General features: G+C 45.2%; 2 protein-coding genes and 3 pseudogenes across 2 annotated transcripts; 3 read left to right on the plus strand and 2 right to left on the minus strand.

The window, feature by feature from the left end:
• Positions 1-21,982: 21,982 nt before the first annotated feature.
• Positions 21,983-24,136, minus strand: LOC136542998 (uncharacterized; annotated as a pseudogene).
• Positions 24,137-24,789: 653 nt separating this feature from the next.
• LOC136542999 (glutathione S-transferase T3-like) lies at positions 24,790-26,230 on the minus strand (annotated as a pseudogene).
• An 8,153-nt stretch (positions 26,231-34,383) lies between these two features.
• On the plus strand, positions 34,384-36,320 carry LOC136544811 (uncharacterized). Its single transcript, XM_066536878.1, has 2 exons — positions 34,384-34,403; positions 34,514-36,320. Exon 2 carries the CDS (start codon positions 34,571-34,573, stop codon positions 35,705-35,707), a length of 1,137 nt encoding a protein of 378 aa, XP_066392975.1. The 5' UTR covers positions 34,384-34,403; positions 34,514-34,570; the 3' UTR covers positions 35,708-36,320.
• A 521-nt stretch (positions 36,321-36,841) lies between these two features.
• On the plus strand, positions 36,842-39,954 carry LOC136544812 (uncharacterized; annotated as a pseudogene).
• A 708-nt stretch (positions 39,955-40,662) lies between these two features.
• Positions 40,663-45,813, plus strand: LOC136541275 (heterogeneous nuclear ribonucleoprotein 1-like). Its single transcript, XM_066533089.1, has 3 exons — positions 40,663-41,012; positions 41,464-42,334; positions 45,553-45,813. Exons 1-2 carry the CDS (start codon positions 40,734-40,736, stop codon positions 42,325-42,327), a joined length of 1,143 nt encoding a protein of 380 aa, XP_066389186.1. The 5' UTR covers positions 40,663-40,733; the 3' UTR covers positions 42,328-42,334; positions 45,553-45,813.
• Positions 45,814-60,008: the final 14,195 nt, after the last annotated feature.

The raw sequence follows: 60,008 nt of genomic DNA on the forward strand, positions 1-60,008 counted from the left end.
TTTTGCAGAGGCAATTAAGTTAGATTATAGTAATGGAGATCGATTGGGCTATCATGGTGGTCATGCCCCTACGATGGAAATCGTTTCGGTTTTCAAAGGATGGACGACAAGGTTAAGGATGAACTGGTTCTAAGTGTCGATTGGAGTTGAAGAGACACTTAGAGTAGTTTAGGACTTTGTTTTTTCCTTTGACCATACTATTAAGGGGGGTATGGAGGGGTAGCTTGACCTAGGTGAGTCTAGTGAGTTAGGTGTGGTGCACACTTGCTAAATCTAGCACTAGGTAGCTCCTAAAAAGCCCTTAGATCCATTGGAGCAAACTTCATTCACATATGATCGAGAGTTGGAAGTGAATGGAGGGTCAAATACTGACTGGACGCTAGCTTCGGTGTGACCGAACGCTGGTGCAGAGTCCGATCAGTTCATTTGATCAAGGTGAAATCGTCTGGTGCGACCGGACGCTGAGAGGTGAAGTGATCGGACGCAAAGTCTCAGCGTTCGGTCGACTCCAGTAAGGTTCCAGAGAGGGAAAATCATGACCGGATGCATCCGGTCAGTGCTGACCAGACGCTGTCCAGTGTCTGGTCACCACTTAAACACTGGAGTTTGGGGAGAACTGATCGGATTGTCCAGTCAACATGACCAGAGCATCCGGTCACCCCACAGAGGCACATAACGGTTCGTTTTTTTAGCCATGGTTATAAATACTTCCTCCATTCGTGTGTGGGGGCACTTTTGCTCATTCCAATAGCTGATAAACACCTTTGAAAGTGCCAAGTAGAGCAAGGTCCTAGTGAGGTGATTGAGATCTGAGAATCCCAAAGAGAGCCCTCATTAGTGAGATCAAGAGTATCAAAGTGTACATCCACCCTTCTCATTAGGCTTGTCGTGGTCAAGTGGGAGTTCGTGCTTATTACTCTTGGTGATCGCCATCACCTAGACGGCTTGGTGGTGATTGAGAGTTTGGTAATCATCTGGCAGAGCTTGTGGATGACCCAACTCAAGTTGTGAGCGGTTGTGGGTGATTCACCACGACGGAGTATTAAAGAATCAACCCGTAGAGAGCACTTGATCCTTGCGCGGATCAAGGGAGAGCTACACCCTTACGTGGGTGCTCCAACGAGGACTAGTGGGGGTGGTGACTCTCCGATACCTCGGCAAAATATCGCCGTGTTCCTTCTTCTCTATTTACTTTGAGCATTTACTTTGAGCAATTCAATTCTTGTCATTTACATTCATAGAATTGTCATGCTAGAGTAGGATTGGAACATAAGTTGCTAAACTTTTATGCGGTAGATCAATAGAAACACTTTCAAGGCACAAAGGGTTAATTGGGCTAACCATATGACTTAATTATTGCAAAGAAATTTAGAATTAGCCCAATTCACCCCCCCTCCTCTTGGGCATCTTGATCCTTTCAATTGGTATCAGAGCTAGGTTCTCACGTATTTAGGCTTAACCGCCTAGAGAAAGATGTCTCACGGGAATAGACCTCCTCCTATCTTTGAGAGGGATGATTTTCCATATTGTAAAATCTGCATGGAGGCGTACTTAGAAGCTCTAGATTTTAGAATACTTAGAGCCGCCTCACAAGGCTTTCCAAAACCTTGGGATGCTACACACCTATAAGGCGATGAGGTGAATTACAAAAAATGGAATGCAAATGCTCGAAACACCATCTTTAGAGGCCTTTGCAAAGATGTGTTCAATTGGGTGAGGAACCATAAAGATGCCCATGCACTATGGTCGGACGTTTGTGCGCTCCATGAGGGAACAAAGAGTGAGCGTGAGGAATGCTATCATCTTATCATAAAAAGCTTAACTCTTTTGAGACGTTTCCCAAAGAATGTGCTAATGAAATGTATTCACGCTTGAATGTTCTTGTAGAGGAAGTCAATGGGCTTGGACTCACTCAAATGCAACCATCCGATGTTGTAAGAAAGATCTTGAGTATCCTCCCCATTGACAAATATGGGCATATTGTGACCGTGCTTCATCAAGGTGATCTTTCCACTGCTACACCAACATAAATCTTGGGAAAGATCAATGCTCATGAGATGTACATGCACATCACACCACAAGATGGCTCATCCTCTACTAAGAAGAAAGAAAAAGACTTAGCATTCAAAGCTAGCCAAAAGAAGGGCAAAGCAAGGCTTGAGTATGAGAGCTCAAGTGATGATGAAGTTGATGTTGCAAGCCTTGCTCTCATGGTGAAAAGAAGCTCAACAAGAGTGGCATCAAGTTCGATGGCAAGAAGAAGAAGTTCTTCACAAGCTCTAGAAGGAAGCCAATCTCCAAGATGGATTGCTACAATTGTGGAGAACTTGGTCATCTAGCACATCAATGCATAAAGTCCAAGAAAGACAAGTACAAGGGCAAGAAAGATGACTCAAGCAATGAAGAAGAAGATGAGAAGAAGAAAAACAAGCCATACAAGAAGAGAGATGGCAAGAAGAAAGACTTCCACAAGAAGAAGAAAAGTGGAAAGGCATACATCATCGGTGATTGGCTCACGGACATTGATTCAACTAGTGGCTCATCCGATGATGATAGTGACAACAAGAAGGTGGCCGCCATTGTTATTGACTCTTCATCATTTTCACCGCCACCACCGCCATCATCCCCTACACACCTATGCCTTATGGCCAACGGTGATCGCAAGGTATCAAATGATGATAGTAGTGGTGATGAACATGCTAGCAATGATGATAGTGATAGTGATGATGATGAATATGAATCACCTTCTTATGATGATCTTGTTAAATTGCTAAATCGATACACTAAGATCATTAGAAAGAGTAGAGCTAAGAATGAAAAACTAGAGGCTAAGAATGATTCACTTTTAGCAAAATGTGATATAGCCGAAAAGTCTAGTGTTGAGCTTAGAGAAGCAAATGATGCTATATCATCCAAACTCAAAGAGCTTAAATCTTCTAAGAAAGAGCTTAAAGATAAACATGATAAACTTAAGGGGATGCACAAAGAGCTCATCACTAGCCACAACAAGCTAAAAGAAGAATATACTACTCTTAAGATTAATCATGATAATCTTGTCATTGCTCAAGAATTTCTATCTAATGAGCCACATGATGCTACTAACAATGTTGTTAAGATTGATATAGCTACATCATGTGATGATTTGATCATTGAGAGCATTGAGCAAAGTTCTAGTAGCAAGGGCAAGCAAGTGGTTGAGGCCAATGATTATGATGAATTTGTCAAGCTCAAGAATGACAATGAAAAGCTCAAGAAAGATCTTGAAGAGCTCAAGACCACCAACACCATAGTGCTTGAAACTAGTGATCATGATGGTGACTTGATTCTTGAGAATGAGAAGCTCAAAGAAGAGAACAAGAAACTCAAGCAAGAGAAAAATAATGATGCTCTCAAGGAAGAGAACAAGAAGCTCAAGTTGGAGAAAGAGCATCTCAAGATTGGATTGGGCAAGTTCACAAGAGGCAAGCATCTTCAAAGTGAGCTACTAATGAACACTGTCATGAAGATGGATACAAGTGGCATTAGGTACATGGCAAACAAAGAGAAGAAGGATCAAGCTCAACAACAACAAAAGCCAAAGCCAAAGAAGTGTTTTGAGTGAGGACAAGAAGGCCACTTTGCCCATGAGTGCCAAACTCCACCACCACAACCCTTGCCCAAGCATGCTAGACCTTTTGCCTTCAATGCTCATTACATGCTTAGAAAGGATTCTAGTGGAAAGATGAAAGTCATGTTCTTAGGACCTCCAAACAAGAATAGGCCTAAGAAAATTTGAGTTGCAAAGTCAATTGTTGAGAAGGTTAAGGACCCTCAACAAGTTTGGATTCCTAAAGCTTGATCTCTTGTGTGTAGGTGAACTACAAGACCGGTGAAAGTCATTGGGTTATTGATAGTGGTTGCACACAACATATGACCGGTGATCCTCGTATGTTCACCTCATGAGATGAAGAAGTAGATGGACAAGAAAGAATCACATTTGGAGATAATTCTAAGGGCAAGGTTAAAGGATTGGGCAAAGTGGTAATATCAAATGATCATTCTATCTCAAATGTGCTCTATGTTGCTTCATTATGCTTCAACTTGCTATCCGTTGGACAATTGTGTGATCTTGGCTTCCAATGCTTGTTTACCGAGAAGGAAGTTGTTGTATCTAAGAAGGATGATGATCAAGTGATATTCAAAGAATTTAGATACAACAACCTATACTTAGTGGATTTCACCTCCGAAGATGCTAACTTGAAAACATGCCTATTCACCAAAACAACACTTGGGTGGCTATGGCATAGAAGACTTGCTCATGTTGGGATGAGCTCACTCAAGAAGCTAAAGAAGAATGATTTGGTGAGAGGGTTGAAGGATATGAAGTTTGAGGAGGACAAGCTTTGTAGTGCATGTCAAGCCGGCAAGCAAGTTGCAAATACTCATCCAACAAAAGCTTTCATGTCAACCATAAGAGTTCTAGAACTCCTTCACATGGACTTATTTGGACCAACAACATACAAGAGTTTGGAAGGAAATCTTTATTGTCTTGTGATTGTTAATGACTATTCAAGATACACATGGGTATTCTTCCTTCATGACAAATCCGAAGTTGCGTCTTGCTTCAAAAAGTTTGCCAAGAGAGCACAAAATGAATTTGAAGTGAAGCTCAAGAAGATTAGAAGTGACAAAGGGAAGGACTTTGACAACACAAACATTGAAGCCTATTGTGATGAAGTTGGGATCAAGCATGATGTCTCCGCAACATATACTCATCAACAAAATGGTATAGTTGAGAGAAAGAACCGGATATTGATCACTCTTGCAAGAACAATGTTAGATGAGTACAACACCCCGAAGCTCTATGGGCGGAAGCTATCAACACTACATGCTATGCATCCAACCACCTATTTCTTCAAAAGTTCCTTGGCAAGACTCCTTATGAATTGCTCAATGGGAAGAAGCCGGGCGTCTCCTTCTTTAGGTTGTTTGGTTGCAAATGGTACATCTACAAGAAGTGGCAACACCTAGGGAAGTTTCAAAGACGTGATATTGGTTTTCTTGTTGGTTACTCATCAAAGTCCAAAGCATATAGAGTATTTAATCATGCCACCAGCTTGGTTGAAGAAACATGTGATGTGGAATTTGATGAATCTAACGGCTCCCAAGGAGCACATGAGAATCTTGATGATGTAGGTGATGAACCATTGAGGGAGGCTATGAAGAACATTTTGGTTAGAGACATCAAGCCTAAAGATGATGAAGATGATGTACAAGTAAGTGATCCACCTTCTTCATTAAATGTGCCACAAGATGGTGATAAAAATGGGAGAGTAGAAAATGAAGACACTCATATCTCCCATGATCAAATGGTGGTACAAGCACAAGATGTTGATGCTCCACAACCTCCTCCTCAAGTGGTCAATAGAAGAAACACACCTCTACTACAAGATCATCCACAAGATCTCATCATAGGGAGTTCATCAAAGGGTGTAATGACTCGCTCACAAAAACTTGATTCATTTATTGCACATCACTCTTTTGACTCTTGTTTTGAGCCTACTAAGGTAGAAGAAGCCCTTCAAGATCTGGATTGGATAAATGTCATGCATGAAGAGTTGAACAACTTCACCCGCAATGAAGTTTGGACTCTTGAATAGCGGCCAAAAGGTGCAAGAGTCATTGGAACAAAGTGGGTGTTCCACAACAAGCAAGATGATCAAGGTGTAGTTGTGAGGAACAAGGCAAGACTAGTTGCAAAGGGGTTCTCTCAAGTTAAAGGTTTGGATTTTGGAGAGACCTTTGCACCTGTTGCAAGACTAGAAGTCATTCGTATCCTCCTTGCATATGCATTACATCATGACATGAAACTATATCAAATGGATGTGAAAAGTGTATTTTTAAATGGCTTTATTAATGCACTAGTCTATGTTGATCAACCTCCCAGGTTTGAAGACCCTAGATATCCTAATCATGTTTATAGGTTGTCCAAGGCGTTATATGGGCTTAAGCAAGCCCCAAGAGCTTGGTATGAACGCCTTCGGGACTTCCTTATTGAGAAGGGCTTCACCATTGGGAAGGTCGACACCACACTATTCACCAAGAAGCTTGATGGGCATATCTTCATTTGTCAAGTGTATGTTGATGATATCATCTTTGGATCATCAAATGATGATTCTTGTAAAGAGTTTGGTGAATTGATGTCAAAGGAGTTCGAGATGTCAATGATTAGAGAGCTTACATTCTTTGTTGGTTTTCAAGTCAAGCAAATGAGAGAAGGGATTTTCATCTCTCAAGAGAAATATACAAATGATCTTCTCAAGAGATTCAAGATGGATGAATGTAAGTCAATCAAGACACCAATGCCAACTGATGGACATCTCGACCTAGATGAGGGAGGTAACACGGTTGATCAAACTCTCTACCGCTCTATGATTGGTAGCTTGTTATATTTAACCATATCTAGGTCTGACATCATGTTTAGTGTGTGTATGTGTGCTAGATTTCAAGCTAATCCTAAGGAAACTCATTTGATTGCCATTAAAAGAATCCTTAGGTATCTTAAGCACACACTAAGCATTGGCCTTTTGTATCCCAAAGAAGCTATATTTGAATTAGTTGGCTATTCCGATTCGGATTATGCCGGTTGCAAAGTGGATAGAAAAAGCATATCTGGAGGATGCGATTTGCTTGGTAGATCACTTGTGTCTTGGTCCTCCAAGAAACAAAATAGTGTGGCTTTGTCCACCGCCGAAGCGGAATACATTGCTACGGGTGCTTGTTGTGCATAAATTCTTTACATGAAACAAACTTTGCTAGACTATGGTGTAGTTCTAGAAAAAATACCTCTTTTGTGCGACAATGAAAGTGTGGTAAAACTTGCAAATAATCCGGTTCAAAACTCTCGCACCAAGCACATAGATATCCACCATCACTTTCTTAGAGATCATGTTGCAAAGAATGATATTTCATTAGAAGGTGTAAGGACCGAGGATCAATTAGTGGATATCTTCACTAAACCGCTAGATGAGGTGACTTTTTGTCGATTACGGAATGAGCTCAATGTTCTTGATTTTAGTAACTTCACTAAAAAATAAGCTTGTGTTGTCCCTTGCATTGCATTGTAATATACAACATGTTTAATTTTTATGGTAATGCATATATATAGGGCTTGTCTAACATGGTTAAGATAACCACCAAAAAGTGTGTGAAGAAGCTTAACCTTGGATCAAACTTGACAAGCAACTAGATTTACTTTCAAGTATTGCATTGCATATGCATGAATGTTGCTTTATTGTTTATCATCAATTGCCCTATTATTGCCTATTTTCTTAAAAAGAATTATAGCCTAAGGCAAAATATTTTGAAAATTTTGAGGGTTTGAGAGAGGTCACTAACATCAGTCCCAATTGGTGTTTATTTGGACCTTATTGAAGTTGGGACTTGATTGGGAACAGGCAGCATGAAGGACTTTGAAGATTTGCTGAAAAAAGAGTGACCAGACGCTGCACCGGACTCTGATGTCTAGCGTCCGGTCAGTTCACAGGAGGTGAACTATTGCTGGGAAGGAGTGACTGGACGTTGAAACAGTGTTTTCCTAGCATCCAGTCATATGGTGATCCAGCATTTGATCGAGCGAAGAAGACGAAGTCAAGATCGACCAGACTCTGGCTGCGTCCGGTCAGTGGTGATCAGACACGTTCGGTCGTGATTCTAGGGGTTTTGGACCTCTCTAGAATCGAATGGACGCTGGGTGGCAGCGTCCGATCACTGCCACCAGAGCGTCTGGTCAGTAGAAAACATACGGTTTTAGGACTTCTTCTTGTTTCTTTTTCTGTCTCTTCAGGGGCCACCCATATAATACAACCGCCATGACCTAAGGCCACATCTGTGCCGTCTTCGTCGTCCCGAGCCGCCGTGCCGTGCCCTAGCCACCGCACAGCCGCTCCTGCCTATAGCTGCGTCGTCGCTGCCTGCACCGCTGCCCACACCTTTACTCCACGCTGCCTACCCATAGCCGTGCCGCCGCCACCCACATAGCTCTAGCATCGCCTCCGCACCCGTGCCCTAGCACCGCCTCCATGCTCGCCCACGCCATTGCTCCCAGCGCCGCCTCTAGTCCATGCTGCCGCCACCCATGTAGCTCCAGCGCCGCTGCCGTGCCCGTGCCCTAGCACCGCCTCCGCACTCGCCCGCGCCACTGCTCCCAGCGCCGCCTCCTATCCGTGCCGTCGTGCACGTGCTCTGACCTAGCGTCGTCGAGCCACAATTCCAGCACCATCGTGCTATTGCCCTAGCCCATGCCCGTGCCTCTACTTCAAGTGCCTGAGCCACATTATAGTGCCCTGCATCCTCTGTCGCCGATCCTCACTGCATTGCAACCCTAGCCAACCCGATGGTTCCCCGATCTGTTCCTATTCTCGTCGTTTCGCAAGTTCGTCAGGTAGCAAACTCTCATTTCCAATTTCGTTCCTAATTGCTTGCTTTCTAGGATTTGGTATCTCTAGATATATTGTATTTATTTGTATATCATATCTATTCTATCGTGCAGCAAGTCGGTGCCGTTGTGGTCCCATTAGTAGTTGTCAGTTAACTCAGGGCCAAGCTCGTGAGTACGGATCGAGGCCAAGCCTTGTAAGTGACAGTTGGTTGTTGATCTTCATCAGCGACAGTTATTCTTTTTAGATCCATCAGAAGGCTCATGTCAAGAATGTCAGAGGTGGTCCCGGTGATGAGGATCCAAGGCCCCCGCCTCGTTAGCCTACAGATGCAAAAGGTAAGGCAACAAAGAAGCTAGCAATGAGGAAGCGCAAGTACCCTGATGCAGATATAGCAAGAGTAGCCATAGTTGTTGAGGCCGCAGAGTGCGTAGAAAGAGGAGGTGCTCGGAGTGGTGTTGTCATTGCAGATTAGCTCTCTCCATCTACGAGGGCTACACTTGAGCAGGTTGAGCGCCGTCATGGTGGTCCAGCTGGGACTCTCATGGTTGGAGGATGGCGTGTGACTATTGATGAGAGTCAGCCTCAAGGGGAGTCACAGCAGCAGCCACAGCCAGCAGAGTAGACTCAGGAGAGAGAGCAGGCCGAGGAGATAGAGCAGGCACCTCAGCCACAGCTTCGCCGCTCTAGACATACCTGTGCTCTAGTCACACCGAGGTCAGAGACACAGCGGAGGGGTTCTCGCCCACCACCTAGACCACAGGGTCCGCCTCCAGTGACTCACTTGGATTTGAGGGCCGTCACAGCCAAACAGGTTTAGCAGCTTAGATTTGTGGACTTTGAGCAGTGGTTCCCGCTGAGACAGGATGAGCGTGCTTCAGAGGGTTTCTACACACCTCTATAGGAAGATTTTTATAATGCATATCTTAATAGTGGGGCAGTATTCAGATCTCAGAGGATGTGCAACATTGAGACCATTGTAGCAGCAGCTGGAGAGCATATTCGCCCTTACCTTTCTTACCTACCAGGGCTGATAGATTTAATTGGATGGATAGGCTTATATGTTCCATCTTGGGTCCGTCAGTTCTATGCGTCACTCTAGATTGACCCGCAGCATAGATTCATACACTTTGCATTCAGAGGCAAAGATTACAAGCTGACGAGCACTAGGGTCAGAGAGATACTCAGACTTCAGGAGCAGCCCGTTTGGCTACATGAGGTTTGCTATGGACAGATAGCGCCTCCTAGACGCCCTCACGGTGGTCTTGTGCCCCCTACAGATCTAGTCTGCCATTGCTTTATAGAGCCATTCAACGAGGGGTCAAGCAGGACACCTAGTGATCTCACTCCTACAGCTAGAGTGCTTGATGTCATTATGAGGAGGACACTTCTTCCAAGGATGGGGTATTGCAAGGGCTTGACTCGCATACAGTTATGGTTATTGAACTCTATGCAGCAGACAGTGTTTAACATTTGGGATCTCCTTCTATCAGAGATGGAGGATACTATTGTAGAGGGGTTTAGGGGTCATGGGCAGCTGTCATATGCTCACTGGATTACATTCCTGATCCATAGGGTAGTTACTATGAGGCCACCAGAGATGCTAGCAGAGTATAGTGGTGCTACTATAGAGTTCCCTGCATACAACATGACTTAGATGATCCGTCATAGTGCAGTGAGGACACCCAGCCAGCCGAGCCAACGTCCAGAGGTGCTAGAGACTATAGCTTAGTAGGATGAGACCATTAGGGGCATAGCAGCTATAGAGGAGGAGCAGCTTGATACTTAGTAGGAGGGGATTGTCATGAGCGACCCTAGTGATAGTTCAGATGATGACTACTAGCCTATTCCTCATATGCCTCCACGACGACATGACTATAAGGCCGGTAGCTCAAGTTCAGCTCCACCTGCACCGTAAATAGACCTCACTCTATTTGCCATCCTTGAGCGGATGAGGCAGGATCAGGCTCGCCAGGCATAGGAGACCACCGCTACTTTCACACAGTTCCAAACTCGGCAAGATGAGTTCCAGCGACAGCAGCAGGTGATCCAGCAGCAGCAGCAGCAGCTTCTCATGCAGCAGTAGCTACTTGGGTTTATGTAGCATGTAGTGATAGCTATTGGGGCTCCATCGCCACAGTCTTCGCCCTAGCTAGGTCAGCCTACCACCACTTCTATGACTCCAGCATTACCACCTAGTGGGCTTTAGAGTTAGGGACAGCCACCAGCATAGTTTGCTTCACCTACAGAGCAGGTGTCCCAGTGGTTTGCCTCGCCAGTGCTAGCCCCGTAGTTCACACCTCTTCAGACGGGCTTCACACCGGCACAGACTTCCTCACTGCTAGTGCTAGATACCTTAATCTCTAGGAGCCTTGGAGCGACTTTTAGTGAGTTGATAGGGCAGCCTACTCTGCCATATTTACATGTCCCAGGTCCTTCTATAGTTGCACCTATTACCGGGACTACAGAGACGCTCCCTTCTTCTGTTGCATCATCAGAGCCACCTTCTTCAGTGATACCTACATAGTCTACGGCCGTTCTAGTCCTTGATCCGATCCAGACTGCTTCAGCATCGCTTCCAGCTATAGAGGGTCAGACAGCTCAGAGCTTAGGGTCAGATGATGATGGCATATAGTTCTAGCTCGCTCCTCGTACCTCAGCACCCGACTCGTCCGCTGCAGTCCTACCGACCGACCCTTAGGTTTTGGTGTTTGATGCCAAAGGGGGAGAGGGATCGAGTATGTTAGACTTAGGGGGAGTGACTACTTATCTAGGGGGAGCTTAGTATTCTATTATATTTAGTTTTTATGTGTGATACACTATTATGCATTCGTGTGTGTTTACTTTTATGCATCAAACTATAGTTATGTTATAGTGATATCTACGTGATCGTGATATGTGACATGTGTGCTCTCTACTTTGAATCTTTTATATGTCAGATCACTAGTGTTATGCTCATTTGCTTTGCTTCCGCGTTTTACTCTGATGCAAATGAGCTTTATTACTTGTACTCATGCTTATCTCATATCTTTTGAGTACAATTGTTGGCTTGGGTCATATAAGCTTGCCTAACTCCTTTGTTCTTATTGTCAAAAGCTTATATGAACCAAGCATGTTAAAAACCTCAACTCTTTCACATACTCGAGGTGGTATTGTCATCAATCACCAAAAGGGGGAGATTGAAAGCATCTAGGCCCCTAGATGGGTTTCGGTGATTAATGACAATATGTGATTACTATGACTAACGTGTGTTTTGTAGAGGCAATTAAGTTAGGTCATGGTAATGGAGATCGATTGGGCTATCATGGTGGTCATGCCCATACGATGGAAATCGTTTCGGTTTTCAAAGGATGAATGACAAGGTTAAGGATGAACTGGTTCTAAGTGTCGATTGGAGTTGAAGAGACACTTAGAGTAGTTTTTAGGACTTTGTTTTTTCCTTTGGCCATACTATTAAGGGGGGTATGGATGGGTAGCTTGACCTATATAAGTCTAGTGAGTTAGGTATGGTGCACACTTGCTAAATCTAGCACTAGGTAGCTCCTAAAAAGCCCTTAGATCCATTGCAGCAAACTTCATTCACATATGATCGAGAGTTGGAAGTGAATGGAGGGTCAAATACTAATCGGACGCTAGCTTCGGTGTGACCGAACGCTAGCTTCGGTGTGACCAAACGCTGGTGTAGAGTCCAATTAGTTCATTTGATCAAGGTGAAATCGTCTGGTGCGATCGGACACTGAGAGGTGAAGTGACCGGACGCTGAGTCCCATCGTTCGGTCAACTCCACTAAGGTTCCAGAGAGGGAAAATCACGATCGGACGCGTCCAGTCACCACTTAAACATTGGAGTTTAGGGAGAACTGACCGGAGCATCCGGTCAACATGACTGGAGCATCCGGTCACCCCATAGAGGCACATAACGGTTCATTTTCAGCCATGGTTATAAATACTTCCTCCATTCGTGTGTGGAGGCACTTTTGCTCATTCGAACAGCTGAGAAACACCTTTGAGAGTGCCAAGAAGAGCAAAGTCCTAGCGAGGTGATTGAGATTTGAGAATCCCAAAGAGCGCCCTCATTAGTGAGATCAAGAGTAGCAAAGTGTGCATCCACCCTTCTCATTAGGCTTGTCGTGGTCAAGTGAGAGTTTGTGCTTGTTACTCTTGGTGATCGCCATCATCTAGATGGCTTGGTGGTGATTGGGAGTTTTGTGATCATCTGGCGGAGCTCGTGGATGACCCAACTCAAGTTGTGAGCGGTTGTGGGTGATTCACCGCAACGGAGTGTCAAAGAATCAACCCATAGAGAGCACTTGATCCTTGCGCGGATCAAGGGGGGGCTACACCCTTGTGCAGGTGCTCCAACGAGGACTAGTGGGGAGTGGCGACTCTCTGATACCTCAATAAAACATCGCCTCGTTCCTCCTTCTCTATTTACTTCAAGCATTTACTTTGAGCAATTCAATTCTTGTCATTTACATTCATAGAATTGCCATGCTAGAGTAGGATTTTAAACAAAGGTTGCTAAACTTTTGTGCAGTAGATCAATAGAAACACTTACTAGGCACAAGGGGTTAATTGGGCTAACCATAGGACTTAATTATTTTAAAGAAATTTGAAATTATCCCAATTCACCCCCCCTCTTGGGCATCTTAATCCTTTTAAGGGCGAGCACTACAGGCGAAGCCACACCGAGATCCTACAGCACTGTATCCCCATCAAACAAGGGAAGCAGTTGCTGGGTGATATCCACGGTGGGGTCTATGGGCACCATGCCATAGCTAGGACCCTGGTCGGAAACACATTCCGACAAGGCTTCTACTGGCCGACCGCAGTAGCTGACACTAAACAGATTGTGCACACATGTGAAGGGTGCCAATACTATGCTCGGTAGACTCACCTGTCGGCCCAAGCACTCCAAACAATCCCCATCACATGGTCATTCATGGTCTGGGGGCTCAATCTGGTCAGACCTCTCAAGAGGGCGCCCGGGGGCTATACGCACTTGCTTGTCGCTGTAGACAAGTTTATAAAGTGGATAGAGGCTCGACCGATCTCTGCTATCAAGTCCGAGCAAGCCATACTATTCTTCCTTGACATCATCCATTGCTTTGGAGTCTCGAACTCCATTATCATGAACAACGGCATACAGTTCACTAGGAAGAAGTACCTCTGATTCTATGATGAATACCACATCCGCATCGATTGGGCCGTTGTGGCGCACCCCGCACGAACGGGCAGGTCGAGCACGCGAACGGCATGGTCCTACAAGGACTCAACCTAGGATCTTCAACTGGTTGAACAAGTTTGGTAGACGATGGGTCGTGGAGCTTCCCACGGTGCTCTAGAGCCTAAGGATGACCCCCAGCTGGGCCATCGGCTTCCTGCCATTCTTCATGGTCTATGGTTTTGAGGCTATCCTCCCAACTGACCTCGATTATGGAGTGCCGAGGGTCAGGGCGTACGATGAATAGGGAGTCGAGGCATCCCTCGAGGATGCCATGGACTAGCTAGAAGAAGTGCACGACGTTGCCCTCCTCCTCTCGGCCAAGTACCAGCAAGGGTTACGCCACTACCACAGCCATCAAGTGCAGGGTTGGGCCTTGAACATTGCGGACCTAGTACTCCGCCTCATCCAGAGCAACAAGAACCGCCACAAGCTCTCTCTGCTATGGGAGGGACTATACATCATCGTGGAGGTGCTCTAACCCGGCACCTATAATCTCAAGAGCATCGATGGCGAAGTCTTCGTCAATGCCTGGAACATCGAACAGCTGTGTCGCTTTTACCCTTAAATCTACGCATGCTTTCTCTTATCGGTTTCGCTATCGTCTCCTCAATCTTTAGTGAAACCTGACCCCAACAATGGCAAAGGGTCGGGCCTCACTCGAGGGCTAATAAGGGTATATTTATATCCTCTCTAAAACAGTCGCTATGCCTGACCCTTTCTCATGTTAAAAATGTAAAGGCAAGGTTTGCAGAAACAAACACTGAGTAAAACTGGCCAGACCACAAGAAACCTATGCCCCAGTGGCTACGGCATTTTTGCTCACTAGCGTGATCAGTGTTTTTTTTCACGTACCTCGAGCTTTAGCCTCTGCATATGCAATTATTGCGTCACAATGCTTCGCGTCACGTCACAAAGCGGTAGTCGTCTCATTCAACATGAGCGGTGATCGACCGGGGTTCGAAGGCCGACCGACAAAGGGCTCGAGGCCGCCTCATGTTGAACAGAGCTAGGGGAGAAACCCTAGATGAGCCCCAGCGGCCTTTGCCTGACCTGCTCAAAAGCGGACATGGTCATCTTGACCTTCTCATTCAATCCTAATCTCGAGCCATGCCCACATAATCTCTATCGAGGGGAGGCCAGTGGGCCACCTGAGTCGCTCTCTGGAATGACTCAGGCATCTACCAGGAGACAGGTTAAGGAGCAGTGGAATGACACATGAGGGCTATGTTGACCCCATTAGGAACAACGGACCCAGATTCCACTCAAACATGCCCATTAGAGAGCTCACCGAGCGCGATACTCGAGCCATCAAGGCAAGTGACATTAGCTCAACTCCTCTAGTTGCGGAAACCGTAGATGGGGTGACGATCACAAAGACGAGTTGATCCCTCGATCGGACCCCTACAATGTGTGGGGGCTTGAGGGAAGTTGGACTCATAAGGAGACTGAATGCATGGTTGCAGAATGATGGCTCGAACCCTAGGGAGGGCGTACGTACGAAAACTAAGAACAACATCTCTAAAACAAAAAAGGCTTTCTCCTACCAGTTTCACTATCGTCTCATCGATCTTTAGTGAAACCCGACCCCGGCAATGGCAAGGGGTCAGGTCTCACTTAGGGGCTGATAAGAGTATATGTATACCCTTTCTAAAACAGTCACCATGCCTGACCCTTTCTCACATTAAAAACCTAGAGGCAAGGTTTGCGAAAACAAACATCGAGTAAAACTAGTCGGACTGCAAGAAACCTACACCCCAACGACTATGACACCTTGCTTACCAGCATGACTAGAGTTTCCCGCCCACACCTCAAGCTCTGTCATCTTAACAACAGGAAGGGTCGGAATGCTTTAAACCCTTTTTACACATAAAAAGGGAGAAAGAACAAATTTGTTCAAACAAAACAAAAGAACAAGCTTGTTTAGACGAAACAGAAGGGTTGGAACTTGTCCGCTTATTACAAGTGCACTGCCTGACCTATCTGACTAAACTAACCCCTTGGGGGATGATTTCATCTTCTATCTTGGCAGAAAGGTCATGCACCAGGGGGGCCACCTCCTTCTTGATACCGTCCAGCTCGGCGTCAGTATAGACGGGCGCGAAGCCTTGGCTCATCATCGCTAGATCGATGTTCTCGTAATGAGAATGGGTGATCATGAATGATCAGTGAATGCCAAAGTGAAGTGCACTCCTTGCCATATCACGTGCCTGGTTCATGATCCTGGTGGCATGTACCACGAGCAAGCTTGTCTCCTACTCCAGGGCTAGCTCGAGCTCATCGTAGACCAGCTGGACGGCAACACGTAGGTTGCCATGTTCGTTGCTCTCCTTCTGGAGGGTGTCCTTCACCTCACTGAGCTCCTTCTCTAGGCCATGGCTCTTCACCACCTCCGCCCCAAGCTTGTCATCGAGACCTGCCCAAGTCATGTACCGATCGTGTCAAAAGGCTTACCACGGATTCCAGGGAGAATGACAACAAGAGAAACGGGAGACTCACCATCCACGTCTGCCCAAAGCCTGCATACCTCAATGCGCTGCTGGGTCACCTTGGCCTCTAGGCGCTGAACCTCTTCTTGGCTCTGACCGACCTCCATGGCGAGCCCGGTGGACACGCCCTCGACTACAACCTTTAGGTCCCTCTCCCTCTGAAGCTCACCCTCAAGGTGGTCGATCTGCTGCTGAGCATCAGCATGCTCCTGGCGAGCTAGCTTAGTCCCCCTACAGAGGTCCTCTATAGCCCAGAGCAAATTGTCCTGCTCCTTCCATAGCCGTTCGACCTCCACGATGTCCATGCACACCCTCTTGACCAAGGCTGCAAGCTTCTCCTTGGCCTCACGGGCATTATTGCAAGCGTCCTTCTCCCTGACTCAGAGGTTGGCCACCTCCCAGGTGGCAGGGGCAAGCTCAGCCACCTCGTGACAAGTGGCAGCAAGCTGTGCGACCAGCCCCTCACTCCGCCGCATCTCTTCAGCAAGGAACTGGGACTTCTCCTAGTTGTGGGCCATAAGGATCTACGAAGAAGACAAGACTTAGAGGCGCGGGAAGAGAACATGAGGGTCAGAAGCACGGTCATATCATACCTGGCCAACTAGGGCGACAATGTTGCGCATCGAGCTCAGCATGGTGGTTAGGGCGCAAACCGCGTCCCCAACCTCCATGTGGACACTCCCCCATTCCCTCTCCTCTGTCGCTTCATCAAGGGCAGCCACCTAGACCAGAGATCGGGACGTCCCTGCGCCGACCTCAAGCGGTGTTGACCTCTCTAGCGGCGGTAGCTCCTTTAGAGCAGCTCCTCTAGCGATAGAGGGGGTGGGTGACTTAGACACGAAGGCCTACCCTATCGCCTAATCTACGAAGGATGCCTCGGGTGCGCCCCCTTCCATCCTCCCCACCACAGACATGGCCACCTGCATGGACGGCAGCTTTGGCCGTGCCTCCTTAGCCTACGACGTTGAAGACACGACTGGCCACGCCACGCCCACCACGGGCACCCCAGATGCACCCTCCTTCGCCTGCTCTCCCATTGACACAGCCATCGGCTGCGCCTCCTCGGTCGATGTTGTGGCCGCCCCGATGCCACTCACGCCCTCCACTGGCACGGTGCCAGTTGGCTCCTGGTGTGTTTGCCTAAGGAGGACCTTTTTTGGAGCGAGCCGTAGGAGAGTCCTAGGTCCTCTAACACTGCAAGGGACATGGTGGTCAGTTTGTGGCAAAAATTCGTTAAGACAAAAGGACGAAAAAACTTTTGACTCACCCTAAAGCCATCATGTGAGGACATTTTGGGGCCAGCTTGCCCAACCTCGGCTGCTCCTCATCGGCACATTGCCGCTTTGAGCCCTTTCTTGGCTCAAAGGGCTCGGACAAGTCAGAATGTCCACCTCCCGCTGACTCCGGAGCCACCGTCGAGGGCTCGGATGGAGCGGAGCGACCCATTTTTGGTGGCTCCAGAGCCGCTGTCGAGGGCCCAGACAAGGCAAGGCGGCATGATTCTGCCAGCTCTGAGGTCGCCGTCGAAGGTCCAGACGGGATGAGGTGTTTTGATTCTGCTGGCTCTAGGAGCGTGTCATCCCCCTCCTACCCCATGGCATGCCGCAGGAAGGGCCCCGCCTATGGTGAATGCGGGTCCTCATCCTCGGTGGCTAGATCATCCCACAGGACGGGCAACATGGAGCCGTCATCCTCCTCCTCTTCTTCTTCCTCCTCTTCTTTTGATGAACTGTGACACTGCTTCCCTCATTGCAGCTTCGCTCGCTACTTCAACCGTCGTTTCTTCTCCTCGTCGTCCTTCTTCTTCTTCCTTCATTCATTCATGGCATGGTTTGCCACCCTCATGACCACATGCTCTAGCAGTGACGTAATGGAGTCCTAGAAGACTAACCCCACCGGCAGCTCAATGAAGCCCACATCCGACTACATCACAGGGTGCCCTAGGATCAGGAACACGGCATCGGCCTCCCTCGTGGCCTCCTTGATGTGTTGTGCATGGGTGAGCGTCGCCCTAACAAGCTGTGCACTGGGCATCATCCTGTACAGCAGGAGGACATGTGCCATCAGCGATGCCACCCTCCTCGCATGATACCCCCCGACGACGTTGTCCCCACGGAGGCCACGGGTCTTTAGGAATGCGATGGCCTCAAGGAGGTCGTGCATTCTCTTCTTTTCCTTGATGGGTGGCCCCCACGGCCATAATGGCGATACCACTTCGATCAAACGTCCGGAGAAGACTGGCAAGGGAGTGGCAGGGTCATTCTTTAGGTAGAACCAATACGAGAGACACCCCTTGTTGGATCTAGAGAGCTAGAAGGGCATGTACTCAGCCGCCCGCTTCCCCAGAGGTGGATGCCCATGCATCCCATCGGCACCGGGGTCTCCCGCCCTCTCTCCTTCTTGATCAAGGAGATAGAGAAGAAATATCTCCACAGCTCAAAGTGGGGCTCGATCCCTAGGTACCCCTCACACATCACGATGAAGGCCGTGATGTGCTGGATCCCATTGGGGTTCAAGTGTTGCAGCTCGATCTGATAGTGGTGCAGCAGACCCCAAAAATGGGTGGGGAGGAACCGTGAGTCTGCGTTCGTGGAAGGGCACGAAGGAGACGACGTAGCCATCAGGCGGCGCCAGTGCATCCTCGTGGCCGGGCACAAGCCACTCTGCCACATCGATCCTCCCATGGAGAAGACCACGCTTGATGAGGCCCTCCATGTGCGCATGGGTAACATTAGAGCGATACCACGAATCCATGAAGGATGAAGGCGCCTATGGAGAAACAAAGGTGGCGGTGGAGAAGCAGAAGCTATAGATTTAGGGCTCAGGTGGCAAATTAGTAAGCATGATAGATCTGAACGGCAGTGGCAGAGAAATAGAGAAGATAAAGCTATGGTTTTGGTGTGTAGAAACATGAAAGGGGAGGATGCTACTTATAGGACAGAGCGGGGCGAGAAGGCGAACCATCCGCCTAGATTCACGCGCCCGCTATGCCGCATCACATCACCTCCCTCCGAAGATCGCGCGCACGCTCTCTGGCCATACCCCGAAGGATACGCTGGATGACGGTTCACCCATTCAATGGGCCAAGAACTGTCGTAGGTAAGGAGGGATATGGAGCTAAAACACTCCTATGACCCATTTAAGACTAGGAGTTCGAAGGTTGGCCCACCGATGGGTGCACAACCGCTCCGGGGCACCCTTAGAGCGAGGGATGGTAAGGGATGGGCCCACTAGCGGCTAGTACCCGGGCGCACAAGTGCCGTAGGCATTCCGGTCATGTTCGAGTCTTGGTCGGTTCCCAGTCCATGGTTTTTCCTCGAAGAAAGGCAGCGAGCCCTTAGGACTGGCCGAATGACCCAAGAACTATATGGACTGGCCGCCAAGAGTCTGGAGTCAGTCACTAGCTAACCCATGCCAGACCCCCCACAAATGGGAAGCTGGGGCCCCACTCGGACTAGCCCGTTAATAGCTCACCGAGCACCATGTTTTTGTCCATCGAGGAAAAATATGGCACGGCTCAACCCCTCTATTTTATCGAAGAAAACGCTTGAGGGATGACGATCATAAAGACGAGTCGACCCTCGACCGGACCCTTGCTATGCACGGGGGCTCGAGGGAACTTGGACTCGCAAGGAGACCAAACGCGCGGTCGTGATACGATGGCAGACCGATCGGATCCTAGAGCACCAAAATTAAGAAAAATCTTTCCGACCTCCCGAATCCTACAGTTGCATGCCCCCAAGAAGACCGATCTCAACAAAAGGGAACCGCCATCCAGGACATGCCATAGGCTACAAAAAGAAGGCCAAGGCCCTCAGAGTCCTCTCATCTGGAAAAGCCTCCAAAGGAGTATTCTACTCCTCCGCAGGCCTAGGGGCTACTGTCAAGTATCAATATTAGGGATACCTAAAGCAAGGAGGTTAGCGCCCACGCTGATTTCCCCGGATGGAGCAAGACGTATTAAAAAGTCTTGCTCGACCCCAAGGCCGCGGGCTCCGTCTCAGCCGACCTCAAGTCCATGGGCTCTGTCTCGCCTGACCTTGAGGCCGCGGGGTCTCGTCCAAGGCCGTGGGCTCCATCTCGCCTGACCCCAAGGCCGCGGGCTCTGTCTCGCCCAACCCTAAGGTTGTGGGCTCTGTCTCGCCCGACCCCAAGGCTGTGGGCTCTGTCTCACCCGACCTCAAGGCTGTGGTTTCTGTCTCATCTAACGGGGACCCATACCGCCACCAATCACTCTAGGTCCAGGCATATGGGCCTGGGTTAAAACTCTGACACCAGGCAAGAGACTGGCATGCCTCGATGTAACCCATGGCCATGATAGACCATACCTGAGGATTCACATAAAGAACAGTGTCGGGTGTGCCAGTGTTGTTCTGCCTAACCCTCGTATGAACGCTGACAGGCGCGTCAGTTCACCACGACGTCCGCCGGGATGGAATGGAACGCCATGACCGGCAGATGATGCTACGCATGGCGCTAGTGACGAACAGGGCCACGACATAGAGCCGTCCTTGTTGAAATCTACAGGATCGACAGGACCCACATGAAGGAGAAGAAGGACCCGACGATCGTGGAAGCCTCCTTCTCTCTCGTTCTTCTCCTTTTCCTCCTCTGTAACCCGTGCTTTTCCTTCGCCTATAAAAGGAAAGCAGGGCGCCCCTACTAGGTGGGGAACGACGAACGGATCGGAACACAAGAGCACGAAATGAGCACACAACTGAGCGGCAATCGAGCTCTCAGCACCCGTTCACTCCTTCCACCAGAGACCTGGGATCCTTTCCCTCTCTCGCCTGTTTGTAACCCCTACTAGAAACCAAGTGCTGGTAACACGAGCAGCAGCGAACTGGACGTAGGGACGTTCCGCCAGAACCAGTATAAACCCTTGTGTCCTTCGAGCACATCATCCGAGCCAGACACGCAAATACAAATTTACTCGTCGGTGGTCCGAAAACACCGACACTCAGCGTGACATGAGCTGCATCACGTCGCTGTCTTATAAAGCACTTGTTTCTTATGTAGTTATTCAACTTTTTTTCTTTTTCTTTTTGATAACTGGCTTCATTAAATTTCAAGAGCATGTTACACTTAGGAGGCTAAAAGGCTTCTTGTTACAGAAAAGCATGCATCCCGAGGAGGGCATGGATCTGAAGTGCTGTGTAGAGCAGAAGTGGAACTGAAACTTATAGCAGCAGCAGTGGACCTGTAAACCTGATGTGCTAAGGAGTGTGCTGTGGTATTTAGGCTTCTTTGAATTTTGTGAACTCTGAACTGAATTCCCTCCAAGGTTTTCAGGAAGCCTGCTGTGAGGCTTTTTATCTTCCAGTGTGGAGGGTTGGAGAAGCTTGAGGAGTTGTAGAAGTTCGCCTTTGATTGGTTGTCCGTGAGAAGCTGCTGCACTACTACTTTGCAGCCTCAATAGTTCAGCAACTTGGTTGTCCGTGAAGAATGTTGCATTGGTGAATCCAAGTTGCTAAACTATTGAGGCTGCAAAGTAGTAGTGCAGCAGCTTCTGCCATGAGGACTGAGTCCACTGTAATGTGTGCCGTAGTTATTCAACATAGCGCTCACTCAGGGCATGTACAACCCACAGACAGGTGTTCGTCTCTAAGCGTCTCGAATCTATCATACAGACAGGTGTAAAGATAGGCCATACAACCCACAGACAGGGGGTCCGTCTCTAAACTGTTTAATGCTTTGCATGTAGTTAGGCTCAACTATAAATAAATTTTTGTATACCATTATGTGGCTATTTGATAGAAAATGTATCAAGGATAAATAAGAGCAACATGATTACAATATTTTAAAAACCATCAATATAATAATTATATTTCATATAGATGCAATGTCTTTTATCTAATTTCCTTTGTTTCCATAGCGTTGCCATATGTGCTCGATTAGATCCTTCTTGAGTTTCCTATGTGTTGGCCGAGCTTTGATAGTGGAATTTCTACGAAGCACCTCTGCGAAGGTAGGATTAGGGTTGTCACTTGTACGCACTTCAGGTGGGAGCACTATCGTCACACTTGGATTCTCATTCAAATCCAAGACTTCTCTAATTGAATCCTTCTCATCTTCCACTATCATATTGTAAAGGATAACACAAGTTTGCATTATGTTGATAACGTCCCCCTGCTTCCATAACCTTGCCGGTCGATGAACAATATCAAAGCGTGATTGCAGCACACCAAATGCGCACTCGACATCTTTCCTCGCCCCTTCTTGCATCAATGCAAATAATTTGTCTTCCGCCGACTGAGGGGCCGTCACTATCTTCACAAATACTGCCCATTCTGGATATATTTTATCGGCAAGATAATAACCCATGTCATATTGTGTTCCATTTACATTATAGTGTACCGCAGGAGCTTCCCCTTTTATTGCTTGAATGAACAGTGGTGACTTGTTTAGAACGTTTATGTCGTTCTGAGACCCGGCGGTACCAAAGAAAGCATGCCATATACGAAGATCCCGAGTTGCCACTGCTTCAAGGATCATAGTAGGAACGCCTTTATCACCACGTGTGAACATGCCTGCCCAACCTTTCGGACAATTCTTTCATGCCCAATGCATACAATCGATGCTTCCCAACATTCCTGTAAAACCACGAGCCTCATTTTCTCGTAATATTTTTTCCAGTTCATCGCTTCTTGGAGGGCGTAGATATTCTTCACCGAAATTTTCAATCACCCCTTCAGCAAATTTTCCCAAAATCTCCAAACAAGTGCTTGCAGCTATCTTTAACACCTCATCAAGTTGATCAGCCGAGGTTCCATAAGCTAGCATCCTGATAGCCGCGGTACACTTTTGAATCGGTGAAAGTCCATTCCTACCAGTAGCATCGGGTCTTTGGGTGAAATAAGGAGACCAATCACTGAGTGCATGCACGATACGTAAGAACAGCAGCTTATTCATCCTAAATCTCCTACGGAACATCTCATCGGTGTAGATAGGATTTGCAGAAAAGTAATTAGCGACAAGATCATCATGAGCTGCTTCTCGATTCCTTGGTATGTACCTGCGCGGTCCAGTTTGTCGGCGACGGTGAGATATTGTTTATGCTTCTCCATCGATGTAGGCCTTCAATTCCTCTTGTATCATATCTTCTAAGATTCCATCCTCTGCTAGCATATCTTCTATGGTGAACACCTCTGCAGGATCAAAGTCCTCGGCATCTTGCACCTCATCTTGCTCCATAGGAACTAACTAGAGCAGGGCGGTGGAAAATGAACTAACTAGTGCCAATTTATAGTATGATAGCTTCTGCCTCACATTCACATAGATAGCACATTCACATTCAGATGACATGCCTCACATTCACATTTAGATAGCACATTCACATTCAGATAGATAGCATATTCACATTGAAATGGCATGTTCACATTCAGATAGATAGCACATTCACAGCCACTTTCAGGATGACATGTTCACATTCAGATAGCACATTCAAATGACATGTTCACATTCACATTCACATTCACAGAAAACTGTGCAATATAAAGCTTGTTTTTTTTATTTTACACCATTCCAGTATCACGGTGAACCATTTAGAACAGCTGAAGGCAAAACACTCACAGGAACTCCTTAATGTTCAGCAAGGCCACGCCCAGACTTGCCAAGCACTCCAAAAGAATGGCTCTCCTCCAGAATAACACGGAACCGATATTTCTCCTTCAACCTGACAATCTCATCCAAGGGGGCAATTTGGCCAGAATTCTGTGTTCACAAACCATGACGACTGTAAGAGAGGTTTCACGAATTGCCTAGGTTGTACAGGTTGAATTGACATCTTATGTTCCAAACTTTCATAAGGACATATGAAAAAAGCCAGCACAAATCGACACAAAACAATCAAAAAAGGCACTGCACCTGGTAAATGGATTCTACAGCAATGTAGCGTCTAATCTTTTCAGCACGTTTATTTCCACGAGTAAGTTTTTCCAAAGTTCACAACTTCTTTACCAGGTGCACTGTATAAAAAGCAGAATAGAAGGGTTCACTCTGATCCATGTATAGGAGTGTCTTCAGATAGAGCACTGCTATCACAAGGGATGTTCAATAGCTATCCCTATAACAGAGAGATAAAATGCCATCATAGTATGCACACTGGTAGGAACTACTGACTAGGAAAGCATATCATTGATGAAATTCCTGTTTTATTAGCGCAATGCATCCTAAGAAACAACATTACATTGGCAACTACATGAAGGTACAAGCTTATATTGTGATGTCATGAAACCCTCCTAAGAAATAAGATTAGCAATATACATCTGGCAGCATACATTAGATGCTTTGATGATCCTACTGATATCAGAGGAGAGAATACAATCCAAGAAGCAAGGGAAAATGATACTCTATGTGATTCAAGTATAAGAACTGCACTAACAGTCCCACAATTTCAAGAGTGAGACCACCCAGTTAATCCATAGATATGAAATGATATGTAGGATTGCTCATGCAACAGCAACCACAATGTACCCTATTTATTTGTGAATTTACTTTAAGCACAAAATACTTTAGACTGATATAAGTTTCCAACACCAATGGGTCAACAACTGACATATTCAGATAGATAGCACATTCACAGCCACTTTCAGGATGACATGTAAATCAAAGAATAGAAGTTGAGGTGTAGAGGTGTACAGGTTGCTCAAGTTACCTGTTCAGTCACTTTCAGGAAAAAGGGCCTTCCTAAGACACTTCATGACAGCAACTCGCTCCGCCTTTTCCACATTGGACATTGAACTTGTATCTTGTAAGATGAGGCTGTTATAAGCCTCCATCATCTTTGATTCTTTCTCAAGCATCTTTCCCTTTTTGGTCTCTTGTGCAGTAAGGTGGGCAAGTTTTGCGGTCTCAAGCTTCTCAGATGATAGCTTCTGCTGCAGTTCCAATATCTTCATACGGTTTGCATTTGTTTCCTCCTGAAATTTGCCTAATTTATCTAGATCAATAGCAGATTCCTTTGAGTTACCATTATCTTCACTGCTGGAGCCTTTTGACTTGCCTTTTGCAGCTAGAGCTGCCTTTTTAGCTGCATTCTGACCCATTGGTCGATTAGGCATCTCTTCCAAACTTTCATCATTTTCCTGATCCCTTTCTTCTTCAAGGTGAAATGATTTCCTTTTACGTGCATTCCTCAACTCTTCATTGTATGTTTTCCACTTTGACACTTTTCGACAAATTTTCCAAACCTCAATCCCAACAAAGGGTCCTAGTTTTGCATCTTTGTTGTCCTCCACATAGAACTTGTGGGCTGCATCAATCCACATTTGATCAGAATATCCACTTGTAAATAATCTACGAGCCTTTACATAAGCACATTCAAAGAGGTCCGTCCACCTATTAATCTTGTGCCATCTATCCTTGCATTGCTTCAGATTTCTCTTTCGAAGTGGTGGGGTATTCTTGTTGTAGGATTCAACAACCTCACCCCAATACTGGTTACCACCCTTATCGGCTCCACAGGTAGAGTCTGTTGAATGTTCTATCCAAGCGCTCATCAATCTAAGATCCTCTTCCTCTATCCATAGGATCCTCTTCTCAGTCCTAACATTGTCATTGTCAAGTAATATTTCTACTTCGGGCTGTGAACTTGCATCATTGTTGGTGGACAGTGGTCTATTCAAAGGGCTGTTGTGAATAGGTGCACTACCAAATGAAAGTTGTGTGGCTGATTTCTGAAGTAGCTCATGAAACCACCAGATGGACGTGGATCTTTGTCCCTACAGGAAACAAACAATTACCAGGAGAAGAGGCTTTGAGTTGCAGAATATAGCAGAATCATCTACTGGATCTTAAACAATGATTGTAAATTGAAAAAATCACAAACCAGGAGAAGAGGGATTACCATGATACAGGAGAAGAGGGATCACTGCCGGCCGCATCAAACTAGGCTTGAGACGGTGAATGAGGGAACGGAAATCCATCTATGCTGGGGAAGCCACCAACGCTGGATCCATCAATGGAGGATGGCGCCGTCGCCGCGCCCTTGCCGACACCACCGGTGGTTGGGCGGGTCCCTGCTGCTGTTGAGCTGCCGCCACGTCCGAGAGAGCGGGCCGTCAGCGCCAAGCCACCACCACGACCGAGAGAGAGAGCCATCGGCGCCGAGAAGCCGTCTGCACAAAGAAGCTCTTTCAGTCTAACACATTCAGTTGGGTATAATGCAGAATTCAGAAAATCATGCAACAATCATGTAAGAGCTGATTCATTAGATGGACTCTAGAATCTGAACTGTAAAATTTTTCATGTGAACTCTGAAATCTCAACTATGAGCTGACACTAAAATTATTTGTGGAACTCTAAAATCTGAACTCTAAAATTATTTATGTGAACTCTGAACTATGAGCTGACACTAAATTTTTTTGTGAAACTCTGAAATCTGAACTGCCCAACACCACCAGGCATGCTAGAGTTGAAGGCCAAGCTCAATTTTTTTGCTTGGACGACTCAATGGCACCACATGTTTTGTTGATGCTGGTATCAGTCCAAATGACGAATTGAACTTATCAAGAACAGTAGGAATCAAAGTTTACTTCTACCACCCAGAGCAAAATTTCAAGAACAGTAGGAAACAGAAGGAGGGAATGGGAATCCATTGGTGAACGCCGAAGAGTTGGGGAAGCCACCTCTGTTGGATCCGTCGTCAATGGAGACTGGCGTCGTCGTCGTGCCTTTGTCGACGCCAATGGAGGTTGGGCGGGTCGTTGCTGCTACGGAGCCGCCACCACGTCCACCACGACCGAGAGAGCGGGCCACCAGCACCGCGCCACCACCACGCCCAAGGGAGAGAGCCCCCAGCGCCGAGCCACCACCATGACCTAGGGTTTGGGATGGGACCGCCGTTGCCGCATCCAACGCCGAAGCTATGGATCCCTTCTTCTTCCTAGCTCCGACCGGTGTAGACATCTCTGCAGCACCCAAATCGAACGTGAGGAGGGCGAGGTGGAGATGGATGAGAGGGACTGGGAAAGTGACGAACTGGAGCACCTGTGAGGGAGATATGGCGGGCGGAGATGATTTGGCGCGGAAACTTCCCACGCGCCCAAATCATCGCTGCTCCCGCGCGCGCCGAAGGCTGTTGCCCACATGAGATCCGGGCGCGCCGTCGCCTCTAGACGACGAGGCCGTACAACGGAGCCTCGGGCGTCTCTTCCGTCTGGGAGCACGGGACAAGCCCATCGCCTCGCGAGGCGACGGGGCGCTCGTCTCTCCGTTACATTGGGGGGATTTCTGCAAAATCGTCATCAAAGAGACGGGAAAAAAATGTCCGTTGTACGTGCCCTCATGTCTGGTTTTCCTTCTGCCTGAAACCCATATTGGTCCTGCTATCTGTAATGCCCCTTTTGGCAACAGCCTTCCATCAACCGAATGCACTAGTTGACGCAGCATGGAGGTTCCAACTTCCAAGCTAAAAGGGGTTTGAAACGAGAGTAGTTGGCGTGGAAATTTTTTTCTTATTTTTTTCATCCTGGTAGTGCTAGCGTCCGGACGCCCATGCCAGCACGCCATTTCGTGCGCCCCACGCGGGGCTCACATCGTCCGAACTTCACCAACATTGAGAAAAGGGGGAGGGGCAGTGCCCGCCTGCGCCTTTGGTTCGGAAGGACCGGCGATGTTCCTTGACCGTGGCGTCGTACCGGATGCCACAGCCGGCGCTGGGAGAAGGAGGAGACACCGAGGCAAGGTAAGAGAAGACGAGGAGGAAGATGCAACACCTGATCTACTTTTGAAACATCTGGATGAAACACTTGTAACGAATGTCTGAAGACAAATAAAACACTTGAAATATACGTCCGAAACACTTACAAAAACACTTAAAACTAATGTAAACATACGTAACATTTAGATAAAACACTTGCAACATACACCCTCCATTCTGTATACCAAGCGTGCTCGTGTCTTTTTTATTACACCGTTTTAGCAGACGTGCTCAGTGCTTTAATATGTGATTAATGTAGCAAGTTAATGCATGTATGCATACAAAATGGGCGGTGGCCAATAAAATAGGAAGCATGCATGGAGAGAGCCAATGAAAGAACGAGGCATCAGCGGACGTCTTGGTATCTGCATTTAGACTCATTGCACCCGGTAAAAGTGGAACGTGTGAGTATGTGTGCGAAACATTTAGATAAATACACTTGTAATCTACATCTGAAAAAATAGATAAAATATTAGAAACAGAAGCTCGACATACTCCCTCCGTTCTTAAAAGAATGCAATTCTGGAACATTATCATATTTTAGTATATCACATTTGACCAATTACAGATAAAAAAGTATTAATATTTATAATATAAAATAAATATCATTAAATTAATTACGAAATGTATTTTCATAATAAATTAATTTGGAGCCATAAATGTGAATATTATTTACTAGAAACTTGATCAAACGTGAAGCACTCAAAGTGGCACACAACCCATAGTTACGTTCTTTTAAGGACAGAGGTAGTACGTGTGCAATCATTACAACATATACAACATCTTGATCTACTTTTGCAATATCCATATAAAAAACTAACAACATAGCTATGAAACATCTAAAATACTTGAAACATAGTTTTGCACATGGTGTCGATTCTAGCCATTGGAGTTGGAGCCGACGATGAGTGGCAGCTCGCGAGCACCACCAACACCAACACGATGGTGCGCAAGCGAGCACCACCAGCCAGCCACCAGCACGGGCCTTGGCTCGGGCGGGCGGGCGGCGTGGGATGGGGCACGCGACAGCAGAGAGACGGAGTGGGCGCACGGTGTTCGGATCGGATGGACGCATATGTCCTATCATTATCGTTTCCATCCGAGTAAAATTTTGGTGAGCAAGTGGCAGCTTACATGACATTGTGTAAAACTTGCTTTTGTTGAGGGAAAAAGGAAACCTTATGAGCTTTGGTAACAGTGGAAGCTGGTTAATGCTCAACTTAATTTCATGTTGAACTAAAGCTGAATACTTTAGTTTGCCACATGCAGCGCCACCAACTCCAACATTATAGGTTTGGAGTTTGGACGAGCTTTGAAAGTTGTTCACTTTGGATTCATGTCTTTTTTGTTTGGTTCAATCCTGCATACGTTTTGTGCCGAAGTCTCTTCGGGAGATGGAATTATGGCCTTGCATCGTCTGTGTGGGCCGTTTGCTTTCTTTTTTGAGGAAAATGGGCTGATTGCTAGATGCCGGTCATCAGAGGCCTTCAATCGTTGCTCAAAAAAAAATCAGGCCTTCAATCAGGTCCGGACTCCGGACTCCGGACGAACGAACTAACCAACTCGGCCTCTTTTTCCAATGGGCGAATCCCCGTCCTTCCAAAAAGAAGCTTTTACATGTATGCCATTAAGAAAATTTATAATTACACAAAACTCATTAAAAAAGATGACCGCACACAGGTGTCACTGCTCTAAACTTCTTTGCCTTACATGCCATTCCGTCCTTGTTCCGTTTGATTTTCGCCGTTTGGTAGCCCTTACAGGTGGGACCGGCCAGTAAAATTGTCCATGTTGCCCTTGGACGGTGGAGACCGTGTTGAATATGATTGACCACCACCAGTCCCTCACTCTCCCCATCTCACTCGAGTCCTCTTCCCCCAAACCCTAGCGGCGACTGTACCGGCGGCGGCGGCGGCGGGAGGGAAGAAGCCAATACCCCGTCTTTGCGGCGTCGGCGGGGAGAGAAGAAGACAATTCGGCCCTGCTTGCGGCTACAGCGCGGAGAGAAGAACCCCAATCCCCCATGCTTGCGACGTGGAATGGGGTAGTGGAGCAAGGAAGAGGAGGCTTGAAGGAAGAGACCGTGAATCCTCCGGATTGGCGGCGCATGGCCGCGAACAAGGGGACAGGCGCGGGCAACCGACCTCCCTGGCTTCCTGACGGGTGAGTACCAAATTTAGGGTTTTTTCCGCTTCGATTGCTTGGTCCTTGTGATTGTGGTCAGTTAGGTGTTTGATATAGTGTGATTTTAGATAGATAGATAGATGTATGTGAACTCACTGTTGTTCATCTGTAGGATGAACCCTGCTAGTAGCTACAACCTAGAAATCCAGATAATTGCTCGCCATACTCGTGCTCAGTGGTTTAGCTTGAACAAAGTCGTCGATGTTGATCTTACCAACTTTGTAGATCTACTTGCTGAAGTTGAGAATAACTATCCTTCTGATTATGGGGATGTTGTGAGATTATTTTACTTCTGCATTGAGAGACAGATGAACATCCAAGTTTGCACCGACCAAGATTTGCTTGACATGTTTGCAAAACATAGTGCTTCCAAGTGCTACTTCCTGACTTTTGATTACCACAGCCCCAGTACTGAGCCTCCTAAAATTCCTCCTTGAGATTTTAACAATTCTTGGCAGTCTATTGAGAACCCATTCACCCCTTCATTGTCTTGTCCTAGCATTGCACAACCAAGCCATACCTAGAGTGAAACTGCAGATGATGAATATCTGGTTAACCCAAACCATCCAATGAGCATAGGGGTGTTGATGAGGAAGGGTTGTATATAGACCTTGGTCCTCAACATCCACCACCTCAAAAACCTCAGAGTCAAGGTTGCAGCAAACAAAGCGATGGTGAAGGATCTAATGTAGATACATACTGTGAAACAGACAGTGATGATGATGATTATAAAATGGAGGATGTAGATGACATTGTTAAAGATAATGAGCCTGGTCATATGCCTGATGCTCAGTATGACAACAAGGATCCTCCTATGACAGTAGGCAGTGTGTATAGAGACATGTATGCATTTAAGCTGGCTTTAGCTTCACATGCTATCAAACATGAGTTTCATTATGACATTGAAAAGAGTGACATAGAAAGGTACAGAGTTTACTGCTGTGGGAGTACTGAGGGCTGCAGGTGGAGAATTCATGCCTCAACCATGAAGGATGATGAATCAATTAAGGTAATCTGTTAGTGTCAAATTTGTATGCTTTTTTTATCTGTCAGTTGTTTTCAGATATAAGCATTTTATTTTTATGTCATTTATAGGTGAAGAGGAACCCATATCCCCATACCTGTCAAAGCAAAAGGAGGTCTGGCTATGTAAAGGGGTTACATAGTTTTTGGTCTGTGAACAAGTGATTGACTGGTTGAAAGAAGATGCAACTGTTGGTGCTACTGAACTCCAAAGGAGGCTGAAAGATGAGTACAAAATCTTGAAACCGTACAAGAGGGTGTACCATGGTAAGAATCTTGCATTGGATAAACTATATGGGCCCTGGAATAAAAGTTTTGATAACCTGTATAGATTCAAGGCCTAGCTAGATGAAACATGTCCTGGTTCATTTGTTGTGATTGATCACCACACCATCAACAAGAATATTAGGTTTAATAGGTTTTTTAGCCCTGAAACCATGTGTTGATGGCTTCCTTAGAGGTTGTAGGTCATATTTGGCAGTAGATAGCACTTTCTTGTGTGGAAAGTTCAGGGGCCAGTTGTGCATTGCTTGTGAAGTTGATGCGCACAACTAGATATACCCAGTAGCAATAGGTGTCATTAATTCTAAAACAAATGAAAACTGGGTTTGGTTTATGGAGAGGCTGAAGGAAGCAATAGGCACCCCACCTGGTTTGACATTCTGCACAGACTGTGGGTAGGCAATAATGCATGGTGTTAGTGAGGTCTTTCCACATGCTGAACATAGAGAGTGCATGTGGCATTTAGTTCAAAATTTTAAGAAAAGGTTTAGTGGTAAAAAAATTTATGATCACCTGTGGGCATCTGCCTACTCTTAGAGCAAGTACATGTTTGAGAAACACTACCAGGCCATGGCTGCAGCCAAACCTGAGGCAATGAAGTACCTGCAACAGACTCACAAGAAGCTATGGACCAGAAGTCAGTTTGGCATAGATTCCAAGGTGGATTATGTAACTAATAATTTGGCCGAGTCCTTCAATAACTGGATAAATGAAGAGAAGGCCAAGCACATTGATGATTTGATGGATACCATAAGGCAGAAGCTGTTGATTAAATAGAATACTAAAAAAAGGTGGACAAGAAGTTTGTAGGAAAGATTCTACCTCATGTTATGCAGCAGCTGAGGGAAGACAACTTCAACCTAGACATTGAGGTCATCACAGAACATGATGGAGTTGCTAAAGTTTGTGCTAAGGGGGGGACTGGATTTAGATTTGTTGTGGACTTAAAAAATAGGACATGTTCATGCAGGGCTTGGCAAGTGTTAGGAATACCATGCAAGCATGCAATTGCCTACATAACATCTATACTAGGTGAAAAGTTAGAAGACCATGTGGATGAATGCTATTCTGTGGCCAAATTCAAAGCTGCATATGAAGGTGCCATCCCATCCATTTCTGACAAGTCTATGTGACCTGATGCCACACATGGATTCTTCATGCATCCTCTCTTGCTTAAGTCCACAGCTGGTAGAAGAAAGAACATGTACAAAGGGGCAATTGAAGGAGGTAGCAAAAGGAAATCAAAGAGGCATGAGTGTTCAATATGCCATGAGTTAGGGCACCACTGGTACACCTGTAAGACTGGGAGTCCAGTAGACATTGCTGCAATGGAGGCTGATAAGTGAACTTCTCATAACTAAAATTTATTCATATATGATATGAACTGTATTAAATAATCTAACATAACTAAAATTTCACCTGCAGGGGTCTGCCAAAGAAGAGGTAGAAAAAAAACAGCTAAAGCTAATACAGAGACAAGCATTGTTGTGGCCATAGGGATGGTGTTCCCTCCCAATGAGGCAGTGGAGAATGTTGTACACAAGAAAAGAAAGAGAAACTCCTCTTCTTCATCATCTATCTCCAAATCTAAGGGAGCAGCAACAAGTACTTCAGTCTCTACTACTACTCCTTTCTCTAGCAGGTATGCCACTTCTCTATTTCTTTCTAATTTTTTTTTGCAATGCCAACAGCCCAAACTAAACTTCATGTTTCATGTACCACAAGATCTAGAACTAGATCCAATGAACTAATTCCTATTCAAATTGTGCACCTTGCCCCTTATAATGAAGATGTTGCAGTTTAGCATGAGCCATGGGAAGCTTCAACGCTACATTTCATACACCAATGAGGAAGATTGGATTGAAGAAGAAGCTTACACCAAGGAAAGATGTGTATGCCACTCCAGCTAGGGGAACAAGCACCAAGGCTCCAGGTGACCCTTCCAGCCTAGCTGCAAATACCAGAAGCAAGAAGCAACTGCTGCTGGAATGAACAAATGTGACTCCCCCATGCTGTACTCCTAGAGAATACCTTGGCTTTTGTGCTATGAAATGCTAATGTAATGGAGCTGTAATATTTTGCATGATCAGGACATGTAGTTTATGGTACTTGCTCTGGACAAACTACTAGTGTTAGATGAAATTGTGGTTTATAGTTTGCATGTTAGTGAACAATCTGAACCATGAGCACTACTTATGTTTGTAATGTATTAAGGTTTGCATGTTGGTGAATGAACAATCTGAGAATTTTATATTTCTAGACTGCAATCATCCATCCATCATTAACTCATTCATTCATTGATTAAAGCATACAAACACAGTGACACACACACATACATAGGATCCTACTTCTTCATAATTGCATACAAGGCAAAGAATATGGCAACAAAGACCAGCTTCTCAATCCATCTGAGTTGCTGCATAACCCTATCTTGCACTACTACTCCACCATCCTGACCACCTTCCTGGATGAGAGCCATTGGAGTGGGAGTAGGGATAGCAACTGCTGCTGGCACTGCCTAAAGAGGAACAGGAGACAAAGTTGTTGTAGGAGCCACTTTTTGTATACTAGTCTCTCCCATTTCATCCTCCCACTGATAGTACTGACAACCTCCAGCCTGAAAACCAAAGCAACACTAGATTATGAACCAAACAGCGAAAACCAACATTCTAGAGCCAAATAAATAACAAGTTAGCAACACAAACTGAAAAGTAGGGACACTTGTGGAAGACACGGCGCATGTTGCTGGTGGTCATCGATGTGAACCGATTGGCAAGCACACCGTAGTTGGGGCAAAGGATCCGCCTTACCCCCCTCTACTCACAAAGGCGCTTGAAGCTTCAGACATGACAGCATAGAGCATGAAGAAGAGAGAGAACGATAGAGAGGGAACTGATTGAAGAGAGAACTGAGTCGGGGAGGGACCTCATTTATAGGAGCCACCCAAGAGACTTTTTTGCGTCAACGGCCCAACAGATTGGCGCCAAAAGCACCATCACATTGTATCTTTCTTCCTTAGGGCATGTTTGTCTTTTTTTTCCCTCTGTTACCCACAGTTAGCGTAGAACAAGGACGGAATGACATGTAAGATAAAGAAGTTTAGAGCAGTGACACTTGTATGCGATCATCTTTTTTAATGACTTCTGTGTAATTATAAACTTTCTTAATGACATTAATGTAAAAGCCTCTTCCAGGAATCCCCAATCTTCTGCCCCGAGTTGGTTTGCTCCGCCGACCACTGACTCCACGCCATGGCGGCGCCGCCACGGGAGCTGGTCGACGACGTCATCCCCGAGATCCTCCTCCGCCTCCCGCTGGACGAGCCCAAGTGGCTCTTCCGCGCGGCCCTCGCCTGCAAGCCATGGCTCCGCACCATCTCCGACCCCGCCTTCCTCCACCGGTACCGCGCCTTCCACGGAGCCCCTCCCCTCCTCTGGCTCATCGACGTGGACCCACTAACCGGTCGGGATCCCCGCTTCATCGCCACCACAGCAATGCCCGCCTTCTCCTTCCCCATTCCGGTGTTCGACACCATCTCTGCGTGGCGCAACGTCTCTGCGTACCCCCTCGACTGCCGCCACGGCCGCGCCCTGATCCGGAAGTTTGAGAATGGTTGTGAGCATTACCTTGTCTGTGACGCCGTTACGGGCGACCGCCATCGCGTGCCCCACCCGGATGTCAGTATCGAGTGGAGGATGTACGCCGCCGCCGCGGTGTTCTGCGCTGTCACCGGCTGCCAACACCTTGACTGCCACGGCGGTCGCTTCTATGTGGTCTTCATGTTCCGCAACTGGTTATTAGATTCTATCATGTCAGCGACCATTTACTCATCGGAGATGGGCGCGTGGAGCGTGCCAGCCGCAATGGAAGGCATTCTGGCACTGGAAGACATTGATGATACTAATGCCTACGGGCGTGGTGCACTTATCGGAGATGAAATCTACTTCATGCTTTCAGGGTATGCTGGGGGTGCTGGAATTACCAAGTATGACTGGGGGAAGAATTGCTTGTCTCTGGTTAAGTCTCCACAATTGGCTGTGTACAACGATGGGGTTACCCTCATGGTGATGGAGGACTATTTTCTTGGGTTCGCTGGCATTGAGCATACCAGTCTTTATCTGTGGTGCAGAATGGTGAGTTCAGAGAAGAATGCAGAATGGGTACAGTTCAGAGTCATTGTTCTGGAGAAAATGGTGCCTATGGCCAATCCCCGAAACAGAGCACATGTGGTTGGCTTCGCAGAGGGTGTGGGTGTCATCTTCATCACCACTGGTGTTGGATTATTCATGATGGGGCTCAAATCAGGGAGAGTGAAAAAGTTTGACAAGCCTAGGCGTAACTTAAGCATTCTACAGATTGGCATGCCTAGGCGTAACTACCCTACATGAGTTTCTACACTCCCGGTTTTGTATTAGCCCTTGTTTATATTTTGGCCTCCTTTATCTTTATTTGCATCTTCCATATGTTTGCTTAGATAGCTGGTTCTGGCTTGTGAATGAACTACTAGTTGCAATGAAAACACACTTTGGTAATTTGTATGTATTAGACCAAACGGAATATATGGCGCTGAAAAGGCAAACGTAATCTTGGTTCTTCAGTCTGGCTTATTAAAGACCAAGCCATTGTATTGGTGTATGCTTACAAATCTGTTGATCTAGCATTGTCATGCTACCTTGATTCATTTTTTTTTAAAACGAAAATATACTGTTAATTTCTTGCATATAGAAGCTTTTGCAATTACAAGTGTTGTGCATTTTAGTTTTTCAGATCGTTGTAGATTGTGATTGCGAGGAGGACCCGCTGATCTCTGATAGTGCCACATGGAAGTAAGACCTTTCAGTAGTACAGGAGTGGGGGATGACAAATGTGAAGATTAAAGTTTTAGTTTTGTTTCAGCACAAGACCGTCCTCGTGAATATATGAAGGACAACTTCTAACAGGTATGGTCATGTACGGAACTCATGTTTTACTACAAACTTAGAAAATGGATGGCTCAGTGAGTCCGTGTACATGAAGGAGCTCTTTTTTTTTTAAGGTCACCGGGGGGGGGGGGGGGGGGGGGGGGGGGGGAGGGAGGCTCCCCACCTGAATTTTATTGATTCAGACTGCACAAAGGCAGACTGTGAAAGTTTTGTTAGAAAATTATACATCTTTTGATCTTTGTAATCAGAAAGCACCTATTGTGCTGAACATGTAAGAACACCATGCCAAACATTGAAGCAGCTCTTGTGTTCAGCTGTTGCTATTGAATTGAGTACTCAGATTTTGTTATTTTCCCCTCCTGCCTGAAAACATGGAAGATGTGCTAAAGTTAGAGTGGGGGTGAAAAAAAAGTTACATGAAAATGATGCCTTTATTTTTCTTTAACATTTTCCAATTTCCACCCGTGTAAATATTTGGTGACGAAGTATCAGGATGGCTACTTGAGCACATTCCAATCTGGGGATTCAATCTGCACACGTTGTGTCCAAGCCTTTATGGATTGTTGTCATGCATCAGTTTGTGGACCAGAGCCCGGAGAATAGAAATAGAAATGGGCCGATCTCCCATTCTCCGTCACACTTCGCCTTCTCCTTCAGTCTTCTCCAATCGGCCAATTCCCCATTCCAACCCCTCTCCGTCCACCAACCAACCACGAGTGCGCCATGGCGCCGCCGCCGCGGGAGCTGGTCAGCGACGTCATCTCTGAGATCCTCCTCCGTCTCCCGCCGGACGAGCCCGAGTGCCTCTTCCGCGTGGCCCTCGTCTGCAAGCCATGGCTCCGCACCATCTCTGACCCTGCCTTCGTCCGCCGCTACCGCACCTTCCACGGAACCCCTCCTCTCCTCGGCCTCGTCGACACGGACCCGAAAATCAACAGGGGCTGGTCTTTCCGCCTCGTCCCCACCAGAGCAGTGCCCGCCTTCCCTTTTCCGGCGCCCGACGCCCGTTGTGGGCTGCTCCTCGACTGCCGCCACGGCCGCGTCCTCGTCGGCATGGTTGAAGACGGGGCGTGTGAATTACCTTATCTGTGACCCTGTTACGGGCGTCCGCTATCGCCTGCCCCAGCTGGAAGTAAGGTACATCTGCAACGCTTCTGCGGTGTTCTGCGCTGCCGCTGGCTGCAAACACCTCGACTGCCACGACGGTCCCTTCTGTGTGGTCTTAATGATCGGAGACTGCTCAACTAATTCAATGTTAGCAACATTTTATTCGTCGGAGATAGGCGCATGGAGCGAGGAAGCCACATGGCAAGGCATTGGTGCCCGTCAACTCTACGGGCGTGGTGCCCTTATTGGAGATGAAATCTACTTCATGCTATCAGGGAATACTGGAATTATCAAGTATGACTGGGGGAAGAATTGCTTGTCTCTGGTTAATCCCCCGCCATCAGCAGTGTACAACAATCGGGTTACCCTCATGATGATGGAGGAGTGTTCTCTTGGGCTCGCTGGCATTGAGCATTCCAGTCTTTATCTGTGGTCCAGAAGGGTGAGTTCAGAGGAAACTGCAGAATGGGTACAGTTCAGGGTCATTGATCTGGACACAATGATGCCTATGGCAAATCCGAGTGATGGAGCATCTGTGTTTGGCTTCGCAGAGGGTGTGGATGTCATCTTCGTCAGAACACTTGTTGGATTATTCATGATGGAGCTCAAGTCAGGGCGAGTGAGGAAAGTTCACAAGATTGACCCTGGTTTAAGCGTCCTACCCTACATGGGCTTCTACACTCCTGGTATTATGCTAGCGCCTGCTTATATTTTGGACTTCTTTGTCAGCTTCCATATGTTTGTTTCGTTATTAGTTGGTTCTGGCTTGTGAATGACTACTTGATGCAGTGTAAGCATTATAGCAAACAGAATATATGGCACTCAAAAGCCAAACCTAATCTTGGTTCTTCGGTTCGACTTGTTAAAGATCATGTCGTTGTATTAGTGGCAGTGTTAAATACGCATATGAATCTGTTGATCTAGCATTACCATGCTATTAAGTTACTTTTAATTTCTCTCAAATCTGAAGCTTCTACCTAGATTTTACTGTGGTTAAATCTTTGAAATTATTACTAGCACATAGCTCATTAAAGTGTAAATCCTGATTCAGAATTTGCTTATGATTGTTGTTCATGTTATTTTTCAGATCGTTCTAGATTGTCTTACCTAGGAGGACCTACTGTTCTCTGATGTGCCACTTTGAAGTAAGATCCTGCAGAATAGACGACCCATCATCTTGACTCTTGAGTATGCTGCTGGTTGTCTGTCAAAGCTGGTACTGTTAAGTTGTATATTTTCTGCTCAGTTTAAGTGCAAATGGTGCGCAAGTCAATATGGTCATGATCAGTTGTGGTGGTGGTTGAATTTGTCCTGCCATGTAGACAACAAATAGTATCTTAGTGTAATATGTCAGCCATATTTCATTTACTGTTTGCTTAATGCATGGTTCAGCTACCTGGATAAAACTCTGTACTCTATGCCATTATCCTTTAATTCCCTGAAAATCAATATGAGATTTAGAGTTACTTTCATATCAAGCAGCACTGGCAGACTTTTTAGAACATACTACTGGAAATACAAAAGTATTCTAGTCATAATGTAGTTTCAGCAGGAAGTGGTTGTTGTTTGTGATTAGATGCAAGAACATCTTTAACAGGTATGGACTTCAAATGTTTTACTAGTATAAAAAAATGGTGGAAAAAATTGATGTCTGAAAAAGACATGAGCTGCATCATTATGTAGGCTGCATTCCGGACTTTATTTGTGGTAGAGGATTGTTAATACAGAGGGAGGTGCAGAATGGATGCAGGTCAGGGTCATCTATCTGGAGACAGTGATGCCCATGGCCAAACCTGTTAACAAACCATGTGTGAGTGGTTCTGAGATTGTGGGTGTCACATCTGTGGGCACAGATGTTGGCATATTGACTTTCAAGCGTCTATGCCCCTAGTACTGAACTACTCCTTGTCTCCTTGCATATCTGTTAACCTACTTCTTTATAGCACCTATTCGTTTACTCAGTTAACCATTTCTGGTTTGTGAAGCATTTGGCATGCTGTAATTATTTAATCTTTGTCTTCACCTATAGAAATTGCCAGAGACCATTTTTTATGCGATAGAGCAAATTGTATACTTGGCCTTGAAAAACCATCGTTCATTTATGCTTTGAGATTTGAGTTGTTACAGACCACACACTGATGGAATTGCTAAATATGCATACAAGCTTGATGATCTAGTGTTACTATGTTACTTTGTTTCAGACTTTCTTTTTGAAAGATGATTGTTCTGTTGAGTTGTGGTATAGCTGAAACTCACATCTGGTGCTCTTTGTAAGCCTTTGGAATCAGTTGGTCATGAATTTTGTGCATATTCTCTCTTTTCAGAACGCTATAGGTTGTCATATCTAGCAATTGTTCACCGATGCATGAGGTGCCTCTGAATAGCAAGACCTTGTAAATTGTAAGAATCCATCATCTTGAGTCTGCTACTGTTGGTTTATATCGGAGCTGGTACTATAAAAAAGTTCTTAGTGCAGTTTAGCAGAAATGTTTGAAAGTTCCAGTTCATTACGATCAATTGATGCTGTCTTTCTTGAATTAACCTGACCGTATCATGCATTGGAAAATTGTCTCTGAGATACTTTCTGTTATGGTGGGCATGTTTCAGTTACGTTTGACGCAGTTACACTGAATCAAAACTCATGTGACATTCAGTTTTGTTTTCATGTCTTGAAAGAGGGTTGCCGAGCAGCAATTTGAGATTTCTTGGGCATACAGTTGGAAACATGAAGATTCTTTTTTTTTTTTTAAGTTTATTAGTCCAATAGTATCCGACGCTGATACAACGCAAACTGCGAGATCTCAATTCCAATCTGTTTATCTGCATGCGGTTCGTTTTCGTGTCGAACTCTGAAGTCTGAATCCGGGGGTCAAGCATCAGCTGTGGGCCGTGCTGTAGTAGTCTGGCCGACGATGGGCTGGGCCTGCAACTAAGCCTGGCTGGAATCCAGCCCAACGAGAGCCTCCAGGTCCAGGCTGGCTGTTCCGTTACGCGTCCACCACCAGTCCACCACTGACCCAGTCAAAACGGAGGAACAACCACGTCACCGGTCCACCGTATCCGAGGCGAGGAGCGGAGCCGGAGCGTGCCGTCTGCCGTGAAGACCCAGGCGGGCCAGCGGTCAACACGGATCCCGTCTCGAGTCCAAGTCCACTTCCACCTCCACCCGAACGGCCTAATAATAATCCCCAGATCCGACGGCCCGTGCCCCCGCCCCCGCCCGATCCGGACCGTCCGTCCCGTGCTAAACCCCCGTCGCGAACGAACAAATCAAATTGAACTCGGCACGCGCACACGTCCGAGGCCGCCCGCACACCGCCAGCCAGCCGCCCCTCCCTCCCTCCCTCTCGCTCCTACCCTAGCGCGCTCTCTCTCTTCGTCGGCGATGGCTGCTGCTGCTGGTCCGGCGGTGGCGGCGGCGGGCGAGGAGGAGGCCGGCGAGAGCCGCAAGCTCTTCGTCGGCGGGATCCCGGCCGGGGCGCAGGAGCCCGAGCTGCGGGCGCACTTCGCGCGCTTCGGCGAGGTGCGCTCCGTCATCGTCATGCGGGACAGGGAGACGGGCCACGGCCGCGGGTTCGGCTTCGTCGAGTTCGAGGACGAGGCCGCCGCCGCCGCCGCGCTCGGCGACGGGGACAGGCCCAGGCACTTCCTCTGCGGACGCATGGTGAGTCTCCGCTCGCTCCGATCTGAACTTGTTAAGGCTAGCTGGTGCGTACAGGGTTTGGGTTCGCGTGGCTCTGAGCTTGGTCGGTGTTGTTCCGCATGGATTTACTACTATTTGCTTACGACGTTGGTAGATATGAGGTTGTCACATGAGCTCCCACACGAATGAATCTGAGACTCAGTTTTCAAATCCTATATAGCTTAGGGTCATGCTTCGGGAAATTGCAGGTATTGCTGTCCGCTTGATATGTAATCGCGTCTTGCGGGCTCACCATTGCATCTAAATTGCTTTATTTTTGCTGCCCTCTGACTCGGTCTGTGATGGAGCTTTTGCTTAGATGCCATGTGATGTGATGTCGTTATTAATTTCTGATAGTTGGCCTTTCTTTCGTGTATATAGGTGGACGCCGTTATTAATTTATGATAAGATTGCCTTTCTTTTGTGTACATAGGTGGACGTTAAGAGGGCCAGGACAAGAGCTTCGCGAAACCAGGGCGAGCAGCACTCTCAGCCTCAGCAGGCTGAACAAGGCCCGGGCCAGGGGAACCAGGACAATCAGACCCCCGCTGGGAACGGTGCCGCGGACAGCGGCAACAACGTGAGCTATGATTCAAAAAAGGTCTTCATTGGCGGTTTGCGGGATAACATCACTGAGGAGGAGTTCCGGGCTTACTTTGAGACATTTGGCACTGTAACGGATGTCGTGGTGATTTACGACAGCGCGACGAGCCGGTCGAGGGGGTTCGGTTTCGTCACGTTCGATTCGGAGGAAGCAGTGGGAAAGGTGATGCGGCAGAGCTTTCACAACTTGAATGGGACCAAGGTAGAGGCCAAGATTGCTATCCCCAAGGATGAGGCGTATTACCGTAACAGAGGCCGTGGCACACGTCCCTTTGGTGGGAGGGGCCCTGCTGGCTATGAAGGCTCCATGTACCAACCATACAATGCTAGATATGGCCCGTACAATGGCTACATGCCACAACCTGTTGCTGCACAGCCCTACTTTCATGCCCCCTATTTTGCTGTGGGGGCCTATCCCTATGGGAGTGGATACCCAAGCCAAGGCGTCATGACAAACGTTCCTGGCATGATGCCAAGGCGGGTTCCTCCGGCCTATGGAACATATCCTCAAATGTATCCAGGGTTTAACCTTCTATACAGAGCTGGTTATGGTGGTGCAGCCACTTCTTTTCAGCATGGAATTAATGGTGGAAGTGATAACAAAAAGGATCAAACAAATGTAGATATGCAGCAAGTTGACAACACTGCTAGCGTTGCAACAATGTTGGAACATATGAAGCTAGGTTCACAATGACTTTCAGGTGCGTGTATTCTGATACCCTACTGGTTAAAATTTATCACTCTTTACTTGTAGGAATTACTGCAATGCCCCTATTTTTTAACTATGGTTGTTATATGTTCCTTGAAATTGATAGAATATGTAAGTCTTTCCATGAAACTAACGCATAGTCTGCCAAATTTTTCGGTAGCATTTTCGTCATTTGGGTTTACATGTTTGCATTACTTAATTGTAACTGGAGTGGTCATCCTGATTCTGCTATCTTCAGCTACGATTTTAAGAATCCAAGTTCTACAAATATAGTGTTGCCATGGTGAATTCTAGCAATGTATCTTAGCACCCTAAATGGTTACTAAATACTGCATTTCATGCTATTTATTCAATTGGCTATAACGAAACAAACGTTGACATCCACAGTTCAGTGTTTGCTTTCAATATTTGAGATATTGGTTGGCAGTTCATACAGCAGTGAATTTAGTTTATCAATTGGCAAAATGATAATTCCTTCACTGTCTGGACATGTGTTAGAGATGGAAAGATGGATGTGGGAGGGTGGATTGTAGCTGTCCTGAAACAGACACAATTGTCCAGTTTATGCATCATACCTTTTTTGTTATATCTGAGTCCTGTACATCCTTCTTTACTGCATGAAAATAAAATGGAATAGTTTGTTTCCCCATTTGTGACATTCAGTGAGATATTCATGCATCCTACTTCTGGTTATCTACAAATTTGATTAGATTAAAGTAGTGATGCTTTATTCTTAGTACAGAGGGAACTGTAGTTCAACATGAAAGTCGGTTCTTACTATCTATGTTCAAAAAGGCGCTACTAGGCGCTCGCCTAGGTGCGCTTACGCGCTAGGCGGAGGGGTGCCGCCTCGCCTAAGGGGGTAGGCGGAAGAAAGGTGGCCTGACCGCAGATCCAGAGCGGCAGAGGTGGCGAGCGCAGCTTGGAGGAGGCTAGCTTCGGGTACGGCCGGGAGGCAGGGCCTTTAGTCCGTGGCAGAGGAGTTGGGGACGTTGTGCGGCGGTGGCAGCCGTGGCAGAGGAGGCGGAGAAGTAGGGACGAGGGCGGCGGCGGGTGCGAGCGGCGCGGAGGAGGCGGGGACGGGGGCGGCGACCAGCGCGGAGGAGACAGGGACGGGGGCAGCAAGCAGCACGGAGGACGGGAGAGGCAGGGATGGAGGACGGCGGGCACCGCGGCCAGTCGTGCGGTGGATGATACGAAGGGGTACGAAGGGATAGGGTGGGGGATGAGGTTAGAGATAAGGCTTGCTGCTCAGATATGGGCTTAGGCTGCTTTATGGGCCTTTCTATACAACTCTTGGCCCACAAGTGTCCTGTTTTTTTTTCTTTTCTTATAGACTTTTACAGGTAAAATATGAATGGATATAGAACACCTAGAAAAACGCCTTGAAACGCCTAGGCTAACCTAGGCTCGACTAGGCTCTAGGCTATGGGTCAGCGCCTAGAAACCGCCTAGCGCCTTCTTGAACTTTGCTTACTATAACAGTATAACTGAACCAAAATAGCTGATTTTGAATATGTTGGATGGATGCACCGAACATGTGACTTATATGGAGTAAAGTTATTAATTAATAGGTGATTCTGTGGTAATTTGTTTTGCAAAATTGTATCCTGTCGTGTGGTGACTGAACTGACTATGGGAAAAGCTGAAGCTTGAGTTAGGACTCTGTTTCTGTTTGGAATCCGAGTTTTGCTGGTGCATAGTTAAGCTTGAGGTGGCTCCAGATAAGGCAAAATTGCTGGTGCATTGTACTCCATCTGTGAATGTAAAGCATGTTTTGTTTTGTTAGAACAGCCTTTGACCAACTGTATTCTTTTAATTTGCCCTTTTATAAAACAAAATTTCAATCAAATAAGTACATTTGAATACAAATCTATTGGCACCAATTTTGTATCCCTAAAGTTAGTTATATAGCTGGTAGAGTAATTGTTGGTCAAAGGCTTCTAACACAGACAGAGGGAGTACATAATTATGTAATGTTAGAAGAGCACGGACACGCCACACTGGTTCCATTGTTGTGGATAGTGACATATGAACAAGATAGTTCTGCGCAATTCATCTGGTTAGATTTCCATGTCTTACCTTCTTTAACTGGAATACTGGATCAATCATTGTTGAGAGAACCTTAGAATAACAGTTTTTAAGAGCTTGGTACTGAACCTGGATGCTTGTAGATGCAAAAGTTTGCTAGGAAGCCAATTTATGTTTATATTGTGATTGAATGAATTTTAGTTCACCAACTGCTTGCATCATGTATTTGGAATTTTGGATTGTTATAAAGGTTTAGATGTCATGCTATCTATTTGTTTAGATGTCGTTACATAGCATTTTGCATGATATGGGATAGGTAGCTCTCTGAACTGCAGGTATGACTATAAGACAGATGTTTGCTCATTTGCCCTATAAGTCTAGAACTCCTAAAGCCAGCTCTCTCTAAACCTATCATCTGCTAGATTGACCTTGCCAACTAAAAGAGGGATTCTCGGAAGCCTTCCACTGAAGAAGAAGAAGAAGAATACTTTAGACTCTCATCCCAACCAGAGATAGACTACCTCTCACCCATTCCCACCTTGGAATGTAAACAAAGAGTCCTCCTGTGTCATGGAGAATCCTTCCTAATTGCCCTTGGGAAATAAAAGAGCTTCAAAACTGGATTGATCCTTGTTGCTCATTGACGCAACACTGATTTGATTAAGGGACCAACCAATGAGTTTATGACATGTGGCCTCACGGCGCACATGCTAGATTCACACCCGTTCGGCTTACCCCATATCCGGCTTGTTCGGCTTATTTTTTCAGCCGGAACAGTGTTTTTCTCTCACAACAATTCAGCCAGAACAGTGTTTTTTCAGCCAGTTTCAGCCAAAATTCTGCCAGCCGAACGGAGCTCGTTGGTTCTTATAACCGTTTAATACATTGTTCATGCCTGAGGTTGTCTTGTCATAGTTGATGTTGTCTGTAATCCACTCTACTAAAACTATGATGAATCTTATCCCAGATGTAACACATTAGTCTGGACAGTTTATCTGATCTTGTCCATGCACCCAGTATGCTAAATGCCATCCTTGTTAATCAGTAGTTCAACACAATTCACTGCATCCTTCTCTAGATATTGCTTTGATGCATTCAGGGTAGATTTTGAAGTTTTTCATACCGTTGATGCTCCTATATAAAGTATAAACCACTAACTGATCATCTTTTGTGTGCCAGGACTATTACTTCTACAATGATGACAGTGGAGTACAACAATTGTTTGGCAACCCGCAACTGTGAAGACTTGAGCTGAGATTCTTTGGTTGACAAGTATATCATTAGAATTCTTCAACTTACCTACCATTCCTCTTCCTCCTGCCTGTAAACTAAAGCATGCAAGTTGCTGCCTGTTGACCTCGCCCCTCTCCTCTTGTACCAATGTTTAAATTCTTGCGTCGTTTAATGTATCTGAATCAGACTATTCAAATTCGACCCCAATCGTCTTCCTGCGCAACCCTGTTTGTTTCTGTTTCAGCAATGTCGAATCTTTGGTTACTGGCTGTCTTGACAGATTGTTACCAAAGCCAGAATCATCTGTCACGAATCTGGTGAGTTGAGCTTGTGCATAGTATATCATGTTGGTTGATGGTGAGCATACTGGGCCCGATCGATCTATATGTGCACGGATTAAGATGGATGCGCATGCACTGAAGTTCCAGATGTGTAAAAGAGTCTCTCACTGGTCTGTTTGATGTGCAAAAAGGCCAGAGGCCGAGAGGGATTGAATGAAGGCTGGGACTGGGAGGGGACAAAAGGAAAGGGTACTTGCCGCTACAGGTAGTTGTTGCAGCAGCAGCAGCAGCTGCAGCTCTAGGCCTCTAGCGGTAGTAGAGTAGGGGTGCTGTTGGCATGTGAAGGCCCACAGAAGAATGCCACAAACAAAAGATGTACACCCACAAGGCAACCAGGGGAGTGAGGAATGACCCCTTGTCATTCTTGTCGCCTCAGGTCTCGTCCTCATGCGTGCACTACTGCATCTGCATGCCATGCCATGCAATGCATGGAGCTGAGGAAGCCCAAGGCCTGGCCAGGTCCTCTCCTCTCCCCTCCCATGGTAGGAGTTGATAGATAGGATAGTGTAGGGTAGGGTAGGGTAGGGTAGTGTAGGATTAGATGGATGATGGATGGATACTTTAAGATTGATAGGATGCTGTGAGAGATGCTTGATAGATGTTTGACACTATAATGTCTTGCTTGGGTGTTGCCTTGTTGAGGTGACACCATGATATTTAGTGTGCCACACAACTTGATTCTGATTGATTGCAACTTTGGAGACTCCCTTTTGGTCACTAGCCAGTAGCCGGCCCAAGCCAAGCACATTGTTTTTTTTTCTTTTGGAGCATGCCTAGTGTTTTCTTGCATGCAGAGGTGAAGCTTCTTTGGAGGGGGCAGGCAGGGCAGCTTGGACACAAGCTGCAAACAGGGGATGATGGCCACAAGCACCCCCATCCTCCTTACTCACACACACCTCTGGAGTATCTATCATCACTCCAAAGGTTAATATTCCCTCTTCTTTTGATGTCCAGTTTGGTAGGGTAAGTTTTGTGGAAAAAGATGCAGGGGCAATGTTTTGTTTTGCATGCTAGCTCCCCATGCAGGGCAGGGCAGGGCAGGGCAACCCGGCCCATCTGGTGGTCTTTTTGCAGCAGGTGTGTGGTTTTGGTGGAGCAATAGCAAATCTGCAAATGTGCTTGCCTTTGCTTTTCTGGAGTGCAAATAAAGTGCAGCGGTTAGCTTAGGCAATGAGTGTTACTATGTACTAACAGTAAAGCCTTTTGTGCATTTTGAGAATGCAAGAAAGTTGTGCTGACTGTGTTTTAGTAGCATCATATCTCAAGTCTAACAGAGATCAGTGTGTAGTAACCGAAATAAGCATGCAGAGTACTATGTATGAAATATACCTCTAGCACAAACTAGAGATTATCCATCAGCTTTATTATATATTGGACTTCAATTTAAATCCCATGGTCAAATTAAAGAACCTTGTGTATAAATCCCCTAGGAGATAGATGGTCCTAAAAGATTTCAACAGGAATCTGCACTTGTCAGACACATAAATTGAAGTCTACTCTCACCGGGGCAACTTTAGCTAGCAATTTTCATCACAAATTTTGCTTTTTTTTCTGAAAAGCTCTTATATTACAGATTAAAGATACCGGCAATACGGTCAGTCCCCTCTGGAGCATGGTATTGATGGAAATCATGATATATATAGGGCCACTCCATTCTCTTTAGTAGCAAACTTTACCTTTTGCAGATTGTTGTGTTATTATTTAAAAAACTTTATCAAGTAGGAATAGCATCATACAAAAATATAATCAGTCAAATATTCTAATATAAACATGATATGTTTTACACTGCTTCAGATAAGGACTCATCATAGTAGAGGGTTCATGTTGGTGGAGACCAGGCCTGTTCTGGTTTCAGACTATGTAACAATAAACTAGGAGCAGCAGCTATAGGATGGTCATAGATAGAATGAGGTAGGCATGTTACATTTTTTCCAGTGAAGTATCATGTGTGTGTGTCCATGGATAGATGCATAACAGTGGTGGCCTGCCACTCTTATCACCATCAGCATGCCACCACCACCAGCAGCAGCAGCATCTTTTGAGCAGTATATATACACAGGTTTTGTCCTCAGCTAGAAACTCTGGTGCACAGTCTGCTAGCAATTAATTGACAAATGTACAAGGCAACCTACTGTTCCTCCTTGGCTGCTTCAGGCACTGTTTTTTCTCCCCTGCCTTTCTCTTTTCTTTTGCAGTGTATGCTCAGTACAAATATATTTGAATAGCAACTCGTAGCTCCTGTTCCTTTGACATTTGAATTCCTTTTTGAGCATGAGTACTACATACTAGCACTTCTGTAATCTCCTCTTCCTAAATTAATGTTAATTTGGTATGGTATGGCCATTGATTGGATAGAAGCGAGTGCTGTAGTTCTGTAACTCTGTTTTTTTTTTTTTTTTTGCAAAATTAAATGGCTGCTGCTTCACTCATGTACTGTACTATGGTGCCAAGACTAATCTAGCTTTATAGGCAGCAAATGGCCATGCACAAAATGATAGGCAGAATGCATGGAACTGCCATCAAATCGATCCACACCAGCAGCTTTATTTGGATGGAAAGGAATATTTGACGCAAGAATGTTTTTGCGGGGGTGGTTGGTTGTTACTACTCACACATATATCCCCGCGGTTTCAGAGTGCTTTGCGGGGTGCAGAGAATGAACAAGGTCTAGTGGCATGGGAACTAGCTGCTAGTCATCACTCATCAGCTGTATGTATCCTGCTGCTATGTAAAAATACAACTATGGGTTAGTAATTCACGTTCGACCAAGTTTCTAGTGAATAATATTCATATTTGAGGCTTCAAATCAATTTATTATGAAAATACATTTCGTAATTAATCCAATGGTACTTATTTGATGTTCATAAATATTGATATTTTTTATCTATAATTGGCCAAACTTAAGATACTAAGACGTGACAAAATTGCATTACGGAGGGAGTAGGCCATTGCTTGCACGCCCACTTCCTTGCTTTTACCTCTCAAATCCTCAGCTCCTGGTGTATGTGTGTTTGTGTCAACTCAAATGTGGAGAGATCATGCATGTTTGCAAGAGGAGAGAGAAAGCAGCAAATTAGAGAGAGAGAGAGAGAGATGAAGTTAATAAGGAAATAAACAAAGTGAGTTCTTATTTTCTCTTCGATCAGCGTTGCCCGTTGCCCCATTGCAGGGTGCAGCAGCCATGGGTGGGGGCCCTAAAGCAGTCCTCTCTCTCTCTCTCTCTACCACTTTAGCATATCCCTGCATTATTCATCTCTCTCTGCAGTGCCTGGGCTAGCCGGCCGCTGCCATCTTTTATCAGAGTGGGGAGAGTGGAGAATGTGGAGGCATGCATGGCACAGGACCGCCCTGCTGCAGCTGGTTAGTAGTAGTATGTTTGTGTGTGTCGATGATCCCCGGCCGGGCACGGCCAGCTTTGCAAGAATAGCACAGCGGCAGCGGGCAGTGACAGTGAACCCCACGCACCACATGCCGTTTTGCTCTCCTCTCGATCTCCTCTCCTGCCGACGATGCAGCTGGCTGGTGATCTTAGCTATCAGAGCGAGTACGTATATAGCAGAGTGTCAGCTTAATTAGCTATACAGTGGGCTGATAGGTAGGCAACGTACAGCCGGCGGAAGGCTGTATTATAATTAGCCTTGCTCTCAAATTTGTGTTCCCCGTCCCAAGATAATACGTGTACATCTCGCATTTTGAGAAGTCAACTAATTTCAATTTAGACTTGATTTATAGAAAATAATATCAATATTTGTATATTCAAACAAGTTTACTATAAAAATACGTGACGTGATAATCTAATTATGCTTATTTTGTATCATAAATATTAGTATTTTTAATAAATATTTAGTTAAATTTAAAATTAGTTGACTCTTGGAAATGTGAGACGCCCACCTATTTTGTGACTGAGGGAGCTTATATAGACTCAGGTAATAAGATGGATCCATGCATGCATGTGTCTTTTTCTTTTCTTCTTTTGTGAATTTGGTGTGACCATTTATGCTTTAGGGCCCGTTGGGATCTCTAAAATAAGCGAGAATGAGGTAGAAAAAATGAGAATGAGATCTGAACACTTGGATTTTAGAATCTAACTATGTACCCTAAACCCAATGTTTCAAGACTATGCAAAGATAAGATAATAATCACTATGATAATAAGATCCAAATATTTTTTTTAATTCATAATTCACATTCTATATTTATTGTCTAGTAGAATCTAAAATCTCACTATTAGAATGAGATCCAAACACGGCCTTAGTCGCCCTACTAGCTAAACCTAAGCCCCTTGCCTAGTTGCATTGCATTTATTTGCACGTTGAGTACGGAGTACCCAGTACCACTACCAGACACAGGATGCTGCCACCTGGACGTATGCTACTCTACGTGCGTGCTCCATCAATCTCTAGCTTGTCATGCTTTGCCTCCTCGTCCCCCCGCATGGGCCGTGGTGACACTCTCTGCATGCATGTACTGTCCATCTAACAAGCTTTGTTTAATCGTCGATCATGCATCGTGGGATATTTATTTTGTTAGCTTAATGACTGGGTCCAAGGTATTACATAATCCTATTCCACGTCTGAGTCCCTCAGGACGGAAGTCTATGTTTTTTATAAAGGAATTTTATTCCGGCTTATGCAAGAGTTTTACACTCAACCATTCATTATTACATAGTTTCAGCCACTAGCTGAGATGAAGAAATAAATCCCTCAAAAAGTGTGGGAGACTGTATAAGCAAATTAAGCTCTAAGCCTATAAGAAAGCAACCATCCATTCCTGGAGAAAATCTCCATTGCTACAATCTTCATCACTTGGCGTGCTTGAATGGCCTCCTTTGAAGTATGGACCAAAACCATGTCTAGTGGGCCATCCTCTGTAAATAAGAGTAAAAGTTTTTTTTGTCAAATATTACATCATTTCTTTGTCAAATATTACATCATTTCTGTAGACCAAAATATTGTGCTTGCTCCTACTCGAATTTGAGGTTGCAACTTTGAGCCTAGGTGTTGTAACCATGTTTGGAAAAAAACTAGTCATATCTCTTGGTGATTGTAAACGAAAAGCTATGTGAGCAATCCTTCAAATACAACGTATATATTACATGGCACTCAAAAAACAAATGTTGGATGGTTTCTTTGTTGTTACAAAAACAACACTTTTTATCATCCTTCCAATTTCGATTTATAATAAGATTGTCTTTTGTTAAAATTACCCCTTTTATAATTTTAAAGTATAAGCCGACCAGTCTGATTTTGTTGGTTGAATTGGTCCGTGTGTGCTCCTAGCTAATTCATCAATAAAACTACTGATGAGTGTTAAGGAAAGAGCAAGATGAGTATGCGTTTCCATTGGTTGGTGATGATGCATTAGTCCTGTCTGTAGTATGCCTATCATATTGAATTAGGTTTTGAGCATCAAAGAAAGCTGCTGCTGCTGCTGCAGCGCAACACACACATCTATATGCATCTGTGGTCCTCAAAGGGTGCATGTTGCATTGTTATTAGGTTGTTAATGACTGGCGCCAGAGATATAAGCTGGCACAAATTGAATGGAGTCTTATTCCTTATATATATGCCTCTTCTGTCTCACTGCCTACTGTCTGGATGCATAAATATGGACCACATGCATACTAATGTATATGCAAAATAATGCACCACTGATCCATCTGTGGCAAGCAGCATGCGCCTGCATGAGAGTACTACACTACACCAGGCTACACACACCAGCTCGGCAGCTCCTCCTCTGAATCTCTGGTGAGCTCTCAGGCAGCAACAAGGCCCCAATTCAGTTCAAACATGCATATGCATCCGATCATGCATAAATAATTCACAAATGAATGCATGCATGCATGCATCTCTGATGAGCATGCATATGGAGCTGAGCTCTATATAGCCCTGAGTTGCAGATATATCTCAGCAGCAGCTGGCCGCCGTGCACCGGCCGGCACAAGTTGCAGATGCACGCAGTGGTAGCCCCGAGAGCCTAGTTAACATATGGTACAGGAAGGCAGACTCTGGAGAAGCGTGTACCCATGCATACAAAGGACACCGTTGGACACCAGAGCAAGCGAGACACCTCGCTCCTCCTCGCTGGCCGGAGATGGCGACCACTCATCAGCTTGTTGCCTGCCTCCTTGCGATCGATCTGATACGAACCAAGACGGACGCGGCAGGATGATGCAGCGAGCTGGACGATGATGGATCAGCTCATTTAGTTTTCTGTTACCGTCCAGTCTGTTCTGGTGATTCTCTGGTGATCCCATCAGACATTCAGATCGACAGCCGGGCACACAGTGGCTGTACATGCATGGATTGAAGTACATGCATTGATCCATGTGTTTTGCTGGATAACTTGTACTAATAATCAGCCAACAAGTACGTACTGTGCATGGGTTTCATAACTACATATACTATATACACGCATAGAGATAAATGCACTGCACCATAGGTCTATTAACTTTTTAGGCTGTGTCATTAAGGCCCATGAACTCTAAAACTTGCATATTTAGCTCCATAAACTTTTTAAATCATTCACTATAGATCAATACCCCTTCGTTTGGTTGATGTAGAAAAAATCATCTTTTTCACCTAGGGTTTCATGTATCGGGTATTTTGATGTAGGATTAGGGATTTTCTTGAATTGAGCAATAGATGTACACAATTTTGGCAATGTAGGGACTGATGATGAAGAATTCACATTTGAAGTGCATCAGGCGAGGGTCAAATAGAGCCTATGTGTATGATAAAGTCAGTTGGTTTGATCACATAGATATTGATACATGGTCTCCTCTGTGGATAGATGACTTTGCTTATCAGTTAAACAACCTAAAGAATCAAAACATGAAGGTTTACTGGCTGCAACCTGGGAAGGATCTCTGAGATGGGTTGAGATTAGTTTTTTCTTTGCGAGTTGGTTGAGATTAGTCTGCTCTGGTGAACCCAATTTAAACTGGCTCTAGCTGCCACGTCAGATCTATTCCGTAAGCGAAGAGATATGGGCTTAGTTGACACAACTAAAAAGTTGATTGACCTATGATGCATTTACCTCATATACGTACATGTATGGCAGGAATTGAATCGTGTGTATGGCAGGAATGAATTGAATCGTGTTCAGTTCTCTCTGTTGGATCTTAGGGGCAAGTTTTCAATGTGTGTGGTCGCCTGACATGAGACATAAAGAGATCACGATCCAAGAGAGAGAGAGAGAGAGAGAGAGAGAGAGAGACTGAGAGAGGAGCAACATTTTCCAACAGCTGGTTTGCAGGTCACGTATAGTAGCTATCGGAGCCCTCCTTTGAGTACACTTCTCTTTGGGCAGCATGTACGGAAAGACCCACACCACACTGCGTGCTTGGTTACCGCCCCTGTGCCCTACGTACGTACGTACAACAACCCTAGCTTTGCATGCCGTCCCTACATACACACAGTGCTGAATGAGAGAGAGAACTGAGAGAGAGAGAGATGAATCTAGCTTAGATTTTGTTTGGATCTTGTGCATCCATCCATCCACTCGTGAAGGGACAATGAAAAGCACAGGGTTTCTGCAGGCTCGGTGCCACCCATCTTTAAATGCGAGCACAGCATGCACTGGTACTGCGATTACAGAACCATGCAGCTGTTTGTAGCCTATTGCTAGAGCTCATCACAAAAGCCGACCGCCCAATACATACCCTCCTCTCCTTTAAAGTACATACATGAAATCTAGGCTATATACCTTCTATTGTTGTTTATGTGTATATTCATCTAAAAAAATGTGTTCTACTTGTTGTACTTACTACTGTGGCCATGTTCGCTTATCTTATAATCCGTACTTTTCAGCTTGTTTTTTCAGTTAGAACAGTGCTTTTCTCTCACAACAAATCAGCCGAAATAGCGAAGCGAACGGGGCCTGTATAGCTAGCATCACTGTTTCTCCAGTAACGACGTTGATATGATCAATCTTTGATAGTGGTCACCCAAGACCAAGACTCACTTTGGTCAGACCTCTTCTAGGTTATTAGCTTATTATCTACATTGTTCATTTACATTTGTTTTTATAGCCAAACTCATCCCTGAGTTGGGTTAGTCCTCACTCTAGATATTTAGTTGCATGAACAAAATCTTACTGTTACTAATTCGAGGCTACTTTATCTACAAAATGGAGGCTACTTTTGGACCCTCTCAGTTAATCCTCATAGGATGCACCAGGAAAAGACATAAATCCTAAAATATTTCATACAAAGACAAACACCAACCATCAATTTACTAAACTCTAATCATCATTAACAATAGCCATGAGATTAGTTTTGTTTCTAAACTATCCACATTGTCCATTAGACTTATAAACTAAGAACACCGACCTCCCTAATAAATTTGTCCCAATTATCCACCTCTACCCATTATGAAAGATAATTCAAAGTAATCCTTAAATCTACATCTAAATTAATCACATCTACCAATAATACAGATAATTTAAATCACCCCTCACTTTGTTTCTAAACTATCCACCTCCCAATGTTATTAAATGGATGCTACCTCATTTTTGAGCTTCAAGTTTGTCCACATGAAACAAGCAATGGAAAGGGGATAAATCCTATAAACTCTTCTCACAAAAAAAAACTCACCATCATATCCATCAATCCAACAAGTTCCAAAGTAACACGTACTATGAAAGGTTGTCTAAAGTATCCCCTAAATTTATATCTAAATTACTACCCACATCCGTCATTACGAAAGGTAATTCAAAGTAACACTACTCTAATTAAGTTTCAATCTAAATTATTCACCTCTATAGTTAAAAATGGACTCAAGTAAACCCTTAATTCTCTACATTACCTAAAATACCCTTAAATTACCCTGTATATGCTTCTAAATTATCCATTTCTACCACTATTAATATTCATGAAGCATAGGTGATAAGTATATATTTTCATAACTTGGCAATTATTAAAAGTGTATTCTAAGATCCTAGCCACGAATATACGATAATAGTCTCTTAATAAATGTTAAAAGAAATGAAATGCAGAGTGCACTTGGAATCTTTCAGACTTTAGGTACAGTGATCTTTTTTCTTTCTCTTTCATTCATTGCATGCTAAGCCTATCTGCGTCAGCAGGGTGGTTTCTAGTGGTCGACTGACCTATGTAGCTTTTGCTCCTTTGCCTATGTCAGGCCATATATGGAATGCATGCATGAAACCACGTCTGTGACTGTTCAGCAGCAATAATAGAGAGAGAGAGGCCAAAGGAGATCACACATCGTTTTTTTTTTCTTGTGTGTTTTGTCTCTCCCTGATTCGTGGCTTGTTTCCTTCTGCAGCTCAAACTGTTTCAGCAGCGTTCTCAGCACCGACCCAACCCTGCAGCTACATCTGCTACCTCTTCTCGTGATCGATCCGCTCGGCTCAGCTCTTATCAGTGGCCGAATGTTTCTCGCTTTGCGTTTGTCTTTTGGTTGGCAATACAGTGACACAAGGAGGTATCAAAAACGCAGAAATTTGAAAGATCATCAGCTGGTTTTTTTTCGAATATTTTATTACTGTTTGCAATTAGGTATAAGCTTAATTACTACGTACTCACTTTTTCCAGAATATAAACTGCAATAATTTGACTTGGAGCGGTCTTTAACATTACACTTTGACAGCTAATTTCTTTTATAATGTCTGAGAGGTAATTATTAGACAGAATATTTGAGACGTAAAATGTGCATTGGTGGGTGTATTTTGATTAGCCTCAAATTGCCATTTCAAAGAGCCCTGCGTGCCTTTCGGTACGTAATGTGCCTGAATTAATTATTGCACGCAAATACTCCCTCTGTCCCAGCAAAATGTATTTATTTTGAGATGGAAGTAGTATTCAGCTAGCTCATGCAAATAATGAAGGGTGGATGTTCAGGAATTATTAGTTGGGCCATTCGAGGGAAAGATGGGAAGAGAATCAGTGACGATGGCCCCATTGACTATCCAGAAGCTAAAATGATGTTGTTCCCCCAAAAAAAAAGATAAATTTTGATTCTCTGAGATTTACTATCCAGAAGCTAAAATGATGTTGTTTGATTAAGATAAATTTTGAATCCTAGAGTGGCATTTTTTTCACAGAGGGATTATATCACTCATGGTAACCAGAGTTTAATCATTATTAGAAAGTATTTCCAAGGGTCCAATAGGGGTGGCTTGAAAAGAGGCCTCCAACAGGAACCCTGCGTCGTCTCCACCGTGGCTACCATGTATTGCTCAACCTGTTCTAGTGAACTAAGTATCTATTCATCTCACATGAAACCGTTAGTCCATCTAAGGTTGTTACTCAATTATCCAAATCAAACAAGAGACCGAGAGAGAGCATGTTGTAAGGTCCTGTGACTCCATGAGTGCCTAGGGGGGGGCTGAATTGGGTGCCTAATTTCAAACTTTAAACCTATGGCTTAATGAAAACTACCACTAGAAAAATCATAAACTAACTCTAGCATGACGCACACTTAAGATTTTTTCCTAGTGTACTTTAACTCACCCTCAACTCACAAAAGAGTTTTGCAACCTACAACCAATTCTATCAACTAGCCTATAGCTAATCTAGGAAGGCAATGGTCACACAAGCAAGACACAAGCGGAAGAAATAAATGTGGTAAGTAAAGAGCTAGAGTTAGAGAGGGCAAACTCCTAGAGATGAGTCAATTTATCCAATAGTATATTGCCAAAACACATCCCCTAACCCACACTGGAGCCCTACCGAGGTATGCTTCTGATCACTTCCGGTCTCGGTGTTGGATTGCCACTAATAAGACCGATGCTGACCAAAGGCAAGTATCGTGAATCACTGTAAGTCTCACTAACTACCGCCACCTGACTCTTCTTATCACCTTGACGCCATGTTTATTATGGAGGTTCTCCACAAAGAAAGAGGTGTCCTCATCCCCAACACACTGGGTCATCGCCGCTCCACATGAAGATCGAAGGGTCCACACTTGGAAGGCCACCAAAGGCCCTCAGTGGAAGGTCACAGAACTCTTGTAGCCTGTGAGTATGAATCTAAATTATACATGTACTCCCTCTGTTCCGGAATAAATAATCTTTTAATATTTAAAATTTGTTCCATAAAAAATAACATTCTACAAAAACATGTGAGACTGCCTCCTAATACGGAAGCTAATCACGGGTGCATGCAAAAGGAGAGGAGATGATAATATATACATGTGTCTTTTGTCAACGTCCTTAATCTGTCTGAATTTTTTCTAAGGGCCATTTATTTTGCGACAAAGGGAGTATGTTTCAATATCATAATTTCCAATGTCATTTGGAACGACAGTGTGTGAATGTGACCTAGCTAGTCAGGTGTAGATAAGAGATCCGCGCTCCATCTGTCGTAGCGGCGTGATGCATGTAAAGGTCATGAATGTTTCTTTGCCTTACGATTCAACACTGAACTAAGGAGGGAATGCTGCAAAATGCGTTCCAAAAGCGAGACAAGGTGATGCCTAATAGTAGGTCGGAAATAAAGATGCATGCATGAGCATGAGTCGTCGCATGCATGCTATATCTGCTTGTGTACAGCCAAACCAGGAAAAAGAAAAGCTCCTGCCTGGCCGCCTAGCTTGAATTATTGTACAGTACGTCATTGTTCTAACTTGTTTGAAAAAATATAAAACGAAGTTGTGTTCTGCCTAAGTACGTAACCCCAAAAAAATGCTAGGATATATGTCATATAAGTATATCTACTTCGTGGCATATGCTGCAGAGGTTAACAATGAAAAGTGCGTGTAGCGTACGAATCAATCGGGAATTGCATAAACTAATTGACAAGCATGCAGATCGATCACATGCTAACTGCATGCCACATTACTGTCAGGCACTTGGATCAATCATGATATGAAGAACAACTCGCAGTTCTGGTTTACATGCGCATCTGCTTGTTGATCATGCGATTAGACTGCTTCTTCATGTTTGTTTATTATTAGGAAAAGATAGCAGCTTTGAACGAGAGCCAGACAGTCTTTAGGTCATCAACTGGCGGCTGGATCACTACGTAAAAAACGGTTTTTAGCAACGGTTCAATTTTTTTTGTAGGGGCGGCTGGTGATGGAGCCGCCCCTACAGTAGCGTGCTCGGGTGCTCAGACACCAGCCGCCCCTACAAATGGAACAGCAGGGGCGGCTGGTGTTACGAGCCGCCCCTACAAATAGGGTTTGATTTGTAGGGGCGGCTCAATCACCAGCCGCCCCTGGAAATGGTATTTGTAGGGGCGGCTGGTGATTAAGCCGCCCCTACAAATGGCTCCATATTTATAGCTTCGATTTGTAGGGGCGGCTCAATCACCAGCCGCCCCTACAAATGCCCCCCATATAAAACAGATGTAGCACATTCTTCCTCCTCGGGTCACTCCAACCCGTGAAAGAAATGTGGGGAGGCCTTGGGCACCTCCCAAAAATTGCTCTACTAAGAGGGGAAGGTTTTAGTCTCAAATTCTTTGGTGGAGAGGTTGTAGAAGGTAAAAAATGCTATTCCATACTTTTTTTTGAAAGTTTTAATGGTTGGTTAGTGAGTAATTAGAGTTTTGTTTTTCTCTCTCTTCTATGGTGCTTGAGCTATTTATGAAGCAAATTAGACCCAAGTTTTAAATATACTAGGGTAAATTAGGGAGGGGAACAAGATCATACCCTTATTTGGTCCATGTTTCTTAATTTTAGTGAACAATTAGTTAGTTTTATGGATGTTTCATGTGCATGTGGATCTAGATCTAGGGTTTGGTTTTTTTATTAATTTTGTTTTTGTAAATTTATGTTTGATGAAATTAGACTAGGGTTTGTATGAAAGATATTGGGTAAAGTATAATTGTTGCTAATTGTTGTCTTTGAAATTATTTATTGTAATCAATAAATATGTATTTTAATTATTTATTGATAAATGAGCCATTAATTTATGCTTCATGTAATTATATTAGATTTATATTCATATATATCTGAAGTATATACAATTATTCTCAAGTAATTATTAATTTGTTTCATTTTTATATATATCTGAATAAGTAGTCCTTTAATGTTTGTTTTGTTGTTGTTGTAAAAGATGGAGTACAAGAACTCTTGGATGTATGGTTCGTTAAGGTTCAAGGCAGGTTTCCGTGAAGAGGTGGATAAATTTATTGAAGCCGCAAAGAAGCATGCAACGACATTGAAAGAGAATAAGGATACAATTATTTGCCCATGTAAAGATTGCAAGAACCGTATGGCATGGACAGATGTGACTATCATCAGATCACATTTGATTATGCGAGGATTCGTTGAGGACTACACAGTGTGGATTCATCATGGTGAAACGGTTATTGTTAACGACGAGGATGAGGAGGAATACGACGACGAAACCATAGAATCCCTGTCCCAATATTCAGCAGAGCTTGATGCACGAATGGATTTCGAGTTTGGCAATGAACAAGGTGGTGATGCTGGTGGTTGGGATGGTAACGACGAAGGTGGTGCCAATAATGATGGTGGAGCACGTGTCGGGGATGAAGATGATTTGGAGGACATGATTCGAGCCCTTGGACCAGAGATTTTACTAAATAGCCCGAAAGGTCTAGAAAATTTGGAAAGGGTGACAAAAGCATCGAAGGAGACTGTGTATGGTGTTGAAAAGGGTTGTCCGACACATTGGACATTGCTACGTTTTGTGCTTGAGCTGCTCATCCTGAAGGCTAAGTATGGCTGGTCAGACTGTAGTTTCAATGATCTATTGCATCTCCTGTCATGGGTGCTGCCACAACCAAACTCAGTTCCCACCAACACATACCAAGCGAAGAAGGTCATAAGTCCATTGACAATGGGGGTTGAAAAAAATCCATGCATGCCCCAACCACTGTATACTTTTTCGTGGCGAAACGTTCAAGTCACTGGATAAATGTCCCCGGTGTGGGGCCAGCCGGTACAAGAACAATGACCTTTACGGTGGGGATGAACCCTCCACGGGGAAAAAGAGGAATAAGAAGGGTACCAAAAAGGTGGTACAAGAATCTCAGCCCCCAGAGGACACTCCATTAGGCAACGATGCAAAGCAGAGAAGAATTCCTGCCCTGGTAATGTGGTACCTGCCAGTGACCGACCGCTTG

This window comes from Miscanthus floridulus, chromosome 3 (genome assembly GCF_019320115.1).
Source record: "Miscanthus floridulus cultivar M001 chromosome 3, ASM1932011v1, whole genome shotgun sequence".
In the NCBI taxonomy this organism is placed as follows: domain Eukaryota; kingdom Viridiplantae; phylum Streptophyta; class Magnoliopsida; order Poales; family Poaceae; genus Miscanthus; species Miscanthus floridulus.

Coding starts and splice junctions, on each gene's coding strand:
- LOC136544811 (XM_066536878.1), top strand. CDS start 34,571: ATGGCGGCGCCGCCACGGGAGCTGGTCGACGACGTCATCCCCGAGATC.
- LOC136541275 (XM_066533089.1), top strand. CDS start 40,734: ATGGCTGCTGCTGCTGGTCCGGCGGTGGCGGCGGCGGGCGAGGAGGAG. Junction 41,013..41,463: donor ACTTCCTCTGCGGACGCATG/GTGAGTCTCCGC, acceptor TTGTGTACATAG/GTGGACGTTAAGAGGGCCAG.